The 72,089-nt window shown below is 44.8% G+C and overlaps 3 protein-coding genes across 3 annotated transcripts; 1 reads left to right on the top strand and 2 right to left on the bottom strand.

Annotated features, from left to right (window-relative positions):
* The first annotated feature begins 17,517 nt into the window (after nucleotides 1-17,517).
* On the top strand, nucleotides 17,518-19,209 carry LOC124663124. Its single transcript, XM_047200865.1, has 3 exons — nucleotides 17,518-17,550; nucleotides 17,642-18,547; nucleotides 18,685-19,209. The coding sequence occupies exons 1-3, from the start codon at nucleotides 17,518-17,520 to the stop codon at nucleotides 19,207-19,209; spliced, it is 1,464 nt and encodes a 487-aa protein (XP_047056821.1).
* Nucleotides 19,210-38,032: 18,823 nt separating this feature from the next.
* LOC124663126 lies at nucleotides 38,033-38,557 on the bottom strand. Its single transcript, XM_047200866.1, has one exon. The coding sequence runs from the start codon at nucleotides 38,555-38,557 to the stop codon at nucleotides 38,033-38,035; it is 525 nt and encodes a 174-aa protein (XP_047056822.1).
* A 4,834-nt stretch (nucleotides 38,558-43,391) lies between these two features.
* On the bottom strand, nucleotides 43,392-48,653 carry LOC124666755 (la-related protein 6A-like). The gene is made up of 10 exons (XM_047204084.1): nucleotides 48,040-48,653; nucleotides 47,752-47,833; nucleotides 45,719-45,813; nucleotides 45,541-45,612; nucleotides 45,390-45,469; nucleotides 45,171-45,255; nucleotides 44,851-44,898; nucleotides 44,538-44,741; nucleotides 44,249-44,333; nucleotides 43,392-43,703 (listed from the first exon to the last, which is right to left on the bottom strand). Exons 1-10 carry the CDS (start codon nucleotides 48,631-48,633, stop codon nucleotides 43,558-43,560), a joined length of 1,491 nt encoding a protein of 496 aa, XP_047060040.1. The 5' UTR covers nucleotides 48,634-48,653; the 3' UTR covers nucleotides 43,392-43,557.
* Between the last annotated feature and the right edge of the window lie 23,436 nt (nucleotides 48,654-72,089).

Raw genomic sequence — 72,089 nt, forward strand, 5'->3', positions numbered from 1 at the left:
GGAGTGAATTCATAGGAGCCGAAGCGAATCGGGCTTCCCAGTTTTGGCGATGATGGTGTTGATGAAGTTGCTGATGACATGACGGGCTCTGCCGATGTCCGATCTTGTGCCGACAGGGTCCCCACAGACGGCGCCAATTGTCGAGGGTACTCCTCGGCAATGCCCTCCGATTGGGGATTAGGGTTGATGGAATCCTGCAAGCTAACATGAGACATCGGTTCACAGACAAGCGGGGAGAGCAATTTACCTAGGTTCGGGGCCCTCGATGAGGTAAAACCCTTACGTTATGCCTGTCTGTTCTTGATTATAAAGATATTGGGTTACAATGGGGTGCCGAATAGTTCGGCTAAGATCTCGTCGAGAGGCTAAGCGTTGCGGTGACCTAGCTCTGGACTTTTTGGTGGCTAAGGTTGCTAAGATTGATTGTGTCCCTCGGCAGCCCCTCTCCTGGCCTTTATATAGGAGGCCAGGTCTCAAGAGGTCTAACCGAGTACGACTAGGTTTACAGTAGTTTTAAATCTAATCTTTCCTTGTTTGGCCGCCTCTTTGTCTTACCCGTCAAGGAATCTTCTGGTGCGCCATCCAAGTAGCCCGTCTTGCCTCCAAGTGCCTTCATGGGCCTCCAACTAGACAATACGGGATAGGGCAATGTCGGTTACCCGAAGGGTAATGCCCACGTCATACTGCGCGTAATGTAATCAACACAAATATCCTTAGACAAAGCATCGATGTTTTATCCCTAGTGGCAACAGCACATCCACAACCTTAGAACTTTCTGTCACTATCCCAGATTCAATGGAGGCATGAACCCACTATCGAGCATAAATACTCCCTCTTGGAGTTACAAGTATCAACTTGGCCGAGCCTCTACTAGCAACGGAGAGCATGCAAGAACATAAACAACACATATATGATAGATTGATAATCAACTTGACATAGTATTCAATATTCATCGGATCCCAACAAACGCAACATGTAGCATTACAAATAGATGATCTTGATCATGATAGGCAGCTCACAAGATCTAAACATGATAGCACAAGAGGAGAAGACAACCATCTAGCTACCGCTATGGACCCATAGTCCAAGGATGAACTACTCACGCATCAGTCCGGAGGCGGGCATGGTGATGTAGAGCCCCCCGGTGATGATTCCCCTCTCCGGCAGGGTGCCGGAGGCGATCTCCTGAATCCCCCGAGATGGGATTGGCGGCGGCGGCGTCTCTGGAACTTTTCTCGTATCGTGGCTCTCGGTAATAGGGTTTTCGCGACGGAGAGTTTATATAGGCGAAGGGGCAGAGTCGGGAGGCGCCCGAGGGGCCCACCCCACAGGACGGCGCGCCCCACCTCTTGGCCGCGCCGCCACGTGGTGTGGCCACCTCGTGGGCCCTCTCCGTCTCACCTTCGGTGTTCTGGAACCCTCCGAGGAAAATAGGAAGTTCGGCTTTTGTTTCGTCCAATTCCGAGAATATTTCCTATGTAGGATTTACGAAACCAAAAACAGCGAAAAACGAGAACTGACGCTTCGGCATCTTGTTAATAGTTTAGTGCCGGAAAATGCATCAAAATGATATAAAGTGTATATAAAACATGTGAGTATTGTCATAAAACTAGCATGGAACATAAGAAATTATAGATACGTTTGAGACGTATCAACCGCAGGTAGCACCAACTCCGTCTTCTTCATCGACATCGACGGAGTTGGTGTCTGAGCCGGTTGCGTCGCCGAAGAAGGCGCAGTCACCTTCGGCGTCCCTTTTTCGTCAGGGGGCGCGCTCGGAGGAGTTGACGCCACCACCGCCGCTGACTGATGTCTACGCACGCTTCTATTCCTATAGACAGTGTTGGGCCTCCAAGAGCAGAGGTTTGTAAAACAGCAGCAAGTTTCCCTTAAGTGAATCACCCAAGGTTTATCGAACTCAGGGAGGTAGAGGTCAGAGATATTCCTCTTAAGCAACCCTGCAATTAAGATACAAGAAGTCTCTTGTGTCCCCAACACACCTAATACACTTGTCAGATGTATAGGTGCACTAGTTCGGCGAAGAGATAGTAAAACACAGGTGGTATAGATGGTGGTAATATTGCAGGAAGTAAAGATGCAGTAAAACAGTAAACAAGCGATGTTTGCAGTATTTGGAAACAAGGCCTAGGGATCATGCTTTCACTAGTGGACACTCTCAACATTGATCACATAACTGAATAAACAAATACTACTTTCTCTACACTCTCTTGTTGGATGACAAACACCATTCATTGTGTAGGGCTACAAGAGCTCCCTCAAGCCGGAGTTAGCAAGCTCCAGAACATTCGGTGTTCATATTTAAGTAACCTTAGAGTGCATAATAGACCATTGCAATTATACCGAGTACTAACATAGCATGCACACTCGTCACCGTCGAGCTATGAAAGGGGGAATAGATCGCATCAATACTATCATAGTAATAGTTAACTTCATAATCTACAAGAGATCACAATCATAGCTTATACCAAATACTACATGATGCACACACTGTCAACATTACATCATGAAGGAGGAATAGACTACTTTAATAACATCACTAGAGTAGCACATGGATGATATTCAACTAGATCACAAAGCTCATGATCACATAAAGATCACATGAGAGAGAGAGATGAACCACATAGCTACGGTACAGCCCTTAGCCTCGGCGGAGAACTACTCCCTCCTCATCATGGGAGACAGCAGCATTGATGAAGATGGCGGTGGTGTCGATGCAAATGCCTTCCGGGGGCAATTCCCCGTCCCGGCGGCGTGCCGGAACAGAGACTTCTGTCCCCCGAATCTTGGCTTCGCGATGGCGGCGGCTCTGGAACTTTTCTCGTATCGTGGCTTATTCTTTTAGGGTTTTTGCGACGGAGGCTTTAAGTAGGCGGAAGGGCAGCCTCGGAGGAGTCCTGGTGGGGCCACACCATAGGGGGCGCCCCCCTTGGCCGCGCCGCCATGTGGGGTGGGGCCCCCCTGGCTCCCCTCTGGCCCCTCTTCGGTGCTCTGGAAGCTTCCGGGAAAAATAAGATACTGGGCGTTGATTTCGTCCAATTCCGAGAATATTTCCTTTGTAGGATTTCTGAAACCAAAAATAGCACAAAACAGGAACTGGCACTTCGGCATCTCGTTAATAGGTTAGTTCCGGAAAATGCATATAAATGATGTAAAGTGTGTATAAAACATATGTGTATCATCATAAAAGTAGCATGGAACATAAGAAATTATAGATACGTTGGAGACGTATCAGCATCCCCAAGCTTAGTTCCTACTCGCCCTCGAGTAGGTAAACGATAACAAAGATAATTTCTTAAGTGACATGCTATCATAATCTTGATCAATACTATTGTAAAGCATATGAGATGAATGAAGTGATTCAAAGCAATGGTAAAGACAATGAGTAAACAACTGAACCATATAACAAAGACTTTTCATGAATAATATTTTCAAGACAAGCATCAATAAGACTTGCATAGGAGTTAACTCATAAAGCAATAGATTCTTAGTAGAAAGATTTGAAGCAACACAAAGGAAGATATAAGTTTCAGCAGTTGCTTTCAACTTGTAACATGTATATCTCATGGATAGTTGTCATCATAAAGCAATATAACAAGTGCAATAGGTGAACATGTAAGAATCAATGCACACAGTTGACACAAGTGTTTGCTTCTAAGATAGAAAGAAGTAGGTAAACTGACTCAACATAAAGTAAAAGAATGGCCCTTCGCAGAGGGAAGCATGGATTACTATTTTTGTGCTAGAGCTTTTCATTTTGAAAACACAGAAACAATTTTTGTCAACGGTAGTAATAAATCATATGTGTTATGCATAATACATCTTATAAGTTGCAAGCCTCATGCATAGATTACCAGTAGTGCTCGCACCTTGTCCTAATTAGCTTGGATTAACACGGATTATCATTGCATAACATATGTTTCAACCAAGTGTCACAAAGGGGTACCTCTATGCCGCCTGTACAAAAGGTCTAAGGAGAAAGATCGCATTTGATTTCTCGTTTTTGATTATTCTCAACTTAGACATCCATACCGGGACAACATAGACAACAAATAATGGACTCCTCTTTAATGCATAAGCATTCAACAACAGATAATATTCTCATAAGAGATTGAGGATTGATGTCCAAACTGAAACTTCCACCATGGATCATGGCTTTAATTAGCGGCCCAATGTTCTTCTCTAACAATATGCATACTCAAACCATTTGATCATGAAAATCGCCCTTACTTCAGACAAGACGAACATGCATAGCAACTCACATGATACTCAACAAAGGTGTAATAGTTGGTGGCGTCCCCAGAAGCATGGTTACCGCTCAACAAGCAACTTATAAGAAATAAGATACATAAGCTACATATTCTTCACCACAATAGTTTTTAAGGCTATTTTCCCATGAGCTATATATTGCAAAGACAAAGAATAGAATTTTAAAGGTAGCACTCAAGTAATTTACTTTGGAATGGCAGAGAAATACCATGTAGTAGGTAGGTATGGTGGACACAAATGGCATAGTTTTTGGCTCAAGGTTTTGGATGCACGAGAAGAATTCCCTCTCAGTACAAGGTTTAGGCTAGCAAGGTTGTTTGAAGCAAACACAAGTATGAACCGGTACAGCAAAACTTACATAAGAACATATTGCAAGCATTATAAGACTCTACACTGTCTTCCTTGTTGTTCAAACCCTCACCATAAAATATCTAGACTTTAGAGAGACCAATCATGCAAACCAAATTTTAACAAGCTCTATGTAGTTCTTCATTAATAGGTACAAAGTACATGATGCAAGAGCTTAAACATGATCTATATGAGCACAACAATTGCCAAGTATCAAATTATTAAAGACATTATAGCATTTACCACATGAGGCATTTTCTGTTTCCAACCATATAACAATGAACGAAGCAGTTTCAACCTTCGCCATGAACATTAAAAGTAAAGCTAAGAACACCAGTGTTCATATGAACGAGCGGAGCGTGTCTCTCTCCCACACAAGCATGAATTTATTCAGAGAATGAAAATAACAAAGCGAAAATAAAAGCACACCGACGCTCCAAGTAAAGCACATAAGATGTGACAGAATAAAAATATAGCTTCACTAGAGGTGACCTGATAAGTTGTCGATGAAGAAGGGGATGCCTTGGGCATCCCCAAGCTTAGATGCTTGAGTCTTCTTGAAATATGCAGGGATGAACCACGGGGGCATCCCCAAGCTTAGACTTTTCACTCTTCTTGATCATATTATATCATCCTCCTCTCTTGACCCTTGAAAACTTACTCCACACCAAACTCAAAACAAACTCATTAGAGGGTTAGTGCATAATCAAAAATTCACATATTCAAAGGTGACACAATCATTCTTAACACTTATGGACATTACCCAAAGCTACTGAAAGTTAATGGAACAAAGAAATCCCTTCAACATAGCAAAAGAGGCAATGCAAAATAAAAGGCAGAACATGTCAAAACAGAACAGTCCGTAAAGACGAATTTTTTTGAGGCACTTAACTTGCTCAGATGAAAATGCTCATATTGAATGAAAGTTGCGTACATATCTGAGGATCACACACGTAAATTGGCAGATTTTTCTGAGTTACCTACAGAGAGGCCTATTGAAATTCGTGACAGCAAGAAATCTGTTTCTGCGCAGCAATCCAAATCTAGTATCAACCTTACTATCAAAGACTTTACTTGGCACAACAATGCAATAAAATAGAGATAAGGAGAGGTTGCTACAGTAGTAACAACTTCCAAAACAAAACAAAACAGTAGCAAAATAAAAACATGGGTTATCTCCCAAGAAGTGCTTTCTTTATAGCCATTAAGATGGGCTCAGTAATTTTAATGATGCACTCGCAAGAAATAAGAGTTGAAGCAAAAGAGAGCATCAAAAAGCAAGTATGAAACAAATTTAAGTCTAACCCACTTCCTATGAAAAAAATCTTGTACACAAACAAGTCATGTAAGCATAATGCAATAAGCATAGAAAGGCAATATAAGCGCAACTTCAAGATTCTCAACATAAAGAGGGGAACTTAATATTATATATTAAGATGCATAAAACCATGTTTCCCTCTCTCATAATAACTTTCAGTAGTATCATGAACAAACTCAACATTATAACTATCACATAAAGCATTCTTATCATGAGTCTCATGCATAAAATAATTACTACTCCCAACATAAGCATAGTCATTCTTATTAATTGTAGTGGGAGCAAATTCAACAAAGTAGCTATCATTATTATTCTCATAACCATAATCATCAAATATAGGAGGCATATTGTAATCATAATAAACTTTATCCTCCATAGTAGGTGGCACCAAAATACCACTATCATTATAATCATCATAAATGGGAGGCAAAGTATCATCAAAGTAAATTTTCTCCTCCATCCTTGGGGGACTAAAAATATCATGCTCATCAAAACCAGCTTCCCCAAGCTTAAATTCTTCCATAGCATTAGCAATAATAGTATTCAAAGAGTTCATGCTAATAACATTGCTACAACTATTTTGTAAACAAAGTTCCATGGGTTTTTTAATTCTCTCTTCAAACACATCATGTCTTAGTTCAATATAAATACTATAAAGATCTCTCATATTTTTGTTGTTTTCCATTAAGCCTAACTAGTGAAAACAAGAAACAAAAAGATGCAATTGCAGGATCTAAAGGAAATAGCTTCGAGCACTCACACACCGGCAACAGTGCTAGGAAATAGCTTAGTAGTCGGAGGATGTGAATACCTTTTACCTTACCTCCCCGGCAACGGCGCCAGAAAATAGCTTGATGTCTACGCACGCTTCTATTCCCGTAGACAGTGTTGGGCCTCCAAGAGCGAGAGGTTTGTAGAACGAGACAGCAAGTTTCCCTTAAGTGAATCACCCAAGGTTTATCGAACTCGGGGAGGTAGAGGTCAAAGATATTCCTCTCAAGCAACCCTGCAATTAAGATACAAGAAGTCTCTTGTGTCCCCAACACACCTAATACACTTGTCAGATGTATAGGTGCACTAGTTCGGCGAAGAGATAGTAAAACACAGGTGGTATAGATGGTGGTAATATTGCAGGAAGTAAAGATGCAGTAAAACAGTAAACAAGCGATGTTTGCAGTATTTGGAAACAAGGCCTAGGGATCATATTTCACTAGTGGACACTCTCAACATTGATCACATAACTGAATAAACAAATACTACTTTCTCTACACTCTCTTGTTGGATGACAAACACCATTCGTTGTGTAGGGCTACAAGAGCTCCCTCAAGCCGGAGTTAACAAGCTCCACAACATTCGGTGTTCATATTTAAGTAACCTTAGAGTGCATAATAGACCATTGCAATTATACCGAGTACTAACATAGCATGCACACTGTCACCTTCAGGCTATGAAAGGGGGAATAGATCGCATCAATACTATCATAGTAATAGTTAACTTCATAATCTACAAGAGATCACAATCATAGCTTATACCAAGTACTACATGATGCACACACTGTCAACATTACATCATGAAGGAGGAATAGACTACTTTAATAACATCACTAGAGTAGCACATAGATGATATTCAACTAGATCACAAAGCTCATGATCACATAAAGATCACATGAGAGAGAGAGATGAACCACATAGCTACGGTACAGCCCTTAGCCTCGGGGGAGAACTACTCCCTCCTCATCATGGGAGACAGCAGCGTTGATGAAGATGGCGGTGGTGTCGATGGAGATGCCTTCCGGGGGCAATTCCCCGTCCCGGTGGCGTGCCGGAACAGAGACTTCTGTCCCCCGAATCTTGGCTTCGCGATGGCGGCGGCTCTGGAACTTTTCTCGTATCGTGGCTTATTCTTTTAGGGTTTTCACGACGGAGGCTTTAAGTAGGCGGAAGGGCAGCCTCGGAGGAGTCCTGGTGGGGCCACACCATAGGGGGGCGCCCCCCTTGGCCGCGCCGCCATGAGGGGTGGGGCCCCCCTGGCTCCCCTCTGGCCCCTCTTCGGTGCTCTGGAAGCTTCGGGGAAAATAAGATACTGGGCGTTGATTTCGTCCAATTCCGAGAATATTTCCTTTGTAGGATTTCTGAAACCAAAAACAGCACAAAACAGGAACTGGCACTTCGGCATCTCGTTAATAGGTTAGTTCCGGAAAATTCATATAAATGATGTAAAGTGTGTATAAAACACATGTGTATCATCATAAAAGTAGCATGGAACATAAGAAATTATAGATACGTTGGAGGCGTATCACTGACCAGGTAGGTTCAGGGGCCAGTGGTTCAGCCTCCGTCGACGGCGCCCTCGGCTGATGATGCACAACCGTGCTCCATGAGCTTGGAGGAGGCTCCCACGGCGGACGATGCACAACCGCGCCAGCGTGGCGCGGCGCTGGAGGAGGCGCCCACGACCAACGCACAGCCGCGCCGGTCTAGCGCGGTCTTCGAGGAGGTACAGCAGACCCGGAGGTACCGCCTACACGGGCGGACGTGGCACCTGGGCCAGCGGTACCGCCTCCACGGGCGGAGGGGCATGCTGGGCCGGGGAGCTGGCTCGCTCCCCATGGGGCGGCTAAAGCTCCTTCGTCGACGCCGTCTTCGTCCGTGAGAGGGGGGTCACCAAGGCCTGGTTCGGTGCAGGGGGCTTCACTGCCATCTACCCCTGTATCACCGGCCTCTTCTCCTGCTTCGACGGGTTCTTCACCGCGTTCGAGTTCTCCATCACCGGTCTCCACCTTGCACCAGCCTCCTCCCACTGTCCCTCCTCCTGTTGTTCAGCCGACGGTGAGGAGGAGTGGGAGGTATGCGCTTGCAGAGGATGGGGCGGGAGCTACCGATGAGGACGTCATGCAGAGAGCCATGCGGCGTAAGGCGAAGAAGAACCTCGACACGGCAGGTACTAAACAACCAGCCAAGTCATTTACTTCTTTTTCAGATTCTCGTATTTCTTCAAATTTGAGTAGTCTAGGTGTTTCGTTTGGTAGTCGGTCTGATGAGATTTCGGTTTCGGCTAATGTGTTTAGACAGACGGATCTTGACCGTTTAACGGTTGTTCCGAATGACTCCACTAGACTTGAAACTACCATTGTAGACGATGATAAAGAGGATGACATCCTAGATGGTCAGCTTCTCTCGGCTATAATTGGTAATATCACAAAGGTCGATTTGGAACACTCGGAGCTTAGTTCAGTTTAAGATCTAAAAGCTTCTGCACGTGGTTCTCGATCGTCGGCTGGAAAGAAATCTCGTAGATATGGCAAGAGCACTAAATCTAAAATAGTTTCTCGATGAATGGCATGTTTCGGAATAGTTGAGGTCTTGGTGACTTGGCTAAGCATTCTCACATTGCCGATGGTTGTAGAGATTATGATTTAGACTTTATTGCTATATCGGAGACGGGTAGGCGGAATTTCTCACAAAGTTTTCTCGATCGTTTGTCAGGCGGGATTAACTTTCAGTGGTTTTCTCGCCCGCCTCGTGGTAGGTCCGGGGGCATTTTACTTGGCGTCTGCATAGACACCATGACTTTTTTAGCTAGTTCTGATGGAGAGTATCACATTAAGCTCGACATTCAGAATAAAGCTGGCGGTTTCATTTGGAGTCTGGTTGCAGTGTATGGTGCCGCCCAAGACGATTTTAAGGCTGACTTTTTGCGTGAGTTGGTAAATCTTACAAAAGAGAATCCCTATCCGATTTTGATCGGAGGGGATTTCAATTTGCTAAGATTTCTTCACGAGAAAAGTAAAGGCCTTTTTGATGGACACTGGCCTTTCTTGTTTAATGCTGTCATTGATAGCCTTGACTTAAGATAGGTGTTTATGTCCGGTCGACAATTTACTTAGGCCAACAGCTTGCCTGAACCCACATACGAAAAACTAGATCGCGTGTTGATGGATACCGAATGGAAAGATAAATACCCTATGGTGTCAGTTCATGCACTAGAACGTATTGAAAAATTGTCTAGCCATGCTCCTATCCTCCTAACTACTGGGAATCCCCGACCTATTTGTAAACGGTCGTTCAAGTTTGAACTTGGCTGGCTACATCGAGAGGGGTTCCATGAGATGGTTAAAACGGTTTGGAAAAGACCGGTCGGGGGTAGCACTCCAATTTTGAGATGGAATAATAAGATGCGGACATTGCGCAAACATCTCTCTGGTTGTACTGCTCATATGGCTGGTATTCTTAAAAAAGAGAAGGCTCGCTTATCAAATGTGATTGATGAGCTAGAGGCTGTAGCGGAGGTATGACCGATGTCCCCGCATGAGATTGAACTTAAAAATCAGTCCAATGCGAAGAGGAACTCAAATGCTATGAACGTTCCAAAGCCCAATTCATACTGGAAGGAGACTCAAATACGCGATATTTACATGGCTTGGCTAATGGGAGATATCGGAAAAAACGTACTCACTCTCTTATTCAAGATGAAGGGTTGATTGAAGGTCATGAGCAACTCAAATCCTACATTACTAATTATTATAAAGGTCTCCGGAGGAAAGTTCCTTTACTCTTAATGAGGACTTAACGGATGACATACCCCAAGTTTCTATGGAAGAAAATGGCCTACTAACCGCACCTTATTCTGAGGAAGAGGTTCAGAAGGCAATTTTCCAAATGGAATGCAACAAAGCACCGGGTCCAGATGGTTTTCCAGCGGAGTTTTATCAAACTTTCTGGGATACTATTAAACCAGACCTTCTAGATTCGTTCAGTGATCTGCACATAGGACAACTAGAATTATTTCGTCTAAATTTTGGTGAAGTAATCTTGTTACCGGAAGTTCATGAGGCAGAAAGGATTCAACAATATAGACCTATTTGCCTTTTAAACGTAAGTTTCAAGATTTTCACGAAATTGGCCACCATTAGACTTAATACGGTTGTAGATCATGTCGTTCAGTTATCACAGACCGCTTTCATGCAAGGAAGGAATATCCTCGATGGAGTGACTGTTTTGCATGAGACGGTACATGAGATGCATACTAAGAAATTAAATGGGGTTATTTTAAAATTATATTTTAAGAAGGCGTATGATAAGGTCAAGTGGTCTTTCTTACAGCAGACGCTCAGGATGAAAGGTTTTTCTCCTGAATGGCGTGCTCTAATAAATGATTTTGTGTATGGAGGTAGTGTGGCAATCCGAGTTAATGATGACACCGGACACTATTTCCAAACACGAAAAGGGTTACGCCAAGGGGATCCGTTATCACCAATGTTATTTAACATTGTAGCGGATATGCTGGCTATACTCATAGAGCGGGCCAAGTCTGATGGTCAGATTGGCGGCTTTCGAGCAGTTGTCGGGATTAAAAATCAATTTCCATAAAAGTGAATTGTTCTGTTTTGGTGATGCCAAAAATGATACGACTCTACATACAGAGTTGTTTGGTTGTGGACAAGGCCAATTTCCTATTCGCTATTTGGTTATTCCGATTCATTATCGGAGACTTATAATTGTTGAATGGAAAATAGTGGAAGAAAGATTACAAAAACTCCTTAGTACTTGGAAGGGTAAATTGTTGTCCATGGGAGGAAGATTGGTGCTCATTAATTCGGTACTGACAAATATGGTACATATGTTATCATTCTTCCTACTACCGAAAGAAATTCTGCATAAACTCGATTATTATCGATCCAGATTGTTTTGGCAAGGGGACAGCGAGAAAAAGAAATATCGACTGGTTAAATAGAGTATAGTTTGTAGTCCCAAAGATCAAGGCGGGCTTGGAGTTTATGACCTGAAGGTCAAGAATTCAGCTCTGCTAGGTAAATGGTTGTTTAATCTTCTTACCGAGGATGGGATTTGGCAAACTATTCTTCGGAGAAAATATATCGGCTAGAAGACGCTATCCTAAGTGGTTTGGAAACCTGGGGATTCACACTTCTGGGCTGGTCTCATGGCGACAAAAATGTCTTTTTTTGCCATGGTACTTTCTCGATCAAGAATGGAGCACAGATACGGTTCTGGTAAGATGTTTTGTTAGACAATGCACTCTTAAGTGAACAATATCATGCTTTGTATAGTATTGTTCGTCGCAAAGGTGATACCATTGCCACAGTAATGGCTGCCTCACCTCCGAATGTGACGTTCAGACGGGTTTTGCTTGGACAAAGGCTATTGGCATGGAATGCCCTAATTCATCGGTTGGGAGATATTCACATATCGCCTGAACCGGACGAATTTAGATGGAACCTTCATGTAGATGGCTCTTTCTCGGTCAAATCTTTATACAATGCGATCCTTCATTGTGATATACCAGTTGATAATAATAGGAAAATTTGGAAGATGAAGATACCATTAAAAATAAAAATCTTTGGATGGTATCTTCATCGAGGAGTTATTCTCACCAAAGACAATCTTGTTAAGCGGAATTGACACGGAAGTACACGGTGTGTTTTCTGTCATCATGATGAAACCATTAAACACCTATTTTCCAGTGCCAATTTGCGAGATCTATATGGTCAGTCATCCAAGTAGCGTCTACCTTGTATCCTCCGACTAGTGTGGCCAATGTCTTTGGCAATTGGCTTCACGGTATCGATTCAAGGTTGAAGTTGCTTCTTAGGGTGGGGGTGCTAGCAGTTATCTGGGCGCTTTGACTAAGTAGAAATGACAAGATTTTTAACGATAAAATTTGCTTTTTGTTGCAGGTCATCTACAGATGTACAGGTATTCTCCGTTTGTGGTTACCTCTTCAGCGAGTGGAGAATCGAGACCTATTTACGGAGGTCTGTACACGGTTGGAGGCTACGGCGAGGGATACTTTTTCCCTACATGGATGGTAGCATAGTCTACGGATTGAAGCCCCATCCACACCTTAGGCGTTATATGATTCATCGCTTCGATCTGTATTTTGCGTAGTTTTTTTTCATCTTATTAATTTGAGACACTTAAACGGTTGTGTGCATCCTGATTATGCAGAGGCTAGATGTAATTGCTTTTCAAAAATAATAAAGTATCCTTTATCGAAAAAAAGCTAGCTTAGATGGCCAAGTGCATGCACAGCCAAGCCAGTAGTTGGTCACGCGCGGCCGCTTGCGGGTATTTGGTCAATTTCATCCGTGTTGCATGCATGAGTTCAGCAGCTGACTGAGAACTAAACAAGTTCTCAGTTAGCTGAGCGAAAGAGAGTCCCTATTTGTTTTGTTTTGTTGTCACTGGTAAAGCCCATAGTTTAGCAAATAATCTTGGATTTTGTGCACCTGAAACCCAACTATTGTGGACGTTGCAGATAGCAATCGAAAGAATAGTTATAGGAGTAAGATTATAGAGGGTTAAATTTATAGTACCTGCCAAAGGTAATAGAGAAGGAATTTCTTTAGCCTATAGTCTATGTATGGGGACATGGATAATTAAATTTAGATATTTTGCTATACATGCCCTAAAGCTATACAACTCGGTGATAGTTAGTCTTAGATTTCATGGTTCTAATTATGTGATTTTCACTAATATGCGGAACAAAAGAAGTCAATCATACCCTCCATAATATTTGGATTCGATAAACTTCCTGATTAATATGAAATGATGCTATTTGAATTAGTTTGACAGTTGACACCGTAGCACGGGCTTTGCGCTATACCTAATAATAAAACCAAAAGAGTTTCTTATTCGTCCCTCTGTTATTACCCCACTTTTCGTTCAGATTACATGGCCTCCCACCATCAGAAATATTTAAACTCCAGATACAGGCAGCGCCTGGTTTAGTGTGGCGTTGGGCTGCCTCGCGCAAATTTGGAAAAATTAAACTCCCAGAATTTAATGTGATGTGGATTTGGTCTTCAAGATTGCTGTTGATTTGATGCAGAAGTTGGTGTCCAATTTTAAATTTTGGAAGAGATTGATAGACAGGGGTGCGGGAACTTGCCAACAAAAATAAATCTGCCATGTTGGATCGACCAACGGGTAGCAAGGCAAGCAGTGCCAAGCAGCTCTGACGCTAGATCAGGGATCGCAAATTGGTGGATCTCATCCTACTATTCACGTTCGGTGACTCAGCGGTGGGGCTGGTTCCAGCGGAAAAAGAAAATTGACTCAACGGCTGGTCTGCGGAAGGGCAGCATATTTGGGGCCAAGAACTGCGGTGTGATTATTTTTCCCACGACGTTAGAGCACCGTCTCCCGACGAGGTTCCAGGCAGCCTTTTTTTTTTTCATCCAGACAGCTTTATTTAGTCCAACTTCGTCCCCCGGCTCCTCGTTTTTCCCCGGATTTGACTTTTCATCCATCTGGAGAGACCAGATCATTCCCGGCTTCTCGAGGCCCGGTCGGAGACTCCGGACGAAACAAAAGCGCGCGAAATATCGAGCGGGCCCACGTTATCGGCGACAGAACTGGTAGTTCCCTCCATTAATTTCGTTTTTCCTCCAAAATGCGTCGCATATATAGAACCATTTTCCCCGCCGAATTTCGGAGGAGCTACCGCCATTCTCCCCACAGTTGAAGCTCCTCCTCTTCCCTTCCACCACCAAGCCGCCGAAGAAGCTCGCCGCTGATGGCGCGCCGAAGGCGAGGAAGCCGCGGGCGCCAAAACAAAGGCCGCTGGGCTGGACAAAAGCGAAGTGGGTGGCGGATGTGGAGCGGTGGCGGAACGAAACTCGCGGCAGGGCGGAGAGGGAGAAGAAGTTTAACGCGAAGAGGGTGGCGGCGGCGGACGAACAAGCGAGGCTGGTCTCCATTAACTTCTCCCAGCCGCACATCGGCCAATTCCCCGGGCTATGGCCGACCCAAGGTATGATCGGCTCTCTTTCCACCTTCTCGTCGGCGTCGTCGGCCACGACCATGTTCCAGGACACCTACGCCGCCGGCATGGCGGGGTTTACGCTGTGACCACCGGCGTACAACGGTGCGATGTACGAGGGCATTTCGCCTGCCCTGCGACGTGGGCCGCTCTCCTTCTCCAACCCCGGGATGCCGCCGTCGAATGAGCCTGTGATGCACGGGATGATCACGTCGGGCTCAATGGCCGCCGCGTCGAGCCCGGGATTCTTCACACAAGAGGAGGCAAGGGCGACGAAAGCCGTCGCATCGCGGGGCGCCATCGATGATCAGAATGACGGTACCCAAGACGTCGACAAAGAAGATGAACATGCCTACCTCGACCAGGACGTCGATGAAGAGGAAGCGTCTGAACCCACGGAGGAGCCATCCAAGGGGAAGAAGAAAAGGAAGAAGAACTCGCCGCCAGCCGAGCCGCGGATCAAATGGACGGGAAAAGAAGAGTAGTGCCTCGCCGAAGCTTGGAAGACCGTTTCCATGAACGACATCACCGGCGCGAATCAGAACTTCGAGATGTATTGGCAGCGGGTCAAGGTGGCGCTCGACAAGCGCAAACTCATCGATCCATACTTCAACAAGACGGTGACGATACGCGGCGATAAAGCAATGGGCACCCATTGGGGGATCATTTAGGCGGCGTGCAGCAAGTGGCACGACATACAAGAGGAGATCGAAGAACGGCCGGTGAGCAGCCACGACTTTGAAGCCAAGGTATGCTCACTCGTCGTGGCTCCTCCGCCGACCCTACATCGCCGAGGTTTAATCTTGAATCGCCGGCCTATTTTTGCAGGTGCGGCGGGCGTTCACCATGTACGCGGACGACAACGACGGCCAGATGTTCAAGTACCTCAACGTCTTTGCCCACATCGAGGAGTGCGAGAAGTGGAAGGAGGTGCGCAAGAATCTCGCCAATAACAAGAGCGAGCAGTACAACCCCGGCGATCCAACCCCTTCCGCGTCGGCGGTCCGCTCCGAGCTCGGCTAGAAGAAGCTGAAAGAGCAGAAGAAGGCAGGCCATCCAGCCGACAGGTTGCATGCGTCCTTCGACAAGTGCTGGGCCGACGCGAGGGCGCACGCCGCCGGGAGGGACGAGAAGCACACCGTGCGGTGGAAGGAGATGCTCGCTAACCAGGGCGTCCTGATTGCCTTGCTCAAGGAAACCTCCGCGGCGAAGAAGAGGAACACTGACCTGGCGTTCCTGATCGGCGGCAATGACGCCAACATGGACGAGGAGACGAGGGCTTGGTATGACGCCCATCGCCAAGAAATCCTCCAGCCCCCGTCGGCTCTTCGTCCTCCGTCTTGACGTCAACTCCCGCCGTTGCGACATCGGCAGACGCTGATGCTTCGCCGCCTGATGCCGCGCCAGACGAGGCTCAGGACGAGACCGCCGATGAGCCTGTAATCCTCTAGTTTCTGTTTCGATTGTCGGAATGTGGCTGATCCGATCGCCAAACTTTGGCGATTCTTTTGTATAGCGGGAAGACGATTTTTTGAAACTATCGCCGCTGATGGGCGAATACCGGGTGCGACTGAAAAATGTTGCCCCCACGCCCTTTTTACATCCAACCCAGCGTTTATTATATCCGGATTTTCGTCCAGGGGTCTCGAACCAACTGGAGATGCTTTTAGTGGTGAAAATCCTTGGAGGATCTCGTCGGCTTGATGACAAAGAAACAAGAAGGGAAGGATCACGTCGTGGCTGTTCATGATTCAGCCCACGGCCATGCCATGGAAAACCCATAAGGAGTTATAATTTTTAACTTCAGAGAGGTTTGATTGCTTCAGGCCATCAACGACCCGGAATTCCGCCGTCTGAACCAGGCGCTGCCTGTACGCACATCTGGTTAAAATAGTCAGCTATAGCCGATAGCTGCGATTTTTTATGAAGCTATGAAAGGCTATAGCCGGGCTTTAGCGGGTTATAGCCATATAGCGGATTTGCTAAATAATGAAAAAATTGGGCATCATATAGTCATATATATATATCAATAATTCAGAAATTAATAACATAATAACATCTTCACATAAGAGATACACATAATAGTTCACACATAATTAAATACATAGTTTTGTCCAAATATTACAACATCATTACGTAGTTTAGGACATAGTTATGTCCATAATTACATAACTAGAGCTTGGCGGCTATTTTGGGCCGATCGACTGAAATTTTTGGTCCAAAATTTTGAACCCATTGAGCGGAAAGTTAGCGGCTATGAGGCTAAATTAAGGCTAAATAGTCTTAGCCGGGCTATTAGCGGTTATTTCTGTTTTAGCCTCTAAAGCCTCTAGCTATAGCCACAGGCCTCGCGAAAGGCTATAGCCGGCTATTTTAAACAGAGGTACGCACTCTCCAAATAAAGAGGAAAACTATGGCTTTATTTATTTATTTTATTATTCGGATGTATAGCTATGGAACTTTAACCTGCTACGTAGTACAGTAATCGGATTGCATTTCAGCGGACTAAAAGATTATATTTTTATTAGTTTTGGTCTATGTCTTGACAAGTTGAAACCGGATCCTTCTCCCTCCCCACAAATAATATCCTCCCTTTTGGAGGTGAGAGCCAGCGATTTAGTCCGCTGACCTAAATAAATTGGGGAGGAGTAGGGAGAGCTCAAATAAAGCGTCCGCCGTTGCCACAGATCAAATAAGCCTAGGCTCAGGCGTCCGCCGTTGTTGGTCGAATAAGGTTGACAGTAAGGGACACAACCAAGGCCCAGCTTTCGATCCGATCAGCCATGAAGAATAAGAACGGTCGCCGCTGGCGCATTGTAAGTGTTCCTTCCATTGTTCCTTCTCGTGAAGATTCAGCCTCGGAGTATCCTGATTTCTTGTTGTTTTTCCCTGCTGAATCCGATGCAGAACCTTGCTCGTGAGAAAGCTGCCGCTGCTGCCGCTCCCGACAGGCTTAGTGACCTGCCCAATGACCTCTTGCTAAACATCCTGGAGAGGGTGGACACAGTCGATGCAGTGAAGACATGCATCCTCTCGAAGCAACTGCTGAAGCTCCCTGCTATGCTCTCACAATTGTATGTAAGCATTAGTTCCTTTTCGACTTCCAGCCCCGGTTCTGTGATCCGAGCCAACCGAGCTGTGGCTCGTGTAACGGATAACATCTTGAGCACGAGGAGCCCAGAAATAACCATCAGAAGACTCAAAATCAGATTTGTCTTGAAGCTTCATGACTCTCGCTCTATCGCCAAATCTGTTGTCGACGCCATGGCCACCCAGAAAATTCACTCAGCTGAGCTTGAGATCATAACGGACAAGGCTTTCAAGAACTCCTCTCCTGATGATCTTGTCCAATCTGGGAGGCAGTTCAATACTTTTCTTGGTGCTTGCCCGGACGCATTTGCTTGCCTCACGCGCCTGTGGCTGCGCAATATGAGGTTTGGTGAGCTAGACATCCCCAACATCCTCACCACTTGCAAGTGTTTGGAGGCTTTGCGTTTATCCAACTGCGACTCAGGGGTCATTTCTGTGCTGCGAGTAGAACATGATCAACTTGTCGAGCTTCATATCGACTATGGGGATTTTGAGAGAGTTGAGCTCATCTTTTTGCCCAAACTCCAACGGGTGAGCTATGTATTTAATAATTGGGCCTCCTCCTCGTATAAAGACCCCATGTATTTTGGTATTGCACCACAGCTTTCAAAGCTAAGCCTCACTAGAACTGGTATCCACTTGGATAAGCCTCTTGAGTTGAGTCAGCTCCTTGCTAATGTGCCCTCAATAGACGATCTGCATCTGGATTTTCGAAGTGAAAAGGTACAGCCATTTCAATCGTATGTCTCATTCCCACCCTAGAGTGGTTAATGGTAACTTAGTTGGGTCGTCTCTGCCACCAGAGAATGTAATTTATTTGTGACTTGCACTTACTCTGCCATTTGTTTTTCCTATCCCAGATTTGGGTTCTACCAGAATGCCGGGAGCTGCTCATGCCTGTGCTCAGCAAACTGCTGTATCTGAGTCTGGACAATCTTCCTGAAGGGTGTGATATAGCTTGGACAATGTTTATTCTTGAAGGTGCACCCTCGCTAAAAGAACTATGCATCATGGTACGGGATCATTGGTGCATAATGGCGACAGACAAAGAGTACCGAAGGGCAAATGGTTACTGCGAAAAAGAAGAAGTGAAGTGGAAGTCACTTGCTTCTGATTTCAAGCACAGGAATCTGGTCAAGCTCACCATTTACGGCTTCCAACCCGACGATAACTTTGTGCGATACATCAGGCGTGTCGTGGAAGTCGCGGTTAAACTGTTAGAGATATCCCTTCATGACAGGAATGTGTGTGGGAAGGATTGTGCTGACTTGAATCCAGAGATCAATGTGTGTCCGTCAAGATATCCGAGGACCGCTGAGGAGAGGAAACAGACAACCAAGGCGTTGAGTTTGGCTTCGCGTGCCAAGGTTCACTTCTGGTCCTAATCAAATAAAATAAAGAGATACATGATATCAGTAATATCACTGTGATATGTAGTTTTTTATTTGACAGCACAATGAAATGTAGTTTGTAAACCATCTGGTCGTTGGAAGCAGTTTCTGAACTGCATAATCTAGTAGTTATCTTGTCTGTACTATTGTATTCCTCTAATGGACAAAATGTTTGGCACCTCTCAGATTAATACCAAATGTTGATGCATTGGAATAAGTTGGTGTGCTCACTTCAGCCTTTGCAGTATACTATTTATGTGTAAAAAGAGCCGATAAGCCAGATGCATCGCAATGATTAGTGCAATGATCATATTCAAGGAGGAAAAGTCGAAAGTGTGCATGATTAGATACTATCTCTGATTATGTTCCTGTAAAAATAAAGACATATTTGTGATCGTGCGTCAGCTTTGTGGTGTGCTGTGCTTGACCGTACCTGTTCTATGTAATGTTTCTAGAACTTTTTAACAGCTATATATTCCGTAAAATCTTTCACGGTATGTTCAGCCTCATTCCCGGTTGTAGTACCTGTTCTGTGTAACGACATTTCATTGAAATCGAAAGTCGCCGAGGAAGGAAGAGAGGCAGACTATTTCTGTCTTTTTTTTTTGTTCAATAACGACATAAACAATTTACCCAAATTATTCCTCCCCAGTTGTCCGAAGGTATTCAGAAAGTTCATGTGTATGTCTAGCTCGCCGGCTGCACGTCTATCATGCACTCAGCCAGCATGATGTTAGAGCATCTCTACTCCTCCTCCCCGCCCCCCTTCCCATAAGGCATACTCGACAATCACGTCGTCGTAAATCGTTGCAAATCAATGTCTAGCGAACAAAAACAGGGTGCACATCGACAAACGTTACATAGCCGCGGAAATCAATGGGCGGGATCATCCACCGGGGCAGAAGACACCTCCTTTAGGGTTGCCGATGGCGGAGTAGGTGTCGTTGGTGAAACCTCGGTTGCCGGTGGGGTCTCTGTCGCCGTTGGAGTCGAGGTCGCCGGTGGTGTAGCGGTGCATGTGTGGGTCGTCGGTGGAGCTCTCCTCTCGGACAAGATAATGGCACGTTGATCCGCGCACCACACCCTCACCTCGTCGTCCATGCCTCTCATGTCAACCAAAAACATCACGAAGTCGTCCATCCTCTTCTTCGCCACCACGTTGGCCTTGATCATGTCGAGCTTGACTGTCATGCCTCTCGATGACAGACGCCCACCTTGCCGCCCATATTTACGGGCCGCTTTGCCCGCTTGGCGGCGTGCGAGGCAGCGTCAGCCATGCACACCAAGATGGACGAGTGCAATTTCTCTATGGTCGGCATCGCATCCCTCAGTGCCTTAGGCTTCTTGTTCCCAACGAGCCGAGCATCAGAGGCTGGCGTTGGCGTCGCGGTAGGGTTGAACGTGGCATTAGCCGTCCACTTGTAGCGAAGATGGCGATTCTTTAAAATAATACAAATTATTTTATATTTTCCAGGAATGTCACCTGTTTTCAAAATTTTGATTTTGTGAACCGGCTGGACACGCATCGGCCGATCGGTTTTTGGTGCCAACCGGGGGACAGATAGCCGATTGCAGCTGTCGGGGGTCCCTGACCGGCCGACCGCGCCCCTGGCCAGCAGCCGTCCACGTGCCAGCCAATTGGCGGGCGGGCTGTCGATTACCCGTGGCCACGGAATCTTCACCGAGCCGCCCCTTCTCTTCTTCTTCCTCCTCTCTCTCTTTCTCTCCTTTCTCCCTCACGAACACAGCGACGAATTGCTTGAGTTCCTCTCAGCCAACACCATATTTTTCCTATATTGAGCCATTTTCCACCAACACTTCACCATTTAGCCAGTACTAGTTAGCAGAACCCTGGTCTACGGATGGGTTAGTGTTTGGAGGCGATTTGGTGATGTTGTTTTGCAGCAATGGTGTTGAAGTGGTGGAGCTTGGTGGTGGTGTAAGGTGCGTGTTGGTGTTGCTGCGTGGTGGTGGCCCATCCCTAGGATGACTGATATGTCCTTCATGGAAATGATGAAAAGATCCACGAAATACACACAGTCACATATGGTAATGACCTATGCTTCTTTCACGTGGGTTACTAAGAATCGTTCCCCCCGCGAATACGACGGTTATGGGATATTCTAGTTTTGGCATCTAATTCCGTATTTATGAACAAACTCTCGTGCAAGGAATGAAGTAGTTGCTCCAGTATTAAATAATACTTTGCCAGGAGGAGTAAGGATGCTGAGCGTACCTAGGACTGCTTGATCTGACTCTCCGGCTTGCTCCAAAGTTGTTGTTGTTGTTGTTGTTGTTGTTGGTGGTGGTGGTGGTGGTGTTGTTGTTGTTGTTGTTGTTGTTGTTGTTGTTGTTGTTGTTGTTGTTGTTGTTGTTGTTGTTGTTGTTGTTGTTGTTGTTGTTGTTGTTGTTGTTGTTGTTGTTGTTGTTGGTGTTGCTGTTGCTGTTGCTGTTGTTGTTGCTGTTGTTGTTGTTGTTGTTGTTGTTGTTGCTGTTGTTGTTGCTTGTTGTTGTTGTTCTTGCTGTTGTTGCTGCTTCATTCGTTATTCTGCTTGTTATTCTTTGTTCTTTGTTGCTTCGTTATTCTTCTTGTTGCTTGTTGCTTGTTATTCTGTTACTGCTATTCGTTGTTCTGTCGTTGTTCGTTGTTGTTGTTGTTCGTTGTTGTTGTTGTTGTTGTTGTTGTTGTTGCTGTTGCTGTTCTTGTTGTTGTTGCTGTTGTTGCTGTTGGTGTTGGTGCTGTTGTTGTTGTTGTTGTTGTTGTTGTTGTTGTTGTTGTTGTTGTTGTTGTTGTTGTTGCTGCTGTTGCTGTTGTTGTTGCTGTTGTTGTTGTTGCTTTTGTTGTTGTTGTTGTTGTTGTTGTTGTTGTTGTTGTTGTTGTTGTTGCTGTTGTTGCTGTTGTTGTTTCTGTCTTTGTTGTTGTTCTTCTTCGTTGTTCGTTGTTATTCTTGTTGTTGTTGCTATTGCTGTTGTTGTTGATGTTGTTGTTGTTGTTGTTGTTGTTATTTGATAGATGGTTATTTAGGTTTGTGTATATTCTTGAGGTGTATTAGTTACATTGTTTATTTGATTCGTTAGTTGTTGACGCGTATCATTTGTTTTACGTCAGCAGAGATGTTCGATATAATGAAGATAGTATTTTACTATGGTTTGGGTATTGTCTGATCAAATGAGATGAGAGTTGATCTGAGTGGTTTAAGTTCGACTGATGTTTTTCCCATGATCATTTTGATATACTACACATTTTTTCTAACTTCGTATGCAATTAAAAAAACCGTTTTACAAATTCATTTTTGTTATTGCAACTAGATGACATAACACATGAAGTCTCGAAGGATTTTATTTTTTTGAAACTTTTATCATTTTCTTCCATTCAGTTAAAACTTAAAAGGCGATCCACAGGGGGATGCATGGAGGAAAAAAAGTTCATGGCTACGCCGAGGGTGGCCGTCGGCGTAGATAAAAAAAGGGGAGGAGGCTATGCCGAGGGCAGCCGTTGGCATAGCCGTGACACCGTGACAGTGCCGTCACGGTCTAGCTTTGGTGGGCCGCATGCGCAGGCCTAGGCCAACGACCCGCGATGCGCTAAGGGCAGCTGTTGGCGTAGCCTTCCTACGCCGAGGGTAGCCGTTGGTGTAACGTTTCCTAGGCCGGGGGTGTTTCTACGCTGACAGCCCTTTTGGCTGGGTGGCCTAAGCAGGCCGTCGGCGCCTTGCACCATTCCTGTAGTGATCAGTCCATATGTGCATCTTTTGTTTCTTCCAGTAGAAAACTAATGTCCGAGTCTCAGTAAGAGCATGTAATTATTACGAAGAAGTACATCCATAGTACTCTTTCCATAGCATAATTTTTGCCATGATTGTAGTTCATTTTCTTTTTTCGAGAGTACGACCCAAGACGTACCATATCTTTATAGAAGGCAGAAATGCAAGTACAAGACAAGCTTCTACTCTATGCGAACAATGAGCGTAGCAAGAACTCCACACACAAGCTAGTCCGAAGATAGCCACCACGACAACACAACTACAAAGCAAAAGAGTCTGCCCAAAACTGAAAAACATCTCCGCGTCTCGACCGACGCTAGACACCTCCGAAGAACAACTCATTCCACAGAACTTCTCTCGTCAACGCACCATCCACTCTTTATGCCTAAAAGGAGGTGGCAAGCGGATGGTGGAACTTGAAGAACCTCGAGGAAGGCACCGTCTTGGACTTGTCGCCGACAACGTGCATTGCGCCGCTGCATCTCGAGCTTGGACAACGGTAACACCGGAGGAGAGCAACGAAGAACCTCCAAGCAGTGTCCAAACACGATGCTCTCAACGGAGAGACGACGTCGAGGATGCCGCCACCGTGCCGATCCTACTCCGGATCTAGGATTTCACCCGGAGACCCCTACCAACTCCAAGAGAGTGAGGAAGATGGTGACGCACCTCGGCGACTCCTCCACCGAGGGATCCGACGCCCACAGGCGCCGTCGGCGGTGGCTCGGAAACTACCAAGCAGGACTTTCATCTGGGTCGTCACCAGTCCCACACCTCGAAGGGTTGGGGCAGCACCGTCCTGTAGACTCACATCGCTGCCACCGCAGCACCCGCCGTTATAGCCGCAAAGCCATTGTAGCACCCTACCTTTTAATAAAGGCAAGATATATGTGTATAGTGCTATTCCCGGGATCACTGATAGCACACACATTACAAAATATAGTAATCATTGCAATAGTATCAAATTACTACATCTTTGATCCAGAGGGTACAATAAAACCTTACAAATTGCATAGTCACATGGACTAGCTCAGAATAAACACAGTGGAAAGTAAATCAGCAATGAGCCTTCATCATCTTCATGTGCCACAGGCAGTCATGTTGGAATGTAGACTCGAGATCCTACCACATACTTCTCCTCATAAAATCCTGCACGTTTGAATATGCAGCCCCACGAATGGAGGTCAGTACAATGATGTGCCGGCAAATGACACTTATATGGTGGCAGTTTTAGGCATGACTATCTACATGATATTTGGCTAGTGGAGTTTAGGCAAATTTGCATAAAGCCAATTTTATCCTACATTTTATTCAAAACAAAACATTTTTGAAAATCTTTGAATGACATTATGAAATCACACCATGGTTAAATCCTCCATGGGTTTTAGAATAATCACATGGTTACATCTCCCATGAGTTTTCAAAGGTTGATACAAATATTTAAATACATTCAGAAAAGATGATGAGATTCTTCCGTACATTCCCTGCCTAGAAGCTCAAATTGTCCATAACCGGGGACACGGCTAAGATCTTAGGTTTACTCTCGAGAGGTTGTGCACTTTCACCTTACGACCCACCCTTCCCAAGAGAAGAAATGAGACAAGATCTTTCAGAAGGAGGCTTCAACCATAACTAGCTAGACCCGTTCCCGTTTGGCCGTCGCCACATCATCATGTCTAGCAACAAGTTTGACCTCACAACTTACTTAATCCCGGCAGAGCCCATAATACCATAAGGCTGCACTTGGAAGCTAACTAAAACATGGACGACATATTAATCTCTTTAATCCTGAGTGGCCATCCACAAGTGCACCCTCGAGGCGATGACAACCACAATGTGGCCCCGAGTAGCCACTCAACATTTGCGCACTCTCAGGGATTCATCACTTTAGTCCCTAGGGCGCGTGAGGAATCACTTTAGTCCCTAGGGCGCGTGAGCCTGAGCAGCCGCCCACCAATCAACCAATCCACCCAGGTGATTCATTAAGGTTGTTAATTTTAATTCACAATACTCACAATCCAGATTAATCGAAAACAGCAGTGGCATTTTGTTATTGCTAGGCATACTAAGAATCCTAGCAAGGGTTCATGGTGGCTACACACTCATTGGGATTGATAAGCATAGCATAACTTTCGAAATCAAAATCCTACCATGCATACTAGTTTGAAAAACACTAATGCATATATAAAATAAGTAGGATTTGAATGTCACTTGCCTTTTTGGTAGTCGAAGCACGTTCACTTCTCTTAATCAAAATACGTGCCTCTCCGTACGAACTATAATATAAAATGTAGCACAACATAAACACACCATTCAACAACAATAAAACCAAACCAAGCAAACAATCATGTAGTTAATCAATGTGTTTTAATCATCGGTTAAAGAAGATATGGCATGAGGTTTGGCTTGCAAGATATGAATTGGAGATATTGATTGGATGGATCAAATACTTGAAAAAGGAAACGATTATCTAAGTCAAGTGCTTAGAAGAAAAATGGTTGATAAGAACCTATGGTCAATTGTTGTTTGCTACTCAAGGATGGGAAAATGATATGATCCATGTGATAAAATCACATGAGTCTCAAATGACGCAACTCAAAACATTATTTAGTAAAGTGTGACAACACTTACTAAGTTAGTATGAGTTACACATAGGCTTGGGTATAAACAAATGATACATGACATTACTCAAATTACTCATTTGTAAGTTGAATAGTTTTAAGCTAGTCAAAGGAGTGAATGAAAATGCATTTGGATAGACACGATATTAGTTCAAGGTAAAGTGTCTAGTGGTATTGGCGTGTTCTACTGATATGTGCAATAATAATAAAGTTTCCTGGATATTTAATTTGGTTTAGAAAACATTAATTGAGTATCTACTTAACATACACAACCTTATTAATTAGCTACCGCAAGATTTATGTTTAGTAAAAATATAAACTTGAGTTCCCTGGATAGGTTACAGTAGTACAAGATTAGACCAATTGGAATTATTCAAAATTAATTTATAGAATTTGAATTATCGTCAAATTACTGATTTGTATAGATTTTACTAAAGCAAGTTTGTGCACGTGTCAAAGTTGTACAACTCCTATACCAAGTTGAAGTATATGATCTGAGGATTCCAGAAAGTACATATTTGTTAAATTTGGACCAGTAGATTATTTGATATAATGTTTATAGTGAAAAGGATTAATTAAATCATTTGAATTATGATTCGAAAACTAATACATAACTTATACAGTATTCTTGCATATTTGGATTCTACATGTTATAAGCTTTTCAACGATATAAAGTTTGTAAATTTTGGACCTCTGGATGATTTTATAATGAATTTCTAAGTTAGACACATAATCTGATATTTAAAATTTACATTAAAATGAGTTTGACCGAGTTTGACTGAGACGCTGACTGTATCTGTATAGTTGATCTGCTGACTGTACAGATTGATCTACTGACTGTACTGCTGACTGTACCGCTGACTGCAGTTTGACTTTGACCAGACTGAGTTGACTATGCTGATGTCATGATGATGTCATAAAGTTGACAGAAAAATTTGCTCAGATGGAAAAACTTTGTACATCAAAGTTGTATAGAATTAATAGATCTATCTAACGCACAAATTAATTTTCACAACGGATTAATGTGTTTGACAAGATCTGGGTTATACCTTATAAGATCTGAATCTTGCAACACGATTTTCTCCTTGCTCGGTGAACGAAACAAGGTGAAACTTGCGGCAATTTAAAGATCTTGACGAGAGGAACAACTTCCGTGTTGAAGTCATGACGATTCGAGATAGTTTTGAAACTCGATTTGGCTCCGGTTGACTCGAAATAGATCTGTAGATGAACGATAAATCGGTACTTCAAATCGAAAAACTTCCAACATGAAAGTTGTAGAGGATGATCAGATCTACATACTCACCAAAGGAATTTGGATTTCGTGGAACGAGCACGAACTAATTGAAGATTCCCTTTGTCAGACCTGACGCCTTGCGATGCGAAATTATCCGTGTATGGTGGATGAAAAGAGATGAGATTGGTCGGGATTGGAAGATCTCGACGAGATCTACAACTTTCGTGTAGAGCCCGAGGTGATTCGAGATAGTTTTGGTGGTCAAATCAACGAGTTAAGATTTCGTTGATATAGGATTTCGAGAAGAGGAAAGGGAAAACGAAACTGCGGTCTGGTGGAGAGTTTATATAGACCTAGGTCGGTGGAAAAGGTGGGCCTCGAAGTTAGGAACGCGTAGAAACAAACGGATCTAAAATCGGAGTTTACACGAAAATCCCTTCGTGCGGACACGAGCACGAGCTCGATCGCTTCGGGCGTGACCGGTCGGTCGCTGGCAGGCTTGGCGTGGCTTGCTGGGCCGGTCGGCTCGGCTGGCCGGCCCGTTTTTTTTTTCTTTTTCTCTATTACTTGTTTCTTTTATAAAATGAGTTTCGTAACTTCGATTTGAGCGAAACGAAATTCTACGAGTTTGTAAAATTATATTGCTCAGTATAGGATAATAAAGGGATTTAAATTTTATAAATTTTTATTTTATATCATTTTATTACTACTATGCCATTATGCCTATATGTGAATAGTTTCAACATACATATACCAAACAGGTTTATAAAAATTTGTAAAAGTAAAAATAGTGTTTTAGGACAACAAGGGACCTGTTTAAAAACCATTTGTGAAAATAAATTAATAATTATTTGCACTTGGCCTATATGGCACCTTTGGCAATATTTTGCAAATAGAGTTTTCTAACGATTTTGTTTTCTCAAATAAGAATGCATTAAGGATTTTGAAAACCTTGAAACAAAGATATATTTGATTTTGAATACTTTGAAACCAAAGTTTTTTTTTGAAAACACTATTTTGAAATCAATTAGTAAATAACTTTAAAAAGTTTTTATTCTTTGTGAATTTTCAATCAAGTTCAATCAATCAAGCATTAAATTAAATTTTATTTTACATTCCGAAATTTAGAAAATTCCGGGATGTGACAGACTACCATCCTTAAAAGAAATCTCGTCCTCGAGATTTGAGAAAGGCTAGAGACAAAGGGTTTTGAGCTCAGGTCTTCTAATAGGTTCATACTCACTATTGCTTCTTTTTCGAACATCTCCGAGGAGATTTCGGAAGTTGACTTTGGGCTTTGAAAAATTTGACACTAAATCGTATGCGGTCGTACCATCAACTATATCCATTCATATGAGGGTACTCATCCCATGGATATTATCCTAAGTATACTTATGGGGAACTCCTTGTGATACCTTCTCCAATACCATCTCATGCGGCATCTCGTGTAAATCCATAATCGAAGGGTACGACTTCTACCACCCTTAAAAGAAACTTCGTTAGGTAGTCTTAGGTCTTGGGTTTAGGCTAAGATCATCTTGAATATGATTTGGCACTCGGGTCATGGTTTGAAACACCTATGGCTTATGGCTTCTGAGTTAAAATCGAGTAGGCGAATGTTTATTCACATATAGTGAACAACATATCTCTCCAAAGTGACTTGAGTAGGTTTCCTTCATGGTAGGGCTTCTAATCCAAACGGTTGGTTGTTAAACTACTTCTGACACTGATGGTCACTCTTTGGGTCAATCAAGAGACCAAGATGAGATTACTTCGAGGCATCCTTCCTATTCTTACTTCTTGGTGTCATCGGCGGTCTTCCGCTATTCTTCATCTAGTGGTTGGGTCTTCAAACTAACCGTAGTCCTACGCTTGGCAGCACTTGCCTACTATAAGGGTATAATATTTATCCACCCTAAGGTTTAGGCTTATTCGCTGACATCTCTTTCGTAGGTATGTCTCTCTAGATTCGCAAGGTCAATATTACGGAAGCGAATAATAAGAGTAGTAGGAAGGGTGATCAATCCATCCTGCAACCAGATCATTTCTCCGTATTTGATTTATTGAATCTCGTATTCTAACACTTGGTCAACCTCACAAGTTTGTTAAAAATTTCTATGGAGAATTGAATCAATGTTTCAATCCCCATTTTTGCATTGTTTTGAAAACATTTCTATCGATCCTTAACTAAAGTTTGTGTATCTCCCAATCAACGGTTCTTCTTCTTGACAGGGACATGAAGGTTGGTTTACTAAAGTTGTCTTCATAGCGAGTTGCCGAGAAAACATTCTCTGGGCTGGGTATAGATGAGAATAGATAGAAAGATTCTAAAGAAGGTTCTTACCCAAACACATCATATCAAGGAAAACATCTAACAAACAACATCTAACAAGCATCAAGCATCATGGTTCAAACACAAACAAACCAGCATGGTCATACCTCAATTTGGTAAGATCAATACTTTGTTACTTTATCGTTGATTCGTTATAAGGGAACTAATGGTGGTCTAGTCTATTTCTATATTGGATGCATCAAGTTTCTATTCTACTCCTTCGGTGTATCTTCGTGTGTTGTGCAGTCTGCATCGAAGTCCTTCAAATTTCTTCATTGGTCTTCCATGAAACACTTCTTGCAGAGTCGAAGAATATCACATGAAGCATTAGTTCCTCACTTCGGGTACAAGGTCATCATCTCTACTTCCTTGATGGTTTTCATAAGTTAGGTCATCTAAGGCGAGAGGAAAAATATTTGAAGATGGAGTAGATAAGAATACAAGAGGTTCGAAATCCAAATATATTTCTAATTGAAATAGGATTAGACAAATTTTAATTTTCATCCTAGGGTCTTCCTATTTCTAATCCAAACCTAGGGTCTCGATTCTACAGGCAACACTATGCTCTGATACCATTCTGTAGCACCCTACCTTTTAATAAAGGCAAGATATATGTGTATAGTGCTATTCCGGGATCACCGATAGCACACACATTACAAAATATAGTAATCATTGCAATAGTATCAAATTACTACATCTTTGATCCGAGAGGGTACAATAAAACCTTACAAATTGCATAGTCACATGGACTAGCTCGGAATAAACACGAGTGGAAAGTAAATCAGCAATGAGCCTTCATCATCTTCATGTGCCACGAGTGATCATGTTGGAATGTAGACTCGAGATCCTACCACATACTTCTCCTCATAAAATCCTGCACGTTTGAATATGCAGCCCCACGAATGGAGGTCAGTACAATGATGTACTGGCAAATGACACTTATATGGTGGCAGTTTTAGGCATGACTATCTACATGATATTTGGCTAGTGGAGTTTAGGCAAATTTGCATAAAGCCAATTTTATCCTACATTTTATTCAAAACAAAACATTTTTGAAAATCTTTGAATGACATTATGAAATCACACCATGGTTAAATCCTCCATGGGTTTTAGAATAATCACATGGTTACATCTCCCATGAGTTTTCAAAGGTTGATACAAATATTTAAATACATTCGAAAAGATGATGAGATTCTTCCGTACATTCCCTGCCTAGAAGCTCAAATTGTCCATAACCGGGGACACGGCTAAGATCTTAGGTTTACTCTCGAGAGGTTGTGCACTTTCACCTTACGACCCACCCTTCCCAAGAGAAGAAATGAGACAAGATCTTTCAGAAGGAGGCTTCAACCATAACTAGCTAGACCCGTTCCCGTTTGGCCGTCGCCACATCATCATGTCTAGCAACAAGTTTGACCTCACAACTTACTTAATCCCGGCAGAGCCCATAATACCATAAGGCTGCACCGGAAGCTAACTAAAACATGGACGACATATTAATCTCTTTAATCCTGAGTGGCCATCCACAAGTGCACCCTCAGGCGATGACAACCACAATGTGGCCCTGAGTAGCCACTCAACATTTGCGCACTCTCAGGGATTCATCACTTTAGTCCCTAGGGCGCGTGAGGAATCACTTTAGTCCCTAGGGCGCGTGAGCTCGAGCAGCCCGCCCACCAATCAACCAATCCACCCGGGTGATTCATTAAGGTTGTTAATTTTAATTCACAATACTCACAATCCAGATTAATCGAAAACGAGCGAGTGGCATTTTGTTATTGCTAGGCATACTAAGAATCCTAGCAAGGGTTCATGGTGGCTACACACTACTGGGATTGATAAGCATAGCATAACTTTCGAAATCAAAATCCTACCATGCATACTAGTTTGAAAAACACTAATGCATATATAAAATAAGTAGGATTTGAATGTCACTTGCCTTTTTGGTAGTCGAAGCGCGTTCACTTCTCTTAATCAAAATACGTGCCTCTCCGTACGAACTATAATATAAAATGTAGCACAACATAAACACACCATTCAACAACAATAAAACCAAACCAAGCAAACAATCATGTAGTTAATCAATGTGTTTTAATCATCGGTTAAAGAAGATATGGCATGAGGTTTGGCTTGCAAGATATGAATTGGAGATATTGATTGGATGGATCAAATACTTGAAAAAGGAAACGATTATCTAAGTCAAGTGCTTAGAAGAAAAATGGTTGATAAGAACCTATGGTCAATTGTTGTTTGCTACTCAAGGATGGGAAAATGATATGATCCATGTGATAAAATCACATGAGTCTCAAATGACGCAACTCAAAACATTATTTAGTAAAGTGTGACAACACTTACTAAGTTAGTATGAGTTACACATAGGCTTGGGTATAAACAAATGATACATGACATTACTCAAATTACTCATTTGTAAGTTGAATAGTTTTAAGCTAGTCAAAGGAGTGAATGAAAATGCATTTGGATAGACACGATATTAGTTCAAGGTAAAGTGTCTAGTGGTATTGGCGTGTTCTCTGATATGTGCAATAATAATAAAGTTTCCTGGATATTTAATTTGGTTTAGAAAACATTAATTGAGTATCTACTTAACATACACAACCTTATTAATTAGCTACCGCAAGATTTATGTTTAGTAAAAATATAAACTTGAGTTCCCTGGATAGGTTACGAGTAGTACAAGATTAGACCAATTGGAATTATTCAAAATTAATTTATAGAATTTGAATTATCGTCAAATTACCGATTTGTATAGATTTTACTAAAGCAAGTTTGTGCACGTGTCAAAGTTGTACAACTCCTATACCAAGTTGAAGTATATGATCCGAGGATTCCAGAAAGTACATATTTGTTAAATTTGGACCAGTAGATTATTTGATATAATGTTTATAGTGAAAAGGATTAATTAAATCATTTGAATTATGATTCGAAAACTAATACATAACTTATACAGTATTCTTGCATATTTGGATTCTACATGTTATAAGCTTTTCAACGATATAAAGTTTGTAAATTTTGGACCTCTGGATGATTTTATAATGAATTTCTAAGTTAGACACATAATCTGATATTTAAAATTTACATTAAAATGAGTTTGACCGAGTTTGACTGAGACGCTGACTGTATCTGTATAGTTGATCTGCTGATCTGTACAGTTGATTGCTGACTGTATCTGCTGACTGTATCCGCTGATTGCAGTTTGACTTTGACCAGACTGAGTTGACTATGCTGATGTCATGATGATGTCATAAAGTTGACAGAAAAATTTGCTCAGATGGAAAAACTTTGTACATCAAAGTTGTATAGAATTAATAGATCTATCTAACGCACAAATTAATTTTCACAACGGATTAATGTGTTTGACAAGATCTGGGTTATACCTTATAAGATCTGAATCTTGCAACACGATTTTCTCCTTGCTCGGTGAACGAAACAAGGTGAAACTTGCGGCAATTTAAAGATCTTGACGAGAGGAACAACTTCCGTGTTGAAGTCATGACGATTCGAGATAGTTTTGAAACTCGATTTGGCTCGGTTGACTCGAAATAGATCTGTAGATGAACGATAAATCGGTACTTCAAATCGAAAAACTTCCAACATGAAAGTTGTAGAGGATGATCAGATCTACATACTCACCAAAGGAATTTGGATTTCGTGGAACGAGCACGAACTAATTGAAGATTCCCTTTGTCAGACCTGACGCCTTGCGATGCGAAATTATCCGTGTATGGTGGATGAAAAGAGATGAGATTGGTCGGGATTGGAAGATCTCGACGAGATCTACAACTTTCGTGTAGAGCCAGAGGTGATTCGAGATAGTTTTAGTGGTCAAATCAACGAGTTAAGATTTCGTTGATATAGGATTTCGAGAAGAGGAAAGGGAAAACGAAACTGCGGTCTGGTGTAGAGTTTATATAGACCTAGGTCGGTGGAAAAGGTGGGCCTCGAAGTTAGGAACGCGTAGAAACAAACGGATCTAAAATCGGAGTTTACACGAAAATCCCTTCGTGCCGGACACGAGCACGAGCTCGATCGCTCGGGCGTGACCGGTCGGTCCGGCTGGGCTTGGCGTGGCTTGCTGGGCCGGTCGGCTCGGCTGGCCGGCCCGTTTTTTTTTTCTTTTTCTCTATTACTTGTTTCTTTTATAAAATGAGTTTCGTAACTTCGATTTGAGCGAAACGAAATTCTACGAGTTTGTAAAATTATATTGCTCAGTATAGGATAATAAAGGGATTTAAATTTTATAAATTTTTATTTTATATCATTTTATTACTACTATGCCATTATGCCTATATGTGAATAGTTTCAACATACATATACCAAACAGGTTTATAAAAATTTGTAAAAGTAAAAATAGTGTTTTAGGACAACAAGGGACCTGTTTAAAAACCATTTGTGAAAATAAATTAATAATTATTTGCACTTGGCCGATATGGCACCTTTGGCAATATTTTGCAAATAGAGTTTTCTAACGATTTTGTTTTCTCAAATAAGAATGCATTAAGGATTTTGAAAACCTTGAAACAAAGATATATTTGATTTTGAATACTTTGAAACCAAAGTTTTTTTTTGAAAACACTATTTTGAAATCAATTAGTAAATAACTTTAAAAAGGTTTTATTCTTTGTGAATTTTCAATCAAGTTCAATCAATCAAGCATTAAATTAAATTTTATTTTACATTCCGAAATTTAGAAAATTCCGGGATGTGACAGCCATGGTCCTCCAACACCACACAATACTGAGAGAAACACAGCCACTCCACCTCCAACCATGACGAAGAACTGCAGCCTCCCACCTCCTCCGGCAAGAGCCAGGACCGTATGCACTGGTGGTCACCCGCTCCTGGTTTGAGCCGTGGACGACCTAACCCTGATGGCCCAGATCGAGCCCGCCCTGATCACCAACCTCCACGCCGGCACGACCGAGGGTGGCACCTGCTCGCTCGCGACGAGGAGGCGGCCGGCCAATGCTCCAGGAACTCCTTCCTGGACGGGCATCCTCCGCGCCGTTGCCTCCAAGCCAGGAACTCGCTCCTCCGCCACCAGGCCGCTCCGACGCGCCACCCCGCTCCAACTCCTGTTGCCTTCCCCGCCATGGTCCAAAGCTCCTCCGCGCTCTCCGCCGTGTGCCGACGAGGCTGACCGAGGTCAGGCGTCGCCCTCCGCTCCTCCACCTGTGCTGCCCGGTGACGTCTGGCCTCCGCGCGTAGGGAGCCCATCGGGGTGCACCACCCGGCGCCTTCGATGGCCAGGCGCAGCCGCCACCGTCGGCGGGAGCGGGCGGAAGGGGGAGATCGGGGCAGCTCGCTTTCTTATGGTTAGGAGCCTCCGGAGCCGCTCGCGCGAACTGCCCGGGAGGAAGACTTTGTAGTTCAAATTTGAACAAAAAACACGACAAGAATTATGGAATGGAGGGACTATAAGACAAGACTATCAGATGCAAAGTCCATGGAGCTTGAAAAGGAGGCAACAGAAAAGAGAAAATGTTTACATAAATACTGAGGAACTAGAAACATGTGGTCTACGACAGTCTCCATCTACTAAGTTGTGTTTCCTATATAGACATGGGGCTGATCGGCTGATTAAAGCGCCTACTGGCTCTAAAAGTCTGCGTGTTCACCGTTGATGGTAATGTGTGGCAACGGAGCTGGCCAGCGGGGTTCAGCCGCCCGGGACGGTTCAGGCTTCTTCAGAACCCTTCCCCTTGTCCAAAAAAGACTGGCCAAATACCATTCTTCAATAACAACAGTGCGATTTGTAGTTTTTTTTAGATATGGGAGCATAGCCCTGGCCTCTGCATCAATCGATGCACACAGCCATTTATTAAATAAAAACGTCATAGTGTAGTACTTATTACATAACGAAAGTCTGGTAACCGTAGAAAACTAAAATATCGAAACAGAACAAGCGTCGATGGAAGGTATACAAAGAACTATCCATCTAGAATTCTGCTAATGTGTCGCCATCCAGTAGCCTGAAAATAGCAGTCCTGGGTGACCTCCAGGAGCCGGTTGCATCCAGTAACTATGGTTGCGATTTGTAGTTCTAACCAGTAATAACAGCCATTTGACTTAACCAAAAATTCTGGGTTTATCCACACGAAGCAGGGAGGCACGACTCAAACTTGAAACTACACATTGGATTTTTTCAAGGAAGGTAATACCTAGTACGTTTTACATGTTCATACTGTTGCATACACCGAACCACACGATTCATGGACCATAGGAAGATATTCTTAACGTGATCGCAAGTGAGCGACCTTATTCAGTGTATCTTGTTCGTTTCAAATTCCCAATGCATCCCTCTCGTAGTGCAGTGACGTACGTGATGGAATCTTCTCCTCCTCTAAGACGTTCAGGCGTGATCTTGTCGGTCCTCGACTAGCTTCTTGGAATAAACTGCTTCAGCGGCTAGGTTCAATCCAGCTGATTCAGGAACGGATGAATTCTGTTAGAGTCTTACCAAAAATGGCAGATTTTCGGTTAGCTCTATGTACAAAGCATTATGCCTATCTGCACAACCGGTTTTAAATAATAAATCCATCTGAAAGATGAAAATACCTCTCAAAACAAAGGTCTTAGCATGGTATCTTCGTCGAGGTGTGATTCTTACTAAAGATAACCTTGTAAAGCGTAACTGGCAATGGATGTACGAAATATGTGTTCTGTCACGAGGAAGAGACAATAAAACACCTTTTCTTCAACTGTCGAGTTGCTAGATCTATATGGTCAATCATTCAGATAGGTTCTACCTTATACCCTCCCCGTAGCATTGCAAACATTTTTGGTAATTGCTAAATAGGGTGGATTCTAGGTACAAAATGATTATCAGAGTGGGAGCGATTGCGGTTGCATGGTCGTTGTGGCTATGTAGGAACGACAAGGTTTTTAATGAAAAAATTCTTCTCTTATGCAGGTCATCTACCGGTGTACGGCTTTGCTTCGTTCATGGTCGCCACTTTAGCGTTTGGAGGATCGCGACCTCTTTATGGAGGTGTCTACACGATTGGAGAACACGGCTACGGAGTTTATTTCCCAAGATGGGTGGCTGCATAGTCGGAGGATTGAAACCAACGGAGCGTCATAGTAGTTGGCTTTTATCCTTTTTTTTGTATTGCATATCGATGGATCCTAAACTTCTGAACGGCTGTGTCCATCCTGATTATGCAGAGGCTGGGTGTTGGGTGTAATGCTTAAAACTTTTTTGAGTAATAAAGCGGTCCTTATCGAAAAAGTGGCGTACGTGATAACGCTATCGATCTCCCCCTCATCCTCATATCCAATCTGCTACTAACAAATGTAAATCTATTATTCATTGGACAATGGCTCCGGAGAGTCCTAGTTTCCACCATTCTAGTCACTTTATATGGAGAAATTTAGCTATTTATAGATGGATCAACCAAAATAAATCCATTATTCATGGGACAATGTCTCCAGATCTCATACTTAATTCACAATAGAGCCGCATGGTGTAGTTTTTGCAACAAACACAAAGCTTCAGCTTGCAGGTTGACAATGAAGGCTACATGGTAAAAGTTACTGCAGTCTGCAGTCACGCGCATGTATATATATACCTTCTATTTTTATAAAACGAATTCATAATCTTTTGGTAGCATTTATTTAGATAAAGATTCATAGGAACTTGATAGTGAAGCCCGGCGAATATGCTTGTAAAACATCGCTATGAGACATCTACTCATTGGCCTCTGTTGTCCGTAGGGAAAATTAGCTATTTATTAAAGAAGATAAAATACATTATAGGCAAAACATCAATCTACAAACAGAGTAGGTAAATTAAAAAAGACAGAACCATGACAGGATGCCATGACCAAAATGTTACTACGTCTTCACTATATTTTCAGTAAGGTTGTATCTATAATAATCTAAATAAGTTCTCTAACGCCGAGTCTCAAAAAGGGCACGTAATTATTAGAATTGCATGCATATGTAATATAATATAAGACTATCTGATGCAAAATGCACGGTACTCGAATTAAAACGATGGCACAAAGCACGTTTACGTGAGCACTATTGAAGTAGAAACAGGTGGTTTAAGACAGTCTCCATTGACCAAGTTGTTGGGTTTCGGGTACACCCTTGGAAGTGACTTGGGAACTTGACCTACTAGCTCCAAGAATCAGTGTGTTCACCCTTGATGTGTGCAACTGAACTGGCCACCGGGTTCAGCTCTCCCAGACGTCGTAAAAAAATTGGGTCCACATCACCTGCACAGTTCGCTGTAAAATCAAGACTGATTGATGCGACGGGAGGTGAAAAAAATGGTAAAAATAGGTTGTGTTCTCTGCTCCTGGGCTGCTAAACTCAGTAACCATGGTAGATCTGAACATAGTGAAGCTGTGAAGGTTCCTTGAATGTACTCCCTCTAATCTAGATTATTTGATACTAAAATGGATGTATCTACAACTAAAAATATATCGAGATACATCTATATTAGTATTAAGTAATATGAATCGGAGGACTGTTTCTGCTGGTATCACACTAGTATGCTATCATGGTCGAAGTCGCTTTTTAGAAGAGTCGATAATAGAGTGACTACTGGCCACAGTGTGAGTAAATAGTATTGTAGAGTAGATCATTCCTGCCGGTTTACACATACATTTCGTCTATGATGTGTACTTAAATATGCACATGCATGCGATTCTTCATCTATTTTAATCTACCAGACTTGGTCGCAAACACAACTGAATCAGTCGAACCATCAGGAACTCGCGCTCTTTTCAGCAAATTCAGGTTGTGCAAATTTGCAAAAATGCAGACATACATCTACCAGAAACAAACATTTTCCAGTTCAAAGCTCACACAACAAGTACAGTGCTACTATTTCGCTTCAGTCCCACAATGGACTGCCACACGGTTGCTCCGTGCAGGCCTCGCCGCCGCTGTAAGATGGGTGAAATGAGTAGTAGCTCCTCTCGTCGTCCCACTCCATGGCCATGCCATCCATGTACCACTCCCCCACGCTGTCGCCGGTGAATGGGCCAAAGGCATCGCGCTCCATCTCATGATCCGTCCAGTAGTCCACGGGGTTGCAACCGCCGCCGCCGTCGTCCACGACGTGCGGCGCCGGCGAGCACCCGCACAAGTCGAAGCCGGACAGGATGATGCCATCCAGCCCGCAGTCCTCGCAGCCTGCCTCCTCCTGGTGCGGGTGGACCGAGTCCAGGTCGCCCCAGCCGTCATCGACGTCGTCGACGGGGAAGCCGACCTGACGAAGATGCTTGCCGCGGCGCCCCGCCACCTCCTCCTCATCCTCTTCCTGTTCGGCGGCCAGCGACGCGTCCAGGAGGTCCACGAGCAGGTCGGCGCCGTAAACCTCCGGAACCTCGTGCTGCAGCTCCGCGATGCACTCCATGTACGTGTAGATTGGGAAATCGAAAATGCAAGGAGAAATGTGAGAAGATTCAGCTTTTGATCATTGTAGGATGGTGTGATGAAGTGTGAAGCGTTTATATAGCATAAAAAGGTGGGACGTGCCAGCTGTGTGTTACAGACCCGGTCGGTCTCTCGCGCCTAAAGCGGCCCGCATGCATGTGTGTGGACCGGACGGTGGGCATTGATCGAGTTAGGTTGGTCATAGTCAAGATAGTATCATATTGTAGTATCATGCATATGATACTTGTCTATGATACTATCACTATAGTGGGTGGTATTATAGAGTAGTATCATAATCCTCTAAATTTATTGTTTTGTAGAATCCCAATACAAAATGTGTGTATAAGATCTATTTAGCATTAGTTTTTCTCGTAACGTGCGCTATGATACAGTATCCACCTATGTTACTCTAATCTTGTCTCTCCTTATTAATTAGATGCCACATCAGCATTTTTGTGGGCCTAAGATGCATGATACTACTTATGATACTAGCACTATGGCCAGCCTTAGTGCTGCTTGGCCTGATCTTCTGGTAATCTAATTACTGTATTTTGTATAAATGCGGCTTCGCCCTGCTGCACCTATTGCTAATTGTGGCTACAGCTTGTGATACAGATCAAAACATGATTAAGCCAGAAAGTTGTCAATATTTAATTGAAGTTGCTGAGAAGACATCTCCTAGTGGCTGAGACCTGAGAAGACAATGGAAACAATGCTGAGACGATATTCAAGTTAGAACCACAACATTTATTATGGATTGGAGGGAGTAATGTAATTTGGTTACATTGCCCTGTCCACTGTCCAGAGGATGACATCAACAAACAAGAGCTTTGAAGATATGTAGATTACTATGTTCTGAACAAGCCAAATATAATCAACTGGACCTAGATGAACATGAACTATTGTAAGAAGACAAAGAGCCCCTTTTCAAAGAACGCGACATTATTAATTATTTTAGTCACGGTTATTTGATTTGCTTCCAAGTTCAATCTTTACACCTAAAGCATCACAATATCAGGAGCATAGAGTACACTGCTCGACCTTGAAACTGCACATTGGATTCATCCGACGAAGGTGATACTGATACCTAGTCCGTTCTACATGCTCACTTCTAACTGCACATATCAACCCGCATGATCAGCGACTATGAGATGTAGACTTGTAGTTAACGTGATTGCAAGCGAGTGACCTCCACCTTTCTAGCTTGTTCGGACCAAATTTCCTATGCATCCCGTTCCCATTCCATTGAATGGTAACCGTCAACGCTATTGATCGCCTCCTCGTCCTCATGTCCACTCCTACTAACAAATGTAAGTGCGCTTGCTTCCACCATTCCAGCCTACCCGCTGGCTTTTATATGGAGAAATCGGTAATTTATGGATGGACTAACCAGATCAACCCGTGGACAAATGATCAGGATCTCATACTTAATTCTTCATGTACCTTTTGAAAGGCTATGTTATTGTCTTATTGATCTATAGATTTTGTTTCTTCTATAAATGTAACGTGGAGTCTTGAAAAGAGCATGTAATTAGTAGCATGTACTCCCTCTGTTCACTGCTATAAGATCACATGCAAAGTGCACGACACATGGAAAGACAACGATGGCAAAAAAACAAGCAGTCATGAACTAGACATAGGTGGTTTAAGACGGTCTCCATCGACTAAGTTGTTGTGTTTCCCGTACAGACATGGGGCTGACCGGTCGACTAAGGCGAATCTGTCTGTTCACCATTGATATGTGATAATGTGCAGCTAAGCTGGCCGCCTGGTTCTGCTATCCAAAAAGCCGTAACAAAAAAATAGTCCACATCGATTGCACAAAACAGTCCACATCGATTGCACAGTTTCATTAACCGACTAAGGGCCGCTTTTTTTTTGGGCTTATGCTTATAAAGAAGCCAGCTTATGAATTTCGGTGGGAAAAAACTCCGGTGGGGAGAAACTCGTAGAAATTGTTCTTCCCCTTCTTTTGAGCTTATAGAGTATGTTGTGTTCAGTTGCTTAATGTCTATAATGCCCATGAATTTGATATGTGTCCAATATTGGATGATAATCAATCACAAGCATAGACAATTCATCGGCACATTTCAAACCATGGCCCAATATGTACATTTCAGTGCCGCACATGATAAAAAAAACAGTGTTGAACATAGTCATCAAATTGTAATCAATAAAATCGATCAGCGGCATGGAGGCAGAGCTCGTGGAGAACAATAGCATGGAGGCGGAGCGGAGCAGACATGTTATGTTGGTGGTGATGCGGATGAACAGGTCGGGCAAAGAAGATGCCGGAGAAGGACGTCCGATGGGGATCTCGACTTGGCGAAGAGTGCTCGGTGGAGGAGGAGCACCTCACGGCGGCTACCGGCGGGGATGATCACGCCGGGGCAGGGCATGTGGCGTTAGGGTGGTCGGGGTGGGGTGACCGGCGTCGGAAACCCTCACCCACACGCTAGGGGATGAGGTGTCGGTCTGTGCTGCGGGTAGAGGGGCAGCCGCGAGTAGCAGCAAGGGGCGGGAGCAGAAGCGGCGAGGGGTGGGGCAACTGCATGCGAGCGCTGGGGACGGCGGCGCCAGCGGGGTGGGTGGTGGTGGAGTCATGGAACCGTAGCGAGCAGGCATGGCTCGATACGGGGAGAGGGTGTGCGGTGATTTTTTTTTTCTTTTTTTCAGGGGCAGACGATTTGCTCAAGTGGAGTGGCATTCTGCCGAGAAGCAGATTCACATACCGCTTCGGCTCCTCAGCCAGAAGCTCGGGAAACTGGTCTGGGCCAGTTCCTCAAATTGCACTGCCCGTGTTAAGCTGACACTTCTTTTTAAGAGCATCTCCAGTCGCGTCCCCCAAACCGTCCCCCAAAGGAATTTGGGGCGCGCCGGACAAAAAAAAGCGTTCCAGCCGCGTCCCCCAAAGCCCTTTTTTTGTCCGGCGCGCCCCTATACGGTGTCCGGCGCCCCGAGCCCGTCCCCGTCCCACAGGGGACGCTCCGGGGACGCCGGACACAACGAGCGAGGCGGGGAGTGGCGGGGCCGACGCGTCGGCGGCACAATTAATTTAAACCTAACCGTCGCCTACCTCGCGACGGAAGTTGTTGGCGCGCGGCGACGGTGCGGTTCCCGCGAGAGGGCCCGGCGACGCGTCCCGTCGCGCCTAGCTCGCGTGCCGGCGTTAATGAGCGCCACCGCTCCTCCGCCTCCCTCCGGCCTATAAAAGGGGCGCCTCTCATCGTCCCTCTCACACACAAACCCTAGCGCCTCTCTCCCAAACCCTAGCCGCCACCATCTCTCAACAAGACTCGACGCTATGTCTGGTAGAGGCGGAGGCCGACCTCGCGGCCGCGACCGTGGTCGTGGTCGTGGTCGTGGCCGCGGAATAGCTGAACGCTCGCCGTCGCCTCCCACGCCGTCGTCTTCATCGTCGGAGATGGACGTGGAGCCGGACGTCCTGTTCGAGTTCGTCCACGTCCTCAAGGGTGACCCGCGCGGCATCCAGAGGCTGCCGGACTCCTTCGCCGAGTACGTCGGCGGCGTACGCCCGCGCACGATGCATCTGCGGGAGCATTCGTGCGGCTACTGCCGGTGGATCGTCAAGGCGATCTACGACGCGCGCGGCAAGATGTACCTCAACATCGGCTGGGAGAAGTTCGCGCGCCACCACAGCCTCGAAGCCGGCTTCATCCTCGTGTTCTCCTACTTCGGCAACGGGGACATGAGCGTCAAGGTCTTCGACGAGAGGCGCCGCCTCCGGGACTACCACGTCGACGGGGACTCCCACGACGACAGGCACCGACGAGGAGGACGACCGAATGAGTGTTGTTTCTTCGCAGCGAATACGTGCACGGAGGTTTCTCGCTCGTTCGCCTCATCGGTAGAACCAACAAGGGCACCATCCTCCCGCTGGATTTTCCAGTTTAGGTGATCTGGGTGTGCCCTCGAGTGTTCTTTCTTAGCGAGCGAACACACGAAACCTTCGATGCACGACCTAGTTAGGTTTAGTTTCTTTGCAATATTTTATATTTGTGTCCACCATGGTTCAAACTATGTATTAGTTTGTGGAAACCCATGTTCCAAACTATGTCTTCGTGTAAACCACGTTCCCAATTATGTATTAGTTTGTGGAAATTGAAATAAAAATGCCAGAAAAATTATTTTAAATGTTTGGGGGCGGCGTTTGGGGGACGCGGCTGGGGAGCGACGTCCCCCAAACGCGGCACGAACGAAACACGTCCCCCAAACGCTCGATCCGGCGCGATTTGGGGGACGCGACTGGAGATGCTCTAACTTCAGAAGTTTGGGACCTAGAAGCTGCTTTATAAACCCAATAGCGCCCTAATGCGGCGCAGAGGCGAAGCAAGAGGAAAGAATGGTGAAAACCATGGTAGATCTGAGCATAGCTGCATAGTGAAGGTCTCTTGGATGTACTGTTTCTGCTTGAACCGAGTTTGGTAAGGCGATCTTCCTTGACACATACACAGCCCCGCACCCTCAAGTTCATCTTCTTAATCTTGACGTGTGTTCTTTTGTTGTTCTGAGAAAAAATCACACGACACAAGGTTCATGCATTTGTCTTCATAAACTTCAGTAACCAATCAATCTTCCATTTATAACATGTATTTTACATAACGCACAAGAAACACTGAGGCAGCAAGGGCCCACCGATTAGCAGCACGACAGGTTCAACAACGTGGTAGACCCTCCTAAACATAGCAGGGCAGACCAGGCTCCAGGACGTGCTCCCAGTATCATTTGTTCGTGCAACACTTACCCAATCAGCACAAAACTTTGCCAGTCATCAGACAAGGTGTCACTGAGTAACAAATATACATATGCAGAGGTAAAAGACCAACCAACCAATCATGAAATCCCCAACTGAAGTGCCAGTGAATTCAGAAAAGACGCTGCATAAAAAAATAGAGGGCCTTTCCGGTATACAAGTCATTTTCATACACAGATCTTTACCAGGCTTCATTGTAAAAAGTTCTATTCTTCAGCCTTTTCGGCTTTTGGAGGTGGAAGTGGTCTACCACGCCCCATTACAAAGCCCCTTGTTCCATCTGGCATTCTCGGTCCAGAAATAGGCTTGTTTACAGAGACCGAACCAGAAATAGTAGGAGACGAGACATTCCCTGATATGGGTATTGAGAATATTAGAAATGTAAACACCTTGCAGACTGTAGTGATTGCTACGTAACATAAATGAGAACATTGTAGTCAAGGATGTAAAAGCACAGGAGGTTATATGGCTGCCTTTCACACGTTTGTTTGGATAACCAAGAATGTGAATGGCAGGATAACTAGAGTTGATTTATTTGGCTCATGCAGATGATGACCATGCTAAATTAAATGGTTTTATATGTACAAAATGTAGCATAACATTAGCCAATCAAATACCATGAGATTCATCAAGCTGGAAAGGGTCCTAGCTGGGGAAACAGGTGAGGTCATAGTCACATGAACTAGGTAAATGAAAGGTATCAACGTCACATTTGTCTCTTGGTGCATTGATTTGGGAATAAACTCAAACTGAAGTTATGTGTTCAAATAGACGTCATCTATGCAATACACACTCCATTCAATGCACAAAACAAATAGATATTGTTGCTCTATCACTACAATAGTACAAAGATTAATCAGATCCACAAATTTAGAAGGTGGCAGTTGTGTAGAATACCTTGTCCGCTCAGACCTTTTCCTTGGTTTCTGTATCGGCCTTTCTGACCACTGTTAGCATTTGTCTTTTGGTGTTGGCGCACTTCCTGTAGTTGTACACAACAGGCTATGAGTTTTCTCAGAAATAATACATATATACTTAAGCTCGCAGCATGTGCACAGTTCACAAACATAGGTCCAAACTATCAGCAAGGAAGTGCACCGACAAGTGATGCACAAAATTACAGGAAATAAATCTTCAGACAGACAATTGAACGGTACTAACCATAGGTATACTATAAAAACCATACCTCCTGGCTAACGTCAGAGTTCACGTTTTCCTTATCCAAAGCAACCTCTCCTGAGTCAGCAACCTCGTTGTTCTTTTTGGAAACTGTCCCATGATTTTCCTTTGAAGATTGGATATGCTTTCCTGATCCCATTACACTCCGTTTAGCCAGAAGTATGACTCTCATCCCAGTTCTCCAGTTCCTCTCATCACTTAAGGTGGACACCTAATATAATCAAAAGCTCAAGACATGTTAAAAAGAAAGTAACTCTTCCAGATGTACTACTCTTTGCTTAGCACCAAATAGGTCATTTCATATGAGATGAATAACTTACAGCCTTCCCAGCTGCCTCGACCGCTTCATACTCAACAATGGCATGCACCTGCAAAACCCTGAGTCTTGGTTAAATGGATATAACCAACTTGATCCAGCACCTAAAAAATATTTTTCTCTAGATTTAAAGACAAATAATGTTATTAAACAGGTCTCTTCTGAGTATAAATTTTTCATTGAATGATTAGTCACAACAGTGTGGTTACTGTGTAAAGACAGGTTGATACAAATAATCACGTAAAGAGCTATGTATTCACAGGTATAAAATAAAGAACAGCCATCAAATAATAGTAAGATCTCAAATATGTTTAGAGCACATACCTTGTTACTCAGCATGAAGTCAGGCTTCTTGGAACCTGCAGATTCTCCCACTGCATGTGGATCATTTATGGTTATCTTCATGATTCTGGTACATGAAATGATAAAAGTTCAGTTTCAGAATGATATAGCATCTGTTATTAACTGCTTTCAAAATGTCACGACATAAAATACCCAAGTACAATAAAAGCGTAGACTACTACATGTGTCCAGATAACATACTTGCCCACTGTTCCAAACTTCTCCTGTATATTCTCCATGGAGAAACCTAGAGGTAGATTTTCCACCAGAACAGTCCTTTTCTGAAAATAAATTATAGTTAAAACATAGGTAAAGTTAAAACGTTCCAGTGAGGGAGGAAACAGAAATTCACCTTGACGTCTTTCAACTCACTGCATGGCAAGGGATGTAACCTTCTTACCCTTTTCCCATTAGAGCTCACAACCTGAGATAAGACAGCAATTACAACTGGATATCAAGTAGCAGTCACATATTTCCGTCCGTAGAAACTATAAACCATCAGAACAGAACACAAAAGGGCAGAATATTACCAGCTTTGATGATGTCCTAAGGGCAGCTTCAATTATAGATTGGTCCTGAACAAGTTTCTTCATTTTTCTAAATGACGCAATAACTCCAACTGGAACTATTGTCAAAAAAAAAACATACAATCAGAAACAATTATTCTACATTTCTACAACACATCACAGGAAATATTCATTAAAATCAAAGTATCAAACCATGGCACCTATCTTTTTGATATATAGGCTGAACTACAATACATTGCTGACCAACACTAAAGTTTAATCAGGTTTCCGATTTGCATTGCTTATAGTGGTAGGCAGTGGTGGAACTAGCGCGTTAACTGAGCCTTGGCAAAGTGTAGCTGCAGTTACATTGTCCGTTGTTTGCCCGTCCAAACAGCTTCTTCATTCCTTATTTTTCTTATAATATTTCAATGGACTTAGCTGGCTGAGCCCGGGAAGCCGCCCGGGCATGCCGGGCTGTGGCTATGCCACTGGTGGTAGGTTTATGAGAAGAGCCTTCTTACATTCAAATGGAACTCTTAATAAACGTTAGCAACTTACAACCCAAACAGCAGTAGGTTTCCAACATACAAGCAACTTTACTAAAAGTGATTTGTTTTATATTTTTGCCAATTTCAATTGCAGTAATAACGAAGAAATGCAGAACAGTAGAAACCCACAAATGTAGAAAAAAATCAAACACAGAATTCTGAACATTAACATAGTTCACATCACATGGGTGCTTAATGGATTACCACCATTTAGGCTACTTGGTAAGAAGTTATTAGTAGTGTGCATACAAAATTCCAGGAAATATCATACATATATAATACAGTATATGAAAGCCGAAACGAAAAACTGTCTTGCAAAACAACTGTAGTATTTGTGTTATTCTTTCATAGTTCACTTCAATGGGACTATTTGGTTCAGCCCTCACGTCACAATGTTCTGCACAAATTATACCTACACACAATGCATATTTTCTTCTGTATACTTGTACTTTGTAAGATCTTCATTTATTGTTCATATCACGTTGCTTGAAAATACAAACACGTCCACCACCACACACACAACAATATCAACCAAAATATACCAATCCATCTTAATGTAATTATGGAGCTACATTTTGATACGTACAAAATATTCATTTCTGTGTGCACTTGCCGATGGCACAGAACTACAGGTCAAGAATCTGTCACATTGTGTTAAGGGACATCTCAGATGAGTAAGGAGCATATCATTTACTCTGTGATATACCTTGACGGAGCTACCATGGCGGAAGACCAGGCAACATCTGTCAATCACAAGATCAGATGTATATATCTTCATGGTCCCAAATCAAACCAGAAGCAAGGCAACAAAAATTACTACCTAAACCATCAAAAGGAAACTGAGAACAAGATGCTATGCTTAGGTATTAAAAACTCCACAAAAAAAAACAAGACACCACCAATGATCTCTACTTTTCTTGATAGAACGGAGTGAATCAGACCAATGTGTATGTATATTCACAAAGGCCTAGACCGGCTTCTCAGCACAACTAAATGAAAGCTGCACCCCGAGTACCCATGTATAAGCCTTATCATAAGTACCTGTCACATTTCATCATTTTCATCTCCATTCCACCATTCCTAGGATAAGTAGGGCAAGAAACATATGCCAGGTTTTCAAATGCAGTAATCCTGAGAACTGATATTGCAGAGCTGGAGAATGCTCCATGATGGGTAGGGCATGCAGAAATGTTCCAAAAAAAAGATACTACAGAAAATGCCTTCTAGCCTTCTAGAATGTAGTTTATGCATACAGAAATCTTGTTTCGAATACAGTAAGTTCAAATCTATTCTGACAATGGTATCACTAAAATAAACGATGCTCTCATAAGCAGTTAAAACAGACAGGACAATCTGTGCAGTTTACAAACCTATTGTCTCCTAAACACACATAACACAACTAACTGTCACTTTTGAGCACCACACTTCGGAGTGTTTTCGCTACATGTATGTCCAAAAGAGTTGTGTGCACTACATGTATATTGTAAGAAATTATACAGTACTTACCAAAGCCATCCTTGTTCTTCTTCACAAATTTCAACATAAACTCGTCCGTCGGAAGGTTCTCATCGCTGAAGTAGTACTCCACCTGCAAATTCGAAACAGATAAATTCAAATAATCACAGCATTCAGAATGTGGTTTGCGTTTTGCCCGAATGCGGGATTACAAGATGCTTGTGGACACTGACTACAAGAGGTTGCATTTGTATCAATATATGAAGGTGCTAACTAAGGAGGGCACATGAGACTCGGCATTCTTACAAGAAACAAAAAATCAGACGGTGACCGGTGTACCTGCTTGACGATCTTGTCGCGGAGCTCGTCGGTAAGCACCACACTAGGGGCGACAACCTCGGAGATCTCCAAAGAGGCATCGTCGACGGTACCGGGGACGACGAGATGGTCGTCCTCCGCCTCAAGAGGCAAAAATGGTGGGAGCGGGGGCACACCACCGCCGGCGCCAACCTTGGTGACCTCCGAGGAAGCGGCATCGACGGTGTCAGGGACGACGAGCAGATCCTCATTCGCCTCAACAGGCGGTGATGTCGGCATCAGGGGCACGGCACCACCGGCGCCAGCCTCGGAGTCGGAGGCCTCCGAAGAAGCGGCTTCGACGGTGTCGGGGACGACGACGGGGTCTTCCTCCGCCTCAAGAAGCGGCGATGTCGTGAGTGGGGGCACGGCGACACTGGTGCCAGGTTTGGAGGCCTCCGGAGAAGCGACTTTGACGGTGTCGGGGACGACGACGGGGTCATCCTCCGCCTCGAGAGGCCGAGACGGGGGCGGCAGGGATTCGGGTGCGGCGGCGACGGGGGGTGGAGCCTGGCCGTCCATGTCGGAGGGGATCAGGGGAGCCGAGTCGCCCGCCGACCGGTCGCCGCCGCTCATGGTGGCTGGCGGCTGCGGGGCGGGTGCGACTGCGGGCTCGAGATTGTGGCTTGGGTGGGGAGTTGGGCTTTATACGACTCTGCCGAGGCTTATGGCCGTCCGAGACGGCCCAATGGACAACTCTGACGGGCCCAGAATTCACCTCCCAAGAAGCGGCAATAACGTGCCTCTGGGCTTTGGGCTGATTCAGACCAGTTTTCTGTAGAGAAGCTCAAAACGGTCCACTTAAAACACCTTCAGGTTAGGTCTAGCCCAGAAAACGGTTAGATCGATAGTTTTTAACAAGGAGGTAATAACGCTAGGAGTGCATGAACTTGTCCCGCCTGTGCAAAATGGTGCATCAACTTGAAAACCAGTTCGGTCAGATACATAAACTTGTTCTGCAGGTGCAGTTTGGTGCAAATCGGTGGAGAACAATAAAAAAAGCCTAGTTGGCAGGCCACGTCGAAAAGTACAGTCACACGAAGCGTCGTGAGGTTGGATCGGTTCTAAAACTTTGCATTTAGGACCAGCTATTGGATTGAAAGAGATAAAACAATTTGACGGAAAATATAGGACAAATAACATTTGGACGGAATCCCTATGAAATTATGTCAAGCATAAACAATTGACGAGAAATATATTATAATGTCATATGATAATTGTCAACGTTCACCACCATCTTCTTACAAAAGGGACTAACAGTTGCATTTCGACACAAAATAAAAAAGAAGTTGCATTGAACTAGTATATATCTAGAACCCAACAGGTGCATTTTGTGTGGACACAATTTCATCAGGATTTTGATCGAACCCTTCATGTGATCTTGTTGTCCCCATGCCCATGCTAGTAGCAGCACCAGAAGTGCCCCTTGATCTTGTTGCCCCTCTGACCCTGCCAGTTGGTTCTTGATCAGTAGCAACTCCTTTTGCCGTTGTTGATCATCTACCCCTACCAGGCTGCCCTTGATCAGTAGCAGTTACCCTGCCCCTACCAGGCTATCCTTGATCAGTACTAGTTCCCATGCCCCTTCCAGTTGCTCTTCCTCTCCCTCTGCCTGCAGTTCTTTAGTGCTCCTTCCTCTTGCTATGTTAACTGTTGCCCTTTCCCTTGACATTGAGGTAGTAACTCGGCAAGGTGGAATGTGCTCTCTATTCTCAACCACAAAATGAGATTCTTCTGGTAGTGGCCCTTCTGGTATCCTAGATGCTCTTTCCTGTGCACATACAATTTCGCATGGATTATTGTGATAGGAAAGTTAGCATAAGAAAATGAGACAACATAGTAGGTAGTTTTCTCACTTCATGTAGCAGACTGTAAACCATTGAGTCTGGCATTTCAGATGGATCAGTATGGAAAATCCCATCATGTGGCATTACTTCCTGAAATGAAACCAATAATTTCAGGTTGTGATTGTCAAATTATGAACTAAAAACTTGAAAATTGCAGTTTTTTCACATGACAACTCACTGCAAGTATGGTTGGATCATCAAATTCTTCTTGCCCTACACCTTCAGGCTGACTTGCATGTGTAGTATGTTTTTTGTGTCCATTCTTGTTGTGATCTGCAGACTTGCAAATTGAACAGTGCATTGTCACACCATGCTTTGTCAATTTTCCATCTTTCTCACTAGGATCTTTCTTCCTATTCTTTTATGGCCTCCCAATGGTCTTTGTGTACAATGGTGGATGCACAACAATGCCACTCATCTTCTCCCAATGCTCTTTGCTTCTCAGAGGAACAACATAAGATCCATAGACTTTCAAATATGTCTCAACTGTGTAGCAAGAATGGACTAGATCCTCTGGATCTAGCCTATCATCTCTGCAGCAAGCAAGGGCGTGCCCACAGGGTATTCCACTTAACTGCCACCTCCTACAATCACATGAATTTGTAGTCATATCCACAATGACTGGCAATCCATCAGGTGCACTAACCTGATAAATGCCACCACCTGCAGATGTTACACCATATCTAGCAGCAAATTCGATGTTCTTGTCAAGCTTCTTCTTAATTTTGGGACAAATTCTACCATGCCATTCTTCTGTAGCTTTTTTATTGTTGCTAGAAATTCTGACCATAATCTGGCACAATATCTTGTGAAGCATGGACATAATAGGTAGCTCTCTAGCATCTAGTATGTAACTGCAAAGGCAAACAATTCATGTAAACAAATGTGTTCTACCAAATCATGTAAACAAAGCATTTATAAAATTTCTGATCTGTATGGTAAAGAAAGGGCATATATGACCTTTATGGTTGAGGATGAACATATATGACCTTTATGGTCGAGGACGCGTAATATGACATACCTATTGAACACCTCACAATGGTTATTTAGGAGTAGATCACACTTTGGGAAATCATTAAAGAATGCCTTCACCCAAGTGTTTGGTGCTAACTCTCCAACCCAATCAAATGCAGATGGATTGTCTGTCTTCATCTTCTCCATTGTTATCACCAGATTTTGGCTAATCAGGAGGTGGGCCGCGATCAAGATGGGCTTGAAGAAATATATATAGAAGGAATACATGAATCGGCCTTTTATACCAAGATGGGCTTAATTGCCCGTGTATCTGTAACATATTAGATCGCATCTTAGTTTAGAGATAGAAACTTACTCGTGCACGGTTTAGTGCACGCCCACATTAGAAAGTCCATCTGGACTATAAATATGTACCTAGGGTTTATGGAATAAACAACAACTCACGTTCAACCCCAAAACAAACCAATCTCGGCGCATCGCCAACTCCTTCATCTCGAGGGTTTCTATCGGGTAAGCGACATGCTGCCTAGATCGCATCTTGCGATCTAGGCAAGACAAGCCCCACGTTGTTCATGCGTTGCTCGTATCGAAGCGCTTTTGATGGCGAGCAACGTAGTTATCATAGATGTGTTAGGGTTAGCATTGTTCTTCGTTTAAGCATGCTTACGTAGTGCAACCCTTGCATATCTAGCCGCCCTCACACCTATCTCGGGTGTGGGGGCGGCACCCCGCTTGATCATTATTCGGTAGATCTGATCCGTTACGATTGCTCCTTGTTCTACAAGGATTAGTTTAATATCTCGCAATAGTTAGGCCTTACAAAGGGGGAGGATCCAGTGGCACGTAGGGTGGCGTTCGCAAGTCCTAAACAGGATGTTCCGAGGATCAACTTCATGTTGGTTTTTAGGCCTTGTTTAGGATCGGCTTACGAGCACCGTGCGTGGCCGCGAGGCCCAACTCTGGAGTAGGATGATCCGATTATGCGGTGAAAACCCTAAATCGTCGTAGATCTCATTAGCTTTATCTTGATCAAGCAGGACCACCAAGTATTCGTGCACCCCGTACGAATCATGGGTGGATCGGCTCTTTGAGCCGATTCACGGGATAACCCGAGAGCCGATCGAGGCTCGTATTTAATGTTTACATGTATGCCTCGCAGGAAACTAAGCGAGGCATCCCCATCACCTTCCCGACCAGGTATAGGTCAGGTGGCACGCCCTTGCACTTCGCATCGCCGCGTGTGACCAGAAGAGCATTGCGGGACGTCGCTCGGAGGGGTCTCAGCCAGCCGCGGCTCTAGGCTCTTCCCGGCTCTACGGTGTTGACAAGGCCGCTGCCCGCCGGTGGGTTTTGGCAGTCAACACATTCTGGCACGCCCGGTGGGACAATCGTATACATCAACCACATCGCCATCTACATCTGAGATGGCGGGCGGCACGCCAGTCACGTGCGATGATATCAAAGCCATCCTCGAGGCCGAACTCATCGGCTCCTCTGAGAAGACCCGGCCGCACGATATCAAGCTCGGTAGAGACCCACGTCCGGGGCCCGGCGTCAACACGGTGGATTTCAGCCACTCCATAGGTCAGCCAAAGTTTTCCTTTGATGTCAATATGGCGAGTGGTCCGCAAGCCGCCATGACAAAGAGAAAACAGAAAGCAGCCACTCCTGTGGCAAGGATGAAGAGGGGGCCGATCCGAGCGACCAACCCCAAGATGAGGACAGGCGGCACCTGGCAAGGGAGGGGATAAGAAGCATGCGGTATCAACGCCCACTCTCCGAGCACCTCCTCAACAAATACGAGCAACACCACGACCGACGTCGGCGCTACGACGTAGATGATGAAAGGAATTTTCGGTCTGATACCGAGGTCAGAAGGTGCCGCCAACATGGTAGAAGCAACGACGGGTACGATCGTCGCGCCGAAGGAAGGCCAAGGGGGCAGGGTGACATGGATAGGCACTGGGACTGCCCGTTCTTCAAACATTGCTGGGACTCAGGAATGAGCCGATTGCCAACAATCGAGGACCGCCCGTAATGCAAACAAAGGAAGAAGGGTGCCGCTAACGTGTCCGTGTTCAGCCGTCTAGGGCCTTTCCCGCCTCGGAACAAGCATGCCGAGTCCGCTCGGTGGAAGATCTCGAGGAGCTAGAGGACGGTGGTGAAGAATACAAATATCATCGGCCCGGTGGTGCCCCGATGGGCTCAGCCGTTCCCGTAAGCGAAGAGTTCAGCGTCCGCGTGGGTTGGAAGAAGCCGAAAGATTATACTCGCGCACGCTAAGGAAGGCACGGCCTGATCCGGCCGCCAAAATTCGGCGAACCCCTGGACAAGGAAGGTCAGCCACAAAGAAAAGAGTGGCGCCCGAACAGAGAAAAGCCGATGGTGAAACATCGGCTGGCACAAATATGGTGTTTATCCTCCCTTCGGAGTTCGGTGCTCCGAGATTAGATGAGACATCCGTGGCACAACTTGATCTGCGGCCCACGGCCGGTTATCTTTGAGAAGCCACGGGAAAGGAGCTACGGGCATCCGAAGGCCCCGTACTTACGAGGATATATCGATGGGAGGCCTCGTAAATAAGATGCTCGGTGGACACCGGAGCGGCGAGTTAATATCATGCCGTACTCTATGCTACGTCGGGCCGGGACGCTCGAGTTCGGATCTAATCAAGACTAACGTGACGTTGAGCGACTTCAACGGCCAAGCGCTCGAGGCACAAGGAGTTTTGAACGTGGATCCGACCGTAGGAAGAAAAACTATCCCTACGACGTTCTTCATCGTTGATAGCACGAGCGGTTATGCCGTGTTGCTCGGGAAGAGATTGGATCCACGCCAACCGCCGCATTCCCTCCACGATGCACCAATGCATAATACAATGGGATGGTGATGAGGTAGAGGTCGTCCGGGCCGATGACTCGGCCGAAGTTTCAACGGCCGGCATGAACGCATGGGAAGCAGCGAGGCCAAGAACCCCTCTCAGTGCATCAACTTGGACGAGTGCGAGCGCATCGATGTGACAAAGGGAAGGGTTAAGCTAGTTTTATCCACCGGCCCGACCATGTAGCCGAAGCCAAGCGATGTGCAACTTGGCGAGGCTGATCCTTGTGATCGGCCCCAAGGGTCTATGAAGGAACATTACAAAACCTTCACCGAGCAAACAACGTGGAGGCCGATTTCGGTAATCGGCCGTGAATATCCTCACCATCCATACCGCTCGGGTTCAACACATGATCCAACGAGCCGATATCATCAACTCTCTTGACGAGAATCGGCTGGGGGGCGCCCAAGTGGATAAAACACGAGGATATGCAGTAGAAGTGTCCCATCCTGTGGCGATGGGTATTGGAGTATGGGGGCCGATACACAAATCGGCCGGAAATTCAAAAAATTTTAAGCATAGCCGATGTGCAGACATCGACTTAAGGATCAATGGAGCGTGAAATGGGTCAAGATCAGCGGCATTAGCAGGTTTGAGGGTCGTGGCTCTGATTAAACGGCAAGTCAGGGTAGGGATGAGCCTTCCTAAGACTGCGAGAACAGCCGATGACGAAGCAATCGGCTGCAACGTTTTGACCAAGATGGTGACTTATTAGCTGTCACTTCTAGGGGGTGTTGCGTCCAGAATTTGGAGGGCATCAGAGATTCAAAGACACCCCCACCGGGAGGCGTCCCAGCCTCGCCGTAAACGAAGAGCCGATAGTTGTTGGAGTCGGCTGATGCTGCATTACAAGTTGGAAGCCGAGGGTGACCAATGTGGTGGGCTCACTGTTATTCTCGCCCGACTGAGGCCCGGGGGGGCAGCTTGCCCCGAAGGATCCTTTGCTACGCGGACCAATTTCGTTGGAATCGGCTAACTCTGCATCATAACGGGCCTGAGGAATGGTGCTGATGTTACGGAATTATCAGTTTCAATATGCAAGACGATTCAGCGACAAGCCCAGGACTATGTTGAGGGCACCTACTCGACACCAGATTAGTAGCCTGCTGAATCGGCTGTGTAGACTGTCAACGGATGAAAGGTGGTCCACTCTCGAACGTGGTCGAGCCCAGGCCTGTTTGCCTGAATTATTGGTCTTCATCATTGTCTCTACCCCGGCTGAGGCTCGGGGGGCAACTTGCCGCGAGAGGTCCTTTGCTATAAGAAGGCCGAGTTCGCTAAAATCGGTTGGCTCGCGTCTCGGCTTGATTTGGAGCAATGGTTGCCGAAAGGGAACAGAGAGCGGATTATAAAACGTTACTACGGAGGTAATGCCCGTCCTGCGAAGTGGCGGCTTCGGCGTTTAAATTGATCCGGCAACGATCTTAGGGCGCTTCTAGAGACAAAGAGGATCTGGAAGGGAAGGATGTGGCAGAAGAATGTCTGAAGGCCTAGGGTTGGCACGCTTCTGGCTGGGCCTGGTTTGACCAGGAGCTTGGGTCCGGATGAATCTATCACAAAATCTATCGTGAGAGACCGATGCGATGCCATCGGCTTGTTGGGCATTGTCCAGATTGGCAATCGGCAGAATCAGAGTGAAGGACAATCGGCTGAATTATCATAAAGGGAATCGCAAAATCGAGTTTGGGAATTTCTTCATTGATAAGCCAGATTTCTTACATAGAAGAGCTGATTGCTCTCAAAAGGAAATACTAGGGGGATACATTGCCCCGTCTGCTCATCGCTAGCCCTATGCTAAGACCCTCGTCTAGGGGCCGCTGCGCCCTCGTCGTCGTCGCCACCGTCATCGCCGCTGCCGGCGCTGCTCCCTACCGGCTCGTCATCGCTCGCTCCGGCCGCCGCCGGCAGGGCCCTCATCGTCTTCATCCTCTTCGTTAGCGTCGTCGTCACTCGTCGACGTCGCTAAGGTTCCCGGGCCGCAGGTGGCGGCGTTTGGCCGGCGGCTCGTCGGAGGAGCCGTCTTCGTCCTCCTCCTCCTCTTCCTCCTCCTTCACCTCCTCGGAAGTGGTGAAGTCCGCCCGAGAGATGCGATCATCATCGCTCTCCTCCTCCGGTTCCCCGACGGCAAGGAAATGGAGGTCGCTCTCCCCGTCGGTCAAGGATTTGTCATCCTCGGACTCGACGGAGGAGTCGTGGTCCTCTTTGTCCCACTTCGTTGGGGCGAGGATGTCGTACGCCGCTTGCGTACCCCACGAAGGCGTCGACTCTCGGATGGGAGAGGACACGTGGGAAAGATCTGATGAAGAAGAGGAGGAAGAGGAAGAAGACATGGTCGCAGGGGAGGGTTTTTTGGAGTGCTAATGCGGAAGGGGTGAAGGGGAGAACTGTTCGATGCGGTTAAATAAAAGGAGTTGGGGGTTTTAATTTTCGAGCAGTTCTCGAGGACGTGGTGCCAAAACTCGTCAAATCGTGCGAGAGAAGTTGGGAAGGCAAGTCGTCATGATGAAGCATGCTTGCGACGGTTCGCTCCGCCACGACATGACCCTTCGGAGGAAAAACAGAGTGGTTTTGAAATTATCATTACCAAAACCAGGGGGCATGTGTTATCACCAGATTTTGGCTAATCAGGAGGTGGGCCGCGATCAAGATGGGCTTGAAGAAATATATATAGAAGGAATACATGAATCGGCCTTTTATACCAAGATGGGCTTAATTGCCTGTGTATCTGTAACATATTAGATCTCATCTTAGTTTAGAGATAGAAACTTACTCGTGCACGGTTTAGTGCACGCCCACATTAGAAAGTCCGCTGGACTATAAATATGTACCTAGGGTTTATGGAATAAACAACAACTCACGTTCAACCCCAAAACAAACCAATCTCGGCGCATCGCCAACTCCTTCGTCTCGAGGGTTTCTATCGGGTAAGCGACATGTCGCCTAGATCGCATCTTGCGATCTAGGCAAGCACAAGCCCCACGTTGTTCATGCGTTGCTCGTACCGAAGCGCTTTTGATGGCGAGCAACGTAGTTATCATAGATGTGTTAGGGTTAGCATTGTTCTTCGTTTAAGCATGCTTACGTAGTGCAACCCTTGCATATCTAGCCGCCCTCACACCTATCTCGGGTGTGGGGGCGGCACCCGCTTGATCATTATTCGGTAGATATGATCCGGTTACGATTGCTCCTTGTTCTACAAGGATTAGTTTAATATCTGCAATAGTTAGGCCTTACAAAGGGGGAGGATCCAGTGGCACGTAGGGTGGCGTTCGCAAGTCCTAAACAGGATGTTCCGAGGATCAACTTCATGTTGGTTTTTAGGCCTTGTTTAGGATCGGCTTACGAGCACCGTGCGTGGCCGCGAGGCCCAACCTGGAGTAGGATGATCCGATTATGCGGTGAAAACCCTAAATCGTCGTAGATCTCATTAGCTTTATCTTGATCAAGCAGGACCACCAAGTATTCGTGCACCCCGTACGAATCATGGGTGGATCGGCTCTTTGAGCCGATTCACGGGATAACCCGAGAGCCGATCGAGGCTCGTATTTAATGTTTACATGTATGCCTCGGCAGAAACTAAGCGAGGCATCCCCATCACCTTCCCGACCGGTATAGGTCAGGTGGCACGCCCTTGCACTTCGCATCGCCGCGTGTGACCAGAAGAGCATTGCGGGCCGTCGCTCGGAGGGGTCTCAGCCAGCCGCAGCTCTAGGCTCTTCCCGGCTCTACGGTGTTGACAAGGCCGCTGCCCGCCGGTGGGTTTTGGCAGTCAACACTCCATATTCTTGTCCCATGCTGGCACATTTGTTGATCTTGCTATAGCCCACAAATTATTCTTGAGTGTTTCTCCCTTGTGCTTCTTGTGAAAATTCTGGTAAAGACGTCTCACACAATGCCTATGTTCAGCATCTGGCCAAATCTTCTGCACCGCTTTGATTAATCCCTAAAAAGAAGAGAATGGTCAAATGATGCTAGTTATGCAGAACACATTAGAGAAAGTAATTTGTGAAAAAAGGAATTACCTTTTGCTTGTCACTCATGATAGTGTATGGTCCAGTATTAATGATGTTAAGATCGTTCTTTAGATTTGTCAAGAACCACTCCCAACTAGAAGTTGACTCTACTTCCACCAATCCCATTGCAATAGGGAAAATGCAATCATTTGGGTCAAGGCCAACTGCACAAAGCAAATTTCCTTTGAACCTAGTTTTAATGTGACAACCATCAATGCATATGATCGGCCTGCACCCTCTTAGAAAACCCCTTTTGCAAGCATCAAGAGAGAAATATAGTGTGCTAAAATGCTCTTTTGGAATTGCATCACTATGTTCTTTGATCAGTTGTGTGGTCATGTAAAACTTGCTGCCTGGATTACTTCTTCTAAGCTCCTGCCCAAAATGCCACAGTTGAGTGAACTGGGCCTCTTCATCACCATGAATAATTGTCAGTGCAGCTTTCCTAGCTCTCCCCAACTTCCATCTTTTAGGAACCATGTTAAATTCCTTCCTCACCTTTGTTGCAAATGACTTCAGGCTCATCTTCTCATCATCTCTGAATTCATCTATAAATTTTTGTGTGAGAAAAGGAGCAGTCAGTGCTTTCACATTCCACTGTCTACTGCATCTGTGCACTCCACAAAATTTCTTGATCACCATGCAGTGTTCCCTGCTGTCTTCTGATGCCCTAAAGAACCAAGTACATTTTTGCTTACCTAATTTGCCATCACAACGTGCATTTAGAATTGATGCAGTGTTTCTTGTTTTTACTATCTTCACTCTATTCCTAACAGTGTAAGAAGCAAGAGCATTTCTCAGCTCCTTCACATTAGAGAATTTCATCCCTAGCTTGAACACGGGATTGTTCATGTCAAAATCTGGTTCAAATGTTTTGAATTTGTAGCCTATTTTCTGTCTTGATTCACATGGCATGTCTAGATGAGGATCATCTAGTGCATCAACTTCTTCTACTTCTTCAGCTACCGCTTCTTTCTCACCATCACCAACTTCATCTACATTTTCATTGTAAAGGTCATCATCACCCTTGTCAACCTCGTAATCACTATCATGAAAATCTGAGTCAGATTCTGAGTCAGATTCTTCTCTATAATGATCTTCTCTTTCCTCTGCAATATATTCATCTTCTTCCTCTGTGTTTGCTGCATTATAGCTTGTCCCTTCATCACAAGTGTACATTCTTTTAGCTGTCCCCTGGCCTTTTCTAGGACTTATAACTTTTGGAGGCTCTGTGTGACCATACATTAGCGCATCATCTTCATTTTGCCTGACCAGCAAAATCACATGATCAACAAACACCTTTACTGTCTTGTTTGTGCCAGATGCATTAATCATATCAACAAAATCTGCATCACTCTTTAGTGGTTTCAGTCCAACACCTGTGCTAATCCCGGAAAGGCACCAGTACAATGTAGCACTTGTTCCCACTATATTGATTCCAACCAAATCAAGGAAATCAGTCATCCACAACATTGACCATGTGTCAGCCACACAATTGTCAAAGAAGTCAACTTTATCATCAATATAAGTCCTGTTCTCCCGAATCCCACAGAAGAAACCTCTGTGATGTAACTCCACAGAGAACAAGCCATCTCCAGGACCTACATAGGTGCCATACTTAAACAACACAATTAAGTGAACTAAATAGGTGCCATACTTATTGGCCATCGGCAGGGATAACTAGATGGAAATGAAATAATTAAGCCGAAAGTAGGCGACAAATACAGAGAACAAGCCATCTCCAGGATGTACTTCTCTACATACTGTTTATTCCTTCTATATAGTGTAAGATGTATTTTAAGCACAATGCACTCAATATGACCTCAAATTTCATGTTCTGTAGATGGTGTGCTTAAGTTTACAAGATCACTCGCTCCATTAAAATTCCATGGCATTTGTATCAATGTGCTTTATCCTGAGGCATTAAGAATATGCATGAGGCGAGGAAGATACTTTACGCACTCACTTGTGGACTTAATCTACCGGCCACACTGGGAGTTTATATCTGTCACACTAAACCAATCAGATTGGGGGGGAATAAAGAGCAGTGTCGTACTTCACTGAAAAAGTTCAGTTATCTGTCAGCCACAGTCAGTAAACAGACTACAACTTCAGTAAACAGGCCACAGTCAGTAAACAGACTACAACTTCAGTAAACAGACTACAACGCCAAAATAGAGGTTACTGATAATGCAACTCATACAAATTTAACTCCTTTTTGTGTTTAATCGTGATACAAGTGACTAATCATTCCGTGACTAATTATTTCTCTACCAAAATCATATCACAACACTCAGCCTCTCCTATTTCAGTAACACATAGCTCTCATTCCCGTAAAATCCTACCATTATTGGCCCTGCCTAAACAGGACAGATCACACGCCTTCTTCTCTAAAATACACGGAGTACTACCTAGCATCATAACCAACATGAAAATCGACATCAAATCTTCATCTACACTGGTTGATCATCCACACATAAAATCCCCAAATCAATCTGAAAAAGGAGAGGATTGCGCCGCCAGGGACTCACCGTATATGGGGCCAGGATCGCCGGGTCGTCGCCAATGATCCATGAATGCAGTTTCGATCGTTGGCGGCAGCAACGACGATGGCCGCCACCTCCGCCGCCATCTACGCAACTGCCTCGAGCTCTTCACGATCAGGACGTCATATAAAAACAGAGCGGTGAGAGGTTGTTGCCATATAACCACAATCCAGGGAGCTAAATGCAATAAGCCAGCACCACCAGAGCCTTACGTGAGCCACACGTGAGCTGAACCTGGCCCCACTTGACACATAGCAGGACACGTAAGCTGGAGTTTGCTGATTTTGACTGATTTCCCCCAATCTGCACCAATTTGCACCCGCGTGACAAGTTTATGAACTTGACCGAACTAGTTTTCAAGTTGATGCACCAATTAGCACATACGGGACAAGTTCATGCACTTCTAGCGTCATTACCTCTTTAACAAGTCATTCTTGTTCTCTCTGAGTGATGCAACCTTGCACGTGGGGTCCTATGGGCATCTCCAACGGGGCGGCGGCGTCCGGTTGCGTCCGCGCGGACCGGAAATGCGTCTGCACCCTGCTCCAACGGAGCGACGCATCGTGTCTGGAGCGTCCACAGCGTGCAAATGCGGCGCAAATATGTGGCACGTTTGCGTCTCCGCGAACACTGCGCGGTCACGCCTAGCCTCCGCCCGTTTCCCCCACGGGCCCGCCTGGTAGCGACCCTGACTCGATCGGCCTCGAATTAAAGCACAACAAGCGCGCCGATGTCAACCGCTGGAGTGGCAACTGCGCCGATCAACCCGCCAACCACCAGAATGAGCGCCGAACCGCCGCGGAAGAGCAACCGCAGGCCGCTTCGTTATACGCGCCGCCATTAATCCCCGCAGAATATAACCCCTGCGGCTGCTGTAATTCACGTCGAACCGCCTGCTTCTTCTTCTTCTTCTTCTCCAACACCGGCTAGCCAGGCGCCATGAGCGACTACACCTTGCCGTCGGACTCGGAGAGCGAGGGCAAGTCGTCGGGATTTCGGCATTGGTGAGAAACTCCTGCGACGCCCAGCGACCCTGGCTCCACGCCGAGGGAAGACGACGAGGACGGAGGCGCATGTGCCAGCAACGGCTAGGAGGGGGAGGAGGAGGAGGAGGAGGAGGACTCCGACGCCAAGTTCGCCCGGCTGGAGGCACAGGAGGCGGCGGACGAGAAGGCGGCGGCAAGGAAGAAGGCCAGGGCCCGCGCAAGGGCGCAGGCGCGGGTGCAGGAGGTGTGTCGGCGTCCGTTCACCGAGGACGAAGACGAAGACGCGACTTCGTCCGACTGGAACTCCTCCACGGACGCGTCGTCCGCCAGTTCCTCTTCCGACGAGAAGGTGACAAGCAAGAGGCGCTGGAGTGAGGACGACGAGGCAGGGCCTTCTAACAAGAAGGCCAAAAAGTAGCTTATAGTTTTTTTTAATTTGTTCTCTAATTTGTATGTTAAATATGTTTGAATTTGTTCGATTCGAGTAATCAGTACTAGTTGTTTTCGCATTTGAACTTGCTCATTCATACAAATAGGGGAGTTCTTCAAAAAAAAAAGGAAAAGAAGCAGCAGGAAAACAAAACAGTGGGATGTCCAAAATGCGTCCGACCGTTGGGGTTTGCCCCCGACGCAAACGGACAATTCGCACCTCACGGTTATTTTCGCGTCCACCAGGCGACGCAAACAGACGCCCGCGGATAATTTAGACGTCCAAAATGCGTCGCGCCGCTGGAGCCTAAGGTTGTTCCGCTCACTCTCCCTTAATCTCGCCCGTCAACTCTTTAAATCAATGCAACCATGTTTCCATTTAAATAATCTCTACACGGTCATATGGTTCCATAGTAACAATCAGTTTTGAGATTCGTCAATTCTAAATATCAAGCTTCATGTTCATGTTTGGAGCTTTCGCTAGTAAATTTCGTCAAATTTATTGCATACGGTTGAACTTTTGAAATTTACTTTGAGGAAAAGCTTCTTCTCGCCATTTGGCACAACTTTTGTTTTATAAGTTTTTCGTCGATGTGGTGGTAGACAAATATATCTCCATCTCTCTAGTATAATCTACTTATGTGGGCCGGTTCATGTGACTTTACCTCAGCCTCTCGTTTGCCTCTTGATCATCTAGTTTATTGGTCCACACTTTGATCATGAGGTCTACAAAAAAAGATAATGAACAACAATGTGATTTCATTCCAGCAATTGGTTTCAAGTTGCATAACTAGTACTGAAAATATGCTTCCGAGAATATGAGTTGCATGTTTCTTTAAAAGAATGCTAACCGTAACTGATTGCTACTTACTTGTTTATTGAAAAAGTGCAACTTAACTGGTTGGATTTTCGCATTTTTCTTGAGAAAAGTGCAACACGTATTAAAACCACATTGAAATCGCATGTTTCTTGTGAAAAAGGAACTCCTACCCATTGTTCAAAAAATTGGCCAATTCAGCTATTAATCGCTACTCGGTTGGTCACTGATTAGCCAATTAACTCAAAATTATCAATAAATTAACTAATTAGTCGGCTGATTTGCCCATTAATCACTAATCGCCAGTCAACTGAGTTAAAATTGATAAGCGATTTTCTCAATACTGCTCGTACTGAAACCCAGTTGTTTGCTCATTTTTTGAAAAAAGGTGCAACTAAACAGGTTGGAGTTGCATATTTCTTGAAAATAGTGCAACTTGTACCAAAACCTAGTTAGTGTTGCATATTTTTAGAGAAAAGTGCAACTCGTGTTGAAACTACTTCGGAATTGCATGTTTCTTGAAGGAAACCTAGTTGGCCTATTCAGTGCATGTAAGCTTCGTAGCCGTTTAATAGTTCTTTTAGCCGTGTGGCTTCCCGTTACTCAGTGGCGGAGCTTTAAAAAAAGCTGGGGGGCGAAAGAACACAAAAAACTAGAACAATGGAAAAAAATTGAATATGCAGATTTGAGACAAATATATATTGATATTGGCCACATTGGTTGCAAAATACATATGGGAGACATCACATATTGATATATATATATATATACTAGAGACTACAGCAAAATGGAACTAGAAGTAACTACACTACTATTTGATCATACCGAGGCTTGTCTGCCTTGACGAAATCACATGGTCCATGGAGGCACTAAAGATCAGCTTTCCGATCGCCCTTCCTCTTAAATTCTGTTAAAACAGACTCAAAATCATACTTCTCAGCAATTTCACGCTCTATGTGAACTACCAAATTATTAGCAAGATTCACATCTCCCATTTTATTATGCAGCCTTGTCTTAATGATCTTCAAACTTGAAAATGCACGTTCTGCGCTTGCTGTAGAAACTGGAAGAGTTACAAGTAGACGGAGTAATCTGACAATCAGATTGTAGATAGCATCTCTTCCCGTCTCAACAAGACAATGGCAAAGGTTTGTCAAGGGTGAGATATTTTTCAACTCTTCATCATTAGAAGCATCAATAACAAAGGGTTTCAGTTGCTGTTCTAATCCATAGCGGTCTTGTTGAGTAAAATCTGCGGGGTAGTACTTCTTTACTAACTCACATATATCACTGCCTTTAAAAGACTTAAATCTGTTTCTAGGAATTAGAGTGGCACTGGTGGATAGAAGATCCATTATCTTCTCACTGAACCTGCGATCCAATTCATGTAGTTGGCAATCAATAGTTGCACGGAATATCTCTACTCGAAAATATTGCTCCTTAGTGAAATGATCAGGTTGATGCCATGCTCGACCTCCACGCATGATATATGTTTCCCCCATGTCCGGAATCGTGGTGCCATGCTCTACACAAAAATCAACAACTGTGAAGAAGAATTGTTCCCAACCATCATCTGATCTCAACTGAAGAAGACACTCTTTTGTAGCAGATACTAGACGAACAACATTTACAATCGTGCAAGAAGCTTTAACAATTCAAGAAAGTTCCCTTGATTTTTTGAGTCAGCTTTCTCATCATGTCCTCTGAAAGCACAAGACTGGAATGTGAGCCACCGGATAGCTGCAACTGAAGCTTTAAGTCTTAGACGATTTCTGTCTACTTTTTCCTGATCCTTTGCTGCAACAACATTTTCTATATGTCCTGGTTGATTCATCAATGCTCGACATTCTGTGACTGCATTGTTATGCGGTGAGCAAGGGCCGGAACCTACATGTCCTAAGAATGCACAAGATTTTCCATCATTCACCTTCTTCCATTTCTCAAATCCATGAGCTGAGAATACATCAGAACCACCTTTTGCTAAGATATTTCTGCTGGAAACAAAGCAAAATAGACAATAGGCACGATGACTCTCTTGCGAGTACTCTAACCATGATGGAAATAGACTGAACCAATTGTATCGGAAGCGACGTTGATGGCCTTTTTTACCAGAACCTTCATAATGCTTCAGACAAGGTTGCATTGGACCAAGCATCAAATAAGCTCTCCGCACACGATCTCTTTGATCAGGTGGATATCGCCAAATCTGTGGACGCAATGCAGGGTCTCGCTCCAAAAATTCAATACCTCGAAATATAACAGGACCTGTAGATGCTTCATTTGCTTGAGGTGCTTCTTGCCGTTGTTCCAGTTCAAGAAGTGGTGCACGATGTTCTGGTGGTGGCTGTTCCAATTCAAGAAGCAGAGGCAAATTCTGTTCTTCAACATCCTCTGTTCTTTGTCTTTTGAAGTATGATGCGATCTTGCCCTTTTTCCCCATCTTCAGTCCAATTCACAAGCTGATCTCCAAGTACCAATACAACAAACAACTAAATAAAATTCCTAAGGCAAGAACAACAAGAATCAATGATTCAAGGTAGGTTGTGGGTTGCTACCCAGGTTAGGTTGCCGCGCGCGCTCGGGTGGGCGGGGGCGTGCTCCGGGCCTTCGGCCGTCCGTCGATGGGGGGAGGGGAGGCGGGCGACGGCGATGTGGGGACTGGGGAGGCAGGGACCGAGCAGGGGAGGGGCGGCGTCGCGGTGGCGGCGATGTGCCCGTCGCCTGTCGGCCACCGCGAGCGAGATGCTCTCGTCCGGCCGTCCCGGTGTTGTGCCTCGGACTCGGGGGGGGGGAGAATGTCTGGGCCTGGGGGGCCAGAATGTTGTATTTGGGCCAACTTTGTCTAACTAATACATAGTCACAAAAAAAAATCGTTGGGCTGGGGGGGGGGGGGCCCTGAGTTGTACATAGCTCCGTTGTTGCCGTTACTGCTTCTCATGTGGCATTGTGAGGTTAGGCCTTGGTCGCTAACACAAGACCCCCCCCCCCCCCCTTCACCACCCTTGTGCGATTTTCTTGAATGGATTCTTCGGTGTGACTCCATTCCCTTGGCGAGGATGCCATGGATGACCATAACCTCGATGACTATATGAACTGATATCGAGGCTACATCTTAAACAACTTATAAATAAATGAGTGACGGGTTATATATCGAGTTTTCTAGGTCTCTAGCCTAGAGAGATATAGTTTGACATGGTAGCACACGATAGTACATATTTCAATTACATTGTGTTAGTGACGCGTCTTGGTATGATAATAAGCAAAAACGGGCAACAATTTTCTAATACATGGCGACCTTTCAAGAACGGACGTTGTCATGTATTAGAAAATTATTGTTTAACTTGGTAGTTCAAATTAAATAATACCGACACGACATAGAGAAAAACTGACACGCTGAAAATAAAAAATATATATACTGTCACGTGCTACCATATTAAACAATAGCGGCCCGCAAAATAAAACAATAGTATTTCTGTAGGCCAGACCTTCAAAGCTGAGTATAAAACTGCGCTACACGAGAGCCCTTTCTCGAGGGAACGATACACATCACACCAGCAGTACTTGTACTTGGCAAAATTTCAGTCGCCCATATGCCTACTACACCACCGCGATTCTAGATTCACGTGGCGTGACTTGACCCTCTCCAAACTCCCAAACCAGAACGGCGAAATTCGATGGAGGAGAAGCATGCGCTGGAACCCGGAATAGCCGAGATGAACATACGCTCGCGGCTGAGTGACTGCGCAAAACATTTTCACTCGATTAAGGAAAGCAGTACGATATGAATATGATCACTCGGCATGTACTCCCGTTGAGATTATTACTACTCCCATAGCACGTTTTGCGCCCTTCTCCCTAACTAAACATAGGCTGCCGGTCAAAACGCGTGAACAATTATTTGGCCGCGACCACCGGCAAACGTCATTCATCTTTGCCTACCTTTAGCTTCTTTTCGCGACAAGTTCGACTTTTGACACAGGCTGCTGCTATCCATCGACACTGTGCTGCATTTGAAGACCACTTTGTACTAGCAACCTGATTAGCGGGCTCATATGTATATCCATGTGGAAAATCACTTGCATGTAAATGTAGGTCTGTTTTTTAGACCTTTTCCCCCAAATCAACCCCGGAGGGGGTGAGTATGCCTATTAGATTTCCGCGCTTAATTTTGTACATCAATTCATATTTTAAAAAACTAGTAGGTGCACATCGTGTACGGAAGCGGAAAGATGACCTAGTCTTGAAATGTTATCACACAATAACCTTGTTTTAAAATCAATTCACCAAAGAACATGTCTGCGTAGAGCCATACTTCATGGAGTCATGCTCTTAAACATGATGTCACTAGCGCAGCCATGTTGTCAAGCATGGCGCCGCCGCCAAGGGAGCCATGCTATGGCGACGCCACCAAAGGAGTCATACTCTCAAGCATGGAGCCGCGGTCGAGGGAGCCATGCTCCGTCCGATGTGGCCGTGCCTTGAAGCATTACTTCCTACATCGTGGCTTCTCGCTGTTTCAACACAGAAGATATGGTATGTTGTTCAAATCAAATTCTCAGTTTGTTGGATACATACATCATTTAGGAACTAAGCAATTTAATTGGTGGCTTCTCGCTGTTTCAACATAGAAGATATGGTATGTTGTTTTATCAAATCAAATTCTCAGTTTGTTGGATACATACATCATTTAGGAACTCAACAATTTAATAGGTTGACCCCCCGACCGCTTCGCTCGCTCCCCCCCCGCGCGGGCGACGGGCGAAAACCCTAGGTCTCCCTTCCCTCAGCTCCTCCCCCAGCTCTCTCTTGCCACCGCCGTCGACGTGGGCCGCCGGGCGTTGTCCGTGCGGTGCCGGCGGCGGCGGGGCCGCCTTTACCCGTCGCGCGGAGGGGGTGCGGGAGGCTTCTCGATGGCGGCGGTGCGATTCGGCCGGCGGCGGTCGACCTGGCGGTGTGGTTTCAACAAGTCGGCTAGGAGGTGACGCGGCGGCGCTGTCGTAGGCAGCGGGGCGGCGGGGTTGGCCGGACGGCTGGCGACGCTCGCTCTGCCCAGATCTGGGCCCATCTGGGCCCGATCTGGGCTGGGGCGAGCCCCTGGCTCCTGGCTCAACGTCGTTCCACTAGAAGCAGCGGGGGTGTGGTGGCAGGGGTTGGCGACGGCGGCACACATCCGGCCAGTAGCAGCGTGGCGGCGAGTACTTGGACGGGCCAGTTCGGTCCTGACTTGGTCTCGCTACTACGTTCGCTCGACTACCGCCAGTTCGGGCGGTGGAGGTTGTTCCCTCCCGCGTGGGTGTGTTGCTGCTATCTCCGACCTTGCGCTCTCCTTATATGTTTCTAGGCCTCGCGTTCGTGACCTTTGAGCGACGGCGACGATGGCTTCAAGACCGTGGTGGCGTACGCTGGTGGACGACAGGGGGTGGAGCAGTTCGGATTGTTTGGGGTGGTGGCGATATGGGTCGGGAGAAATCCATGTTGGCTTGTCTGACACCGACGCGGCGACGCCTGCGGGTGCCGTCTTTCCTTCATGAAGGGTGTCGCGTGTACCTCTTCCCCATCACCTCCACGTACCTGGGGAAACCCTAGGACTAGTCCGGGCAGCAGCGGTGTAGTCGTTGTTTTCCTTGTTGAAGGTGTTGCTTGGTATGCGGCGATTCGGACTGCTAGGAGCATGGTGGTACTGTTCCGGAGGGCGCAGTGGTTGCGAGTTGTTTTCATGTTCGTTGCTCAGCCGTAGTCGGCATTTGTTTCTCTTATCTTTCTTTTTCTTTTTGTTTGGGCTTAGTTGTGTTGCGGTCCCAGCAAGCTTGTTGTATCTTGGTTGCTATATTAATATAACGGGGTGAAAGCCTATTTCGAGAAGTGTAGTTAGGTTGTTCAAAATTTAGGCTTATTAGATTTCCATGCTTAATTTTGTACAAGAATTCATATTCTAAAACCTAGCCAGAGCACAACGTATATGCTTCTTTGACGGTACCCTACTTAAGGTGTACTTGGAAGGGACACACGGAGGCCAAATGCCAGTGTTTAGCATTGATGGTACTACATGGAAAGATCCTCACGGTTCAACGATTCATGGATGTCCACCTGACCCAATATGCAACTTCCGCATGATTCATCCAGCACCCTCGTGTGCCACTGCCCGACCTTCGCGAGAGAGTTAATCTTCACATGGAATGGGCATCTTGGCACCCTACCGTCGGACGGTGGCAAGAGCTACAACGCTTGACAGGTTGAGATGATTGGCAACATCCCAAAAGAAAAGAGGAGGGAAACGAGCGAGGCTATCATCTACTTGGTTTAGGGAGGTTTTAAGGACAGAAATAAACGAGTTTTTCAGAATGCGGCTCTCCACCCAGATGCTGTGGGAACCTTGGTGAAGGAGGAGATTGCGTGGCAGGCTTATGCCCACACCCAAAACCCCGAAGACTCTTAGTTTTGTAGGGTGTGTGTGCGTGGGTTTTGTTTCACCTGGGACTCTACTGACCACCTTGTGGTCCTAGAGGGGCATCTTTGTTCATAAAACTCTATTCTATCTAATTGGATGGCAGATCACATGCATTTTCCTATAAAAAAAAGCAAAGTATACACATGATTTTCACCTTACAAATGAACACATTACAACTTGTAACACACACTTAACAAAAAAATAATTAAAAAATCAATGCCAACGGTATAGTTTATACTCCAGAAGTTTTAAAAATATATCCTACAAATATCTATTACGATTATTTGTTCATACACTTTAGATATCTTTACGATGAATACACAGACAATATGAATGTTCTTAAATTGTTAAAATAACTCAAGAAGGAACTTTTTTTGTAGAATACAATTTAAATTTAGCACGACACAAGTTTATTTGAAGATATCCATTACATTTTTACAATAATGAACGTTACACCTGACATTTAGCAACATTATTTGTGATTAAATATGAAATTAAATAGTATAAACTATGCTTTCTAATACTATAGCATGCAAAAAAATAATCCCCAAAAACTATAAAAGTTTAGTATTAAATATAATGCTTTAGTTCGCACGATTTCCAATTTTTTACTTAGACCAACATGTGAATATGCATGTGTGTTCCATCTTCATTCTTCATTATATACAGTTACATCAAAATAGAATTAGTGGGTTCCTGCACCAACAACACTGTAATTGTTGTACTTGTGGTAGCAAATATTATTTATACAGGTTTATTCCATAGAAGCTTTGCATAATGAAAACTACACAGCCCTGCAACCACGTTGTTAGGAGCAGCCATGCTCGTACTCAAACCATGGTTTGGAAGTAGCTTATTCTATAAATTTCTAGAATGGTAATACATAAAATAGGTTTGAAGTGACTAAAAGTAAAACAACTAGTTAAGAGAACGGTAAACTAGAGCATGTAACTGGTTGTGGAGTGAAGTCCTATGATAAAGGGGTTCTCACGGAGTATTAGATCCATCACTAGCATTTTTTTTTTTTTTTGAGAGCAACCACATATATTTCATTAATCGAACACCAAGTTACATGAAGCAACACATGTGGAAACTAAAAGACAAACCGGGATAAAATGATTATCCTGAATTTGCAGATAAAAACCTAAAAGATCGAGAAATACAAAACGATCTCTAGGATTTCCCGCAACCACCGTTGCCACGGCCGCCGTCCAATTCCAACGCCGCCAAGACGAACGCAAGAAGAGACGCCGAACCTCCACCATTGCAAGATCCAAAAAGCACCATCGCCAACGAGGCTTTGTGAGTCGATGAACGAGGCCTGCTGCAAGCAGCCGAGGCACATGTCGCCGTGGCATGTCGACCGGGGACGTCCCCGTGCTGTCTTGGACCAAGGTACGCCGCCTCCCATCGACGAAGTCGGAGAAGAACGACATAACCACCACCTCCGGACCATCATCTTCGCTCCGGAAGAACCACCTCGCCCGGCCCCCAGCGCCGTCGTGGACAACGACAAACGCCAGTGACACGTCGAGAAACAGATCTCGCCAGATCTGAAGAACGGCGAGAAAACCAAGCCGCCGACCTGAAAGATCGACAAGTACACGTTGCCAACAACTCCGAGACGCCGCCGTGAAGGTCGCCGCCGGTGTGGGAGTGGAGTTGTGGCAGATTTATTTGCCCGGGCGCCGCTCCCACCACCCCAACGACGCACCATAGGAGACAAAAACAAACCCTAACTACTAGGCCAGAACGGAGGAACGAGGTTCCCCCTCCCTCATGCCGCCGCCAAAGCGGCAAGCGGAGGGAGAGGAAACCAGGCCTAGCGCCCTGGCCGGAGATTGGGAAGATTAGATCGCACTCCGCCGCCGCCTCTCACGAGCGGAGAGGAAAAACGGTTCGTAGCCAATTCAATAAGGGGCATCACTAGCATTTAGACTATGTGTTTAACTAGATAAAATCAATCTTTGTTTTATACGTGCATATGGGGGAGCTCCTAAATGGGTGATTGCGAACCAACCATCTAATCAATCACCCCTCATATATAATCATAGCCATGTACCCGCAAGCTGAAGGAGATATGCCCTAGAGGCAATAATAAAGTGGTTATTATTTATATCTTTATGTTTATGATAAATGTTTATATATCATGCTAGAATTGTATTAACAGAAACATTAGTACATGTGTGATATGTAGACAACAAGAAGTCCCTAGTATGCCTCTTAAACTAGCTTGTTGATTAATGGATGATTAGTTTCATAATCATGAACATTGGATGTTATTAATAACAAGGTTATATCATTATATGAATGATGTAATGGACACACCCAATTAAGCGTAGCATAAGATCTCGTCATTAAGTTATTTGCTATAAGCTTTCGATACATAGTTACCTAGTCCTTATGACCATGAGATCATGTAAATCACTTATACCGGAAAGGTACTTTGATTACACCAAACACCACTCGCGTAAATGGGTGGCTATAAAGGTGGGATTAAGTATCCGGAAAGTATGAGTTGAGGCATATGGATCAACAAGTGGGATTTGTCCATCCCGATGACGGATAGATATACTCGGGCCCTCTCGGTGGAATGTCGTCTAATGTCTTGCAAGCATATGAATGAGTTCATAAGAGACCACATACCACGGTACGAGTAAAGAGTACTTGTCGGAGACGAGGTTGAACAAGGTATAGAGTGATACCGAAGATCAAACCTCGGACAAGTAAAATATCGCGAGACAAAGGGAATTGGTAATATATGTGAATGGTTCATTCGATCACTAAAGTCATCGTTGAATATGTGGGAGCCATTATGGATCTCCGGATCCCGCTATTGGTTATTGGTCGGAGTGAGTACTCAACCATGTCCGCATAGTTCTCGAACCGTAGGGTGACACACTTAAAGTTGGATGTTGAAATGGTAGTTCTTGAATATGGAATGGAGTTGGAATATTTGTTCGAAGTCCCGGATGTGATCCCGGACATCACGAGGAGTTCCGGAATGGTCCGGAGAATAAGATTCATATATAGGATGTCATTTTATGTGAATAAAATGTCGCGGAAGGTTCTATGGAAGGTTCTAGAAGG

The sequence above is a fragment of the Lolium rigidum genome, chromosome 6, assembly GCF_022539505.1.
Source record: "Lolium rigidum isolate FL_2022 chromosome 6, APGP_CSIRO_Lrig_0.1, whole genome shotgun sequence".
Taxonomy (NCBI): Eukaryota; Viridiplantae; Streptophyta; class Magnoliopsida; order Poales; family Poaceae; genus Lolium; species Lolium rigidum.

Bases quoted from the DNA above. Each gene is read 5' to 3' on its own strand.
- LOC124663124 (XM_047200865.1), top strand. From the start codon at position 17,518: ATGAAGAATAAGAACGGTCGCCGCTGGCGCATT. The intron at 17,551-17,641 runs GTAAGTGTTCCT...AATCCGATGCAG, and splicing joins ACGGTCGCCGCTGGCGCATT to AACCTTGCTCGTGAGAAAGC. The intron at 18,548-18,684 runs GTACAGCCATTT...TTCCTATCCCAG, and splicing joins TGGATTTTCGAAGTGAAAAG to ATTTGGGTTCTACCAGAATG.
- LOC124663126 (XM_047200866.1), bottom strand. From the start codon at position 38,557: ATGGAGTGCATCGCGGAGCTGCAGCACGAGGTTCCGGAGGTTTACGGC.
- LOC124666755 (XM_047204084.1), bottom strand. From the start codon at position 48,633: ATGAGCGGCGGCGACCGGTCGGCGGGCGACTCGGCTCCCCTGATCCCC. The intron at 44,899-45,170 runs GTATGTGCTCTA...AGGGTTTTGCAG, and splicing joins ACTTCATGCTGAGTAACAAG to GTGCATGCCATTGTTGAGTA. The intron at 44,334-44,537 runs GTATGGTTTTTA...GTACAACTACAG, and splicing joins ACTCTGACGTTAGCCAGGAG to GAAGTGCGCCAACACCAAAA.